The sequence below is a fragment of the Phalangium opilio genome, unplaced genomic scaffold (genome assembly GCF_054372755.1).
Source record: "Phalangium opilio isolate 3A_F unplaced genomic scaffold, DU_Popi_V2 ptg000230l_1, whole genome shotgun sequence".
NCBI lineage: Eukaryota > Metazoa > Arthropoda > Arachnida > Opiliones > Phalangiidae > Phalangium > Phalangium opilio.
Window position 1 is genome coordinate 434,027 of NW_028324221.1, and position 64,731 is coordinate 498,757.

The following is a 64,731-nucleotide window of genomic DNA, read 5'->3' on the forward strand; positions in this document are numbered from 1 at the left end:
CTTTGCTGCTCCGAGACGGTGGCGCGTCTTACATTGACCCAGTCGATCCCTCCCGGTTTCCTCCCGGATTGATCTCAACTGCTCCAACTCTAGAGACGGAGCACCTGAAGACGTCTCAAAATCGCTCTGAAAAAAACTTTTGTCTTTCATTCGGAGCAACTACATTCGGTCCTCCGAGCTAGAGCGATGACGTAACACGTAAATTTGGAGCGATCTCGGAGCGCTCTCAGGCGACCCCAAAGAAAAACGATCAAGATAAAATATTAAGTCCCGGCTCATTTTCAACCCCCCTCCCACCCATTAAGGGAGGATTGTCGACTATCACCCGCGATTTTAGGCCTTCTTATTAAATTTCTTACAACTACTATTTAATTTTAATATCTTGAGTTTGGGGGCCTCAAAATGGTTACCGCTTGGGGCCTCCACTTGACTTGAGCCGCCACTGGTACAATCTTCATAAATTCTGTAGAGACAACTTGCATCTAGTAGAGCCCGTAGATTATATTCTTGGTGTCGAAAGAGTTAATGTCAAAATTAAGAAAAAAAAGTACAGTTACGTCCCTATTTTGAAAATTTTACAAAATATGTTAATTGTCTCATGATGACATTTGGCTTGAAATAACGAAAACCAAAGAACCCAGCAAATACTTAAGAGATTATGATGATGGTTTAATATGTAAGAATCATCCAATTTTTAGTCAGGACAGCTTAGCATTACGTCTGCATTTATACGCAGATGAAGTTGAATTAATTAATCCTTTACGGGCTAAGAGAGGTAAACATAAAGTTACATTAATATATTTCGTAGTAAGGGGCTTTAGCTACGATACAGCTGATAATCTTTCAAGTCACGAGTTAGGTGGATTTCAGCGATCATTTTCAAGGCTCCTGGTCCATTCGACCGAAAACCATTCGACCGAAACCCATTCGACAGAATCCCATTCGACAGAATCCCATTCGACCGAAAAGTAGCCGAATTTGGCGGTAAATTATTGTATTAATTTGGTCTAAAAAGCCTCTATAGTTATCTTCTTATAAAAATGTTTTAGCCAATTAATGTTTTTATATTTTGTACGAAAATATATGAAAAATTAAAGGTCATATTGCACTTATAACTTTTTGGGTACTAATTAAGGTTACCCCCCCCCATTTCACCCAAATAAAACACCCAATTCCCATTTACCCAAACCTCATTCAACCCAATTTCCAGTTCTTCTATTCCAATTAACCCAATTTTGCATCCCCAAAAAGACTCAAATAGAGTAGAATTTGATGGTTTTATTTATTTATTTTTTCATTCCATAAGGGATACACTTACTTCAAGTGTATTGCCGCTCCAAAGAGGAAGAGACGTTCTCCTAACCTAACCTAACATAACAGTAAAGTTTTGGAAAGGGCATATTATTTGAGAAGTAAATGAAGCTAAACATCAATATTTTGGAAAAGGCGTAACATTGTTAAATGATTTATAAAATATTACTAACCTAACTTAACCAAACCTAACCTAACATAACCCAACCTAACCTAAAAACCAAAATAAAATACCCCAGCTAAAACATCCAATTTGTAACTCAGCCTAACAATGCTATATTTCTCGTTGTGAAATCCTTAATACTGCTGAATTATAAATTCGCCTTCTTAATTCAGCACCTGCATGGAAACTAAATTCGATTATTATCGATTATTCAGAATTATACTTATAATTAGTTTTTAGTAAACTCACCTTCCTGATGGAGATTCGAACGAAGATTTACTGCGTGACGATCCGACGCTTTCCACTAGACCACGGTGGGACGCAGACCACTTCGAAATCAAATAAACTAATATACTAGCTTGGAACTTTCGGTTGAAGGGAATTCGTTCCAATGGTATTCGATTGAATGGGAAAATATTCCCTTTCAATAGGAAACCGCCATTGGGCTAGATTTTAAAATACTGGCTAGAAATTTTCGGGCGAATGGGATTCGTTCCAATGGTATTCGGTTGAATGGGTAGACTCCGTATTGCTAGCCATTTTTAATTTTGGCTTTCTACAGTAAACAATTTGCTAGAGCTGAGAGAGATACAAATGAATTTCACGACACTCCTTGCGATTGTTGCGCTAGATTATTAAGACAATCTGATTTAAGGTCCGTAGAAAACCTGGCAAACACCTCAGTTTTTGAAAACCCTGCCTATCTCATTTTAAGAGCTGCATTGCTGTTGAAAAATCCAAACTTTAAAGAAATGGACATGGTCTTATGTCCTTACTGTTCTAAAGAATTGGGGAAAGGAAAAGTTCCAAATAGGTGTTTCCTTTATGGTTTGGGAGTTGAAGTTCCTCCAGTGGAAATCGCTGGATTTAACATGTTTGAAAAAGCTCTAATCCAACTTGTGAAGTCCTTTCATACTATCGTCCGGCTAGGAACCAAATCGAACTCCAACATTAATTTCGGTGCGGTGAAAGCTTTGAAAGGAAAAATCATGTACCTCCCAATTCCAGTTCAAAATAATCTCCACATGATACCGACGTCATTGCCTAAAAATCACGAATTGCACATATTGGTTAATGGCCTCCCCATCTGCGACAGAAAAATTTGGTGGATCAAAACGCTTTTAATAATTGCGTTGGCGCTGTAGTTGATGGGTCTGATCTCTCACGAGACGACGCCTACAGAATTGTAACGCAACCAGAAGCATTGTTAAGAAAGCTTTCAAAAGAAGAAGTTGAAGATCTTTTAAATCACTATACAATCCATCCGGTGAATGTTCAACCACCGAAGGATGTGTTAGCTTCTTTCCAAATGAAGCGTGTTAAAGCCGAAGCAGCTAGCTATTGGGACAAAAATCTAGAGTACATGACCTTTGTGCACTTGTTTTCAAAGGCTCGCTTCGGTAAAAGCAACGAAAGACCTTTTGGGAAAATAACAGAAACTGACTACCGCCTTTCTCGTCTCTTGAACGAAAATGCAATGTTAGGTGAGATTATTCGTATCTGTTCCATTTGTACCAAGAATGCGCGATGAAAGCGATATTATGAATTTTGTTTTGCGCGTCAAAAAATCCATCAATGTATCAGTCGAGAACTTGATGAATGAAGTCGAATCACTCGATAAAGAGCTCGAAAGCAATTTGGCGACTTTCATGGGCCACATACGAGGAGCAAAGGATTACTGGTATAAGGTTCAAAAACGTGTTCTAGCTATGGTTAGAGAGTATGGACCCCCAACATGGTTGCTAACGTTCAATCCCGCCGAATACGATGATATCAAACTTCACGAGCACCTAAGAAAAGTGAATGCCGACGTACCAGCAATTGAATTAATTGTTGTAACTGAACTATTAAACATTGATCCTCTTACCGTCAGCCAGCATTTTCACAAAAAAGTGAGATCGCTTCTCAACAACTTTGTGCTGTGTAAGGAAAATCCGGTTCTGGGGCAGATAGCTCACCATTTTGTGCGCGTTGAATACCAGTCTCGAGGTTTAGCCTACTACCATTACTTGCTTTGGGCCTAGGGCGCTCCCATAATTGGTTCTTCCTTGCCGAAAGATATTTTGGAGTATGTGCAAAAGCATGTCTCGTGTACAATTCCAAACGGAGCTGAAATTTCATCGCCTAGTCAAAACATTTCAAGCACATAAATGCTGTGCCAGTTGTTACCGAAAGGTAAAGAGTGGAAACAAGGAAGTGAAAGTGTGTCGTTACGGTTTCACCGGAACGTTACACACGTTGCGACTTATAATTTCACTGAATCAGTAACTCGCCACCGAAAATTATCGGTTTCGAATGAAGTTTTGAACTTCATTCGAAACCGATAATTTTTCATGGTACTCTCTCAAAGGTTGGATCTCAGGCAGAGAGGTTTTGAAAGCCTCGGCGTAGGTTTGAAAGTCGCCTAACAATTCGGCTTCATCTCTCCACGGTTTAAACAGAATGAGCAAAGCGTGACAATACTGCTCTTCTTCTTCCTTTGGCTCATGAATGTAGTGCTCTATGATGTACAGTTTCATTCTCCGTATCATCAAACCCAGTCCGTTTTTAACTCAATCACACTTTCATTTTTACACTCTATGTACTTGATTGAATCATAAAATCGTCCAAACTCGTACAAGCTCACGTTTTCCAGACTATCTGGTCGATTGGGGTATTTGTCGTCCACGAAACCCTTTTGAAAAGTTTCCTTGCTCGTGGGATCATTTTCTCTCAAGCGGGGAAGCTCCGCGAATCCTTCCAACACCTTTGATCGTTTTTCTTTTACATTCGTGTTAATTAATCGTGTGGTGTCGGACATTTGGTACAATTTTTGACCCAGCATGAAGTCGAGCGCTTCGTAGATGCCGACAGATTTATTTGTTAGAGATTTTAACCCAAAAGCAAATAGTTTTTTAGACAAACTATCGTGCCCCAACTCGGCGAAGTATTCATCCATTTTAGCCCGGTCACCTTTTGTCACATACCCCGTGACGTATCTCGCCACTATCTCAGTGTCATCCGCGACAAATTGCACGTCTATGTTGGATTTCGAAGCGTTTTTGACGTTTTTTTTTCAATTTTCGGTGGCGAGTTACTGATTCAGTGGAATTATAAGTCGCAACGTGTGTAACGTTCCGGGGAAACCGTAACGACACACTTTCACTTCCTTGTTTCCACTCTTTACCTTTCGGTAACAACTGGCACAGCATTTATGTGCTTGAAATGTTTTGACTAGGCGATGAAATTTCAGCTCCGTTTGGAATTGTACACGAGACATGCTTTTGCACATACTCCAAAATATCTTTCGGCAAGGAAGAACCAATTATGGGAGCGCCCTAGGCCCAAAGCAAGTAATGGTAGTAGGCTAAACCTCGAGACTGGTATTCAACGCGCACAAAATGGTGAGCTATCTGCCCCAGAACCGGATTTTCCTTACACAGCACAAAGTTGTTGAGAAGCGATCTCACTTTTTTGTGAAAATGCTGGCTGACGGTAAGAGGATCAATGTTTAATAGTTCAGTTACAACAATTAATTCAATTGCTGGTACGTCGGCATTCACTTTTCTTAGGTGCTCGTGAAGTTTGATATCATCGTATTCGGCGGGATTGAACGTTAGCAACCATGTTGGGGGTCCATACTCTCTAACCATAGCTAGAACACGTTTTTGAACCTTATACCAGTAATCCTTTGCTCCTCGTATGTGGCCCATGAAAGTCGCCAAATTGCTTTCGAGCTCTTTATCGAGTGATTCGACTTCATTCATCAAGTTCTCGACTGATACATTGATGGATTTTTTGACGCGCAAAACAAAATTCATAATATCGCTTTCATCGCGCATTCTTGGTACAAATGGAACAGATACGAATAATCTCACCTAACATTGCATTTTCGTTCAAGAGACGAGAAAGGCGGTAGTCAGTTTCTGTTATTTTCCCAAAAGGTCTTTCGTTGCTTTTACCGAAGCGAGCCTTTGAAAACAAGTGCACAAAGGTCATGTACTCTAGATTTTTGTCCCAATAGCTAGCTGCTTCGGCTTTAACACGCTTCATTTGGAAAGAAGCTAACACATCCTTCGGTGGTTGAACATTCACCGGATGGATTGTATAGTGATTTAAAAGATCTTCAACTTCTTCTTTTGAAAGCTTTCTTAACAATGCTTCTGGTTGCGTTACAATTCTGTAGGCGTCGTCTCGTGAGAGATCAGACCCATCAACTACAGCGCCAACGCAATTATTAAAAGCGTTTTGATCCGTTTCCACCTGCTGATTATCTATGGATGAAGCGTTCTCGCTTGAAACCACTGCATCATGACTGTCGTTCACTAAGGCGAGGGAATCATTTCTTCTAAGCAATTCATCTGGGGTTGATGAATTCTCACGCTCATCGACAATCTCTTCGGTGCCGCAAATATAATCCTCATTGATCCGAGTGGCATCGATGAGTTTTGTACAAGGGATTAATATTTTTCAGTACAGTGATGGCTTTTTTCATGGCTTCTAGACGCACTATTTTTTGCCAAATTTTTCTGTCGCAGATGGGGAGGCCATTAACCAATATGTGCAATTCGTGATTTTTAGGCAATGACGTCGGTATCATGTGGAGATTATTTTGAACTGGAATTGGGAGGTACATGATTTTTCCTTTCAAAGCTTTCACCGCACCGAAATTAATGTTGGAGTTCGATTTGGTTCCTAGCCGGACGATAGTATGAAAGGACTTCACAAGTTGGATTAGAGCTTTTTCAAACATGTTAAATCCAGCGATTTCCACTGGAGGAACTTCAACTCCCAAACCATAAAGGAAACACCTATTTGGAACTTTTCCTTTCCCCAATTCTTTAGAACAGTAAGGACATAAGACCATGTCCATTTCTTTAAAGTTTGGATTTTTCAACAGCAATGCAGCTCTTAAAATGAGATAGGCAGGGTTTTCAAAAACTGAGGTGTTTGCCAGGTTTTCTACGGACCTTAAATCAGATTGTCTTAATAATCTAGCGCAACAATCGCAAGGAGTGTCGTGAAATTCATTTGTATCTCTCTCAGCTCTAGCAAATTGTTTACTGTAGAAAGCCAAAATTAAAAATGGCTAGTAACACGGAGTCTACCCATTCAACCGAATACCATTGGAACGAATCCCATTCGCCCGAAAATTTCTAGCCAGTATTTTAAAATCTAGCCCAATGGCGGTTTCCTATTGAAAGGGAATATTTTCCCATTCAATCGAATACCATTGGAACGAATTCCCTTCAACCGAAAGTTCCAAGCTAGTATATTAGTTTATTTGATTTCGAAGTGGTCTGCGTCCCACCGTGGTCTAGTGGAAAGCGTCGGATCGTCACGCAGTAAATCTTCGTTCGAATCTCCATCAGGAAGGTGAGTTTACTAAAAACTAATTATAAGTATAATTCTGAATAATCGATAATAATCGAATTTAGTTTCCATGCAGGTGCTGAATTAAGAAGGCGAATTTATAATTCAGCAGTATTAAGGATTTCACAACGAGAAATATAGCATTGTTAGGCTGAGTTACAAATTGGATGTTTTAGCTGGGGTATTTTATTTTGGTTTTTAGGTTAGGTTGGGTTATGTTAGGTTAGGTTTGGTTAAGTTAGGTTAGTAATATTTTATAAATCATTTAACAATGTTACGCCTTTTCCAAAATATTGATGTTTAGCTTCATTTACTTCTCAAATAATATGCCCTTTCCAAAACTTTACTGTTATGTTAGGTTAGGTTAGGAGAACGTCTCTTCCTCTTTGGAGCGGCAATACACTTGAAGTAAGTGTATCCCTTATGGAATGAAAAAATAAATAAATAAAACCATCAAATTCTACTCTATTTGAGTCTTTTTGGGGATGCAAAATTGGGTTAATTGGAATAGAAGAACTGGAAATTGGGTTGAATGAGGTTTGGGTAAATGGGAATTGGGTGTTTTATTTGGGTGAAATGGGGGGGTAACCTTAATTAGTACCCAAAAAGTTATAAGTGCAATATGACCTTTAATTTTTCATATATTTTCGTACAAAATATAAAAACATTAATTGGCTAAAACATTTTTATAAGAAGATAACTATAGAGGCTTTTTAGACCAAGTTAATACAATAATTTACCGCCAAATTCGGCTACTTTTCGGTCGAATGGGATTCTGTCGAATGGGATTCTGTCGAATGGGTTTCGGTCGAATGGTTTTCGGTCGAATGGACCAGGAGCCTTGAAAATGATCGCTGAAATCCACCTAACTCGTGACTTGAAAGATTATCAGCTGTATCGTAGCTAAAGCCCCTTACTACGAAATATATTAATGTAACTTTATGTTTACCTCTCATAGCCCGTAAAGGGTTAATTAATTCAACTTCATCTGCGTATAAATGCAGACGTAATGCTAAGCTGTCCTGACTAAAAATTGGATGATTCTTACATATTAAACCATCATCATAATCTCTTAAGTATTTGCTGCGTTCTTTGGTTTTCGTTATTTCAAGCCAAATGTCATCATGAGACAATTAACATATTTTGTAAAATTTTCAAAATAGGGACGTAACTGTACTTTTTTTTCTTAATTTTGACATTAACTCTTTCGACACCAAGAATATAATCTACGGGCTCTACTAGATGCAAGTTGTCTCTACAGAATTTATGAAGATTGTACCAGTGGCGGCTCAAGTCAAGTGGAGGCCCCAAGCGGTAACCATTTTGAGGCCCCCAAACTCAAGATATTAAAATTAAATAGTAGTTGTAAGAAATTTAATAAGAAGGCCTAAAATCGCGGGTGATAGTCGACAATCCTCCCTTAATGGGTGGGAGGGGGGTTGAAAATGAGCCGGGACTTAATATTTTATCTTGATCGTTTTTCTTTGGGGTCGCCTGAGAGCGCTCCGAGATCGCTCCAAATTTACGTGTTACGTCATCGCTCTAGCTCGGAGGACCGAATGTAGTTGCTCCGAATGAAAGACATAAGTTTTTTTCAGAGCGATTTTGAGACGTCTTCAGGTGCTCCGTCTCTAGAGTTGGAGCAGTTGAGATCAATCCGGGAGGAAACCGGGAGGGATCGACTGGGTCAATGTAAGACCCGCCACCGTCTCGGAGCAGCAAAGAAAAACGCTATATGTTTTCCACCATCTATTTCTTTTACCTTTTCGTTAAGCCTTGGTTTGGTTTTTGGAACTCACGAAATCATTGGTATATAGTACACTTGATTCAATTTAGAAACAATTACAGAACGAACGATTTTCACGTAGAGACACATATTCAAAATCCATCAAGTTATGGATGTTCAAAACACCGGCGTAAGAGTAGAAGCGTAAAATCTCGCAACTCAGGTCTTCTATATCTATATAAATCAAAGTCCTGAGTGACTGACTGACAGACTGACTGATAATCAACGCCCAGCCCAAACCACTTGCCCTAGAAATCTGAAAATTTGCAGGAATGTTACTCATTAGTAGTAGGCGCGAACTAAGAAAGATTTTTCCAATCCGCCCCATCTTAAAAAATGGCGACCAGAAATGTAAAAAATCTTCTCTATGCAACACAGTCCGCGCGTTTCAACCGATTTCGCAAATATTTAGTAAACGGGTTTCCTTTAACCTATAGACGGGCTGAAAGGTTTTTTGGATTTGATTTGTTGCCATCTTTTTAAATGGCGGCCAAAAACTTAAAAACCCTTCTTTATGGAATAGTGTCCGCGTGGAAAGTAATAAAAAATGTCCCGACGGGCTGACGGGCAACGCCGAGTGCCTTCGCTCCTAGGGTGTTACAAAAATATTAGTCATCAGTAAAATCTACCCATTCTTTATACCATTTTGATGGAAGTTCTTATTACACGCGAATCCCTTCTTGGTTATACTGAAGGGAGAATATTCGTTATTTATTTCCTTTTAAAACTATTAGTCTCTTCCATTTTTTACTTTGAAAAAAAAATTTTTAATGGAAAAAAATTAATTTTGTGGATTGTACTCTGAATTTATGTGGTTAGTAATTGATTGAGACATAAACCTAGCTTCCGCCATCCGCTCAAGGTCTGATAGATTGTGAGGAAATTGACTATAGCAAGTATCGATGCAACTTTGTCTTTGAAACTGTTTGCAATGCTGTTTGCAAAACTGATAGGAAAATTATGTTTCTCGCGAATTCCAAGTACAAAAAGCGCGGCGTTTCTTTGAAGTTCACTGATACTTGTATTTTCACAAGTTTTGTCAGCTTCACTCGCATTGTCTATTTGTTCTACAACTTCCGATTCATTTTCTTGAAATAATTCATTTTCATCATCAACAACACTACCTTTCTTTAAATGATGTCTATAAACATGAGTCCTAAGGGATTCGAACCTCAAAAACTACTTTTTACAGTCGGGAAATGCACACCCAAACTTTCGATTAGGCTCGTGGGAATGTAGAGTTCTTATGTGTTTCATCCATGAAAGAGGTATGGGTCGTTTAACTCCACAAATGGAACAAGAATAAGGCATTTTCCAAAAATGATTGTCCACCACCTTACAAGTAAAAGTAAAATAGCCTGATTTTTAATGCAATTTGCCATATACTAACCATTATAGCTTCCTAACTTAATTTTTTAAAAGTAAAGTGCTTCGAAAAGTTTGAAATTGTTCCCTCTTTACCTACCAAAACCAAATGCAGATAATGGAAAAAATCCGATAATACTAAAACTTATTATTATTAGGCACATCGTTTGATGTACATCTACGATCGGCTAGTAGTTTGACTTGGTCTAAAGATTTTGATGTTCTATGTATTCGTTCGGCCTTATAAAGGGAGAATGAAAACGGAGGTGTTGATTTTGAAAGGGAGAGAGTTATAACAGTGCATTGCGAATGTACTATGAACATATTGATGAGCATACTTAGAGTGAAGGGAGAAGTTATGTTAAAATGTTCATTGGTAATTTATCGTTAACAGTACAATGCGGATACACTTCGAAAATATAAACAAACACTAGTATCTGTAAGTCTTTTTTGAACACACAAATCTGTCGTATTACCTCACATAAAATGGGAAATTTCTTACTCTATTTGAAATTCTAAGAACCCAAACAACTTTCTATAGGGAGAGGGCGTTTGTCAGGGAGGGAAAAAACATTCGACGTCATTTTATACCTTTACTTAGGGGAGCGTTTGTAGGTGCGATACTGAAATTGCCTTGTTAGGGGGATGGAATCGAGGTAAGAGATATAAGCCCACGTGGCAAGAATGGGTTTGCCCTCTCCCTATACAATGAAAACTTCGGAATTTACTTAGGGCAAAAACTCAAGTTGGATGTTTCGCAGAATTCTTTCTCTTTCGAACGCCATGTTAAAAATTTATAAGATAATTATACCTTGGTATAATAAGTCCATTTTCTAAACTTAAACTGTCTGTAAGTGTATGAATTAAGCGTTACGTTTGTGTAATCATTATAGCACTGATAAAAGTACCTCCTCGAGGGTGTATTCACTAAGACGTTCTGTTTTATTAGGGCATGTGTGTAATCGTCTTAGTACCTTTAAAGGTGGAACGTCGAACTCACAAATCATTGGCGATTTTAAAGTGTTAGTTAGTGATTCGGGTTATTGTCTTATTACTCCTAAAGGAGGGGCTACTCACTAATCATTGGCGATTTTAAAGGGGATTGGGATGAAGGGTTACTTAGAAATTCGGGTAATCGTCTTAGTACCATTAAAGGTAGCACGTCGAGGGGCTACTCGCTCATCAATGGCGATTTTAAAGGGGATTGGGATGAAGGGTTACTTAGAAATTCTGGTTATTGTCTTAGTACCCTTAAAGGTAGACCGTCGAGGGGCTACTCACTATTCATTGGCAATTTTAAAAGAATTGGGATGAAGGGTTACTTAGGGGTTTTGGGTAAGTTAGTGCCGTTAGCACTGCTAAAGGGGTTATTCACTCAATTTTTTGAACGCCTGTTAAGTAAGGAACCCTTCTGGACCTAAGCCTATGTTAAAAGTTCATAGGGGTAATTGCAGGTATAAGTCTATGTTGAAACCTAAATATTTCTGGACGTGTGATAATTAAGAGTTCCGTGTGCGTAATAATTTTTGCACCATTAAAGGTAACGCATCGAGTAAATACAAATAATAAGAAATGAATTTAACATTACACTTGATTGTAAAATAACAAGCGCAAATCGCATTTTGTTCCGATTTAAATGTTCTAATTTGATCCTTTTTAAATGTTCTAATTAAGTAGATAACGATGTGGCTAGTATTATGGCCCTGCCCTTGGATCATCCTATTTCAATGATTTTATCGATGCTCCCTCATGTAAACATGTTTTTATATTCTCTAAATGCTAAAAAAAATATAAAACTAAAATCAACTTACTTCTTTATCTCGATAAATTACACACCAAATATAATTTTATGGTTTTTCATTTATTTTAATTTCCTAGAAATACAAAATATTTGTTAGGTGATATGCGACGTCAAGAAAGGGATATGAGAAAATAACTAAGACAAATCATTTTATCATATCGGAGTAATAAATAACAAGACTGCACAAAATGAAATATTCTAAGAGAGCGGCATAATAAAAAAAATATATACAATAATAATGCGGGACTTTTTCATAAAAATTAAAAATATATCTAATAAACTTACCAGTGATGGCAATAAACGTTGACCAAAGCCTGAGGAGTGCTTGGTGGTTTCTTCAGCAGAAAAATTGAAAATGGCGCTGCTGATGGTTTTGGAGGACTCTCTTTGTAACGGCATTCGTATAACGCGAACAAAATTTATTCATACTAAGACTCTGCCAGGCCGCGGGGAGATGCTATCTTGCCGTTGGGGGCCTAAAGAAGCGGTCACGTATCACACCCGTTTTCTTCGGTCCAGGTTATTTTAAAATAGTTTGACTATTTATTTAACCTCCCACACCGGCCACTGAATTTTTCCACCCGAATTTCCTGGAATTTGCTCAACCACCTTATAGACTATTTCGATGGTAAATAGGGTTTGACAACTGTTAGGGTCGCGACATACACACTCTTGTGCCCTTTCCTAAGTTATACCCAATAAGATCAGGTCGGATGTTGAAGGGCCATGAAAAGAGTGGTTCTTAGGTAAAATACTGTGTATTCAGGTTTTATTTTTCAAGGATAAACAAGATGTAGCTCGTAGACAAATAAACAAGACGACTGGTTTATAAATGTGTTAAGACAGAAAAAGTAATCTTCATTAAATCGGTGCTGCATCAAAATGTAAAGGTACCATATTATTAAAGTTGCAAAATTATAAAGTTATTGGTATTTTCAAAATTGGGAATAAATATTCAGTGTAAATTTTTTTGTACCGAATGCGTTATTTTTAAGTTTATGACAGTTTTTCATCATTTTAATAAAACGTTTACACATTCTTAGCTACATATAAACTACGCTGTGCATTTTAACCATTTTTAAGATACATTAATTATTGAAGAGTGGAGGTCAAAGCTGTTTTCACGTTTTTGTCATGTTGTTAGAGTAAAAAAATATGTCAACTCTTTAGATGAAATTTAAATGCTTTTAACGAATGTATTTCATTTTTTTTCTGAGACTCTAATCCTAATCCAATTTTCCTGATTGTAAATGGTTTTCCATTAACAATCAGGGAAATGGTTCCGACTCTTCCGAGTGAGCCAAAGAAACGAGGACAAAATTGCCTAACAATTTTCAAAGATGTTTCTATAACAAAGATGTTTCTATAATATTCCTTGGAAAACTACATAATATAGAAATATATATTATAGCTACACCAGTACACCTCAGAATATGGTACCAAAAATATGTTTTCTCTCTATCTGCTCATAATTCAAAAACATATATTACAATAGTTTCATTCTCTTAGGTTGAACTTTTGATCTTAAGTTACGCAATAACATTTTAAATGTTAAATGGCTTTAAAGCTGCATAACAAGAAACAATTACAAGTTAACTAAGCTTTCAAAATTTAGATGTTGGGTTTTTACGTCAAGCACGTTAAAAATATCTATTAATCCTTATGTTATCTATAAATTTGAATTTCTGGGTCATTAGCGAGTTGTATAATCTGTCCCTCATTGGTCAGGTGTGTCCAAATTCGGAATGTAATTACAGGGGCTGTGCTACTTTGTTCAAAAACGTGCAGACTTTGCGAACCTAAAGATTTGGTCTTCAATGTGCAAATATGCCAAATATGTTCAAAAATGGTATATGATTCGTGATCTGAGCAGCTTTGGGATAAAAAGTGCAGGGTTGGCTTGTTTGTGATAAGAACAGAATTGGCCTTGAGTGTGTAAATATGGCAAGTAGTATAAACTGTGCCATTTTGACCAAGTATGTGCAAATGTCGCATTTAACGGTATAATCTGTACTACTTTGATCGGAAACGTGCAAACTTGGCAGACATTATGATACGTACACAATTGGCCGATAGTGTTCAAATATGACAAATCCTAATATCTGTGCAGTTTTGACCAAAGTTGTGCAAACTTGGAAGGTCATCATGTGATCTGTGCAGCTTTGGTCTGAAGCGTGCAATCTTGGCAAAGATTTTCACACTTTGAGCAACTTTGGTCAAATGAGTGCAAATATGGCACGTTTTTTTTTAATTGTGCAGCTTTGGATGGTAGTGTGCAAACTTGGTTGTCTCGAGGTCGGTTTTTCCTTAGAGTGTACGACAAGCTGAGATAGGAGATTGCCCCTCCATTTGTCGCTTATGTGGACAGGCCGAGGAAGACACGGAACATGTCCTATTAGAGTGCCCGGCCCGGACGTATTGGCATGGCGGTCACTAAACCGCGGTAAATCCCTAGTCGATATACTTGGTCTCAATATCACACCCAGGAGCTATCAAGTGGTTAGTCGAAGCCTTTCTGTGTGGTGCGCCAAAAAGCAAGCTAGGCGAAGGGATAACCCGCAGGAACAAAACGCTGGTTTTGACGGATGGGTGTTCTTTCGTCCGTAAGACCACAAGTCTAACTTTAAAACGCGAACATATGCCTCAGTTCCATTTGTATATTTTCATTTTTTAAAGTCTACAATAGCCGTGTACCAAATTGTATCTTATATAATTTGTAATATTTTGCACTTGTCTTTTTTAAATATTTTGCTGAGCTCCTCTGATTTTTTTAGGGAAGCCGCCCGTTTTAAAGGGGTGTACTATGTACAGCTATCACAATAAACCTATAAACCTTTACGTGTCTCGTAACCCTGGCCGGTCGCCGCCTACTTCTAAATCCTAACGATGGGAGTAGAAGCCAAAAATTGGTTTCTGCGAACACGTTTGCTCCGATTAGCCAATTGCGAACGCGGTGACAGACACACGCAGCATGGATTGCCTGACGCAAAGGATTGTTCACTAACCGTGTTTCCAATGCATTTACATCGCCAGCTACATGTTCCGAATTACTTCTTGATTTCCCTCTTCATTCCTCCAAGTTATTGGACCGAAACGGATGTAGATATACCACCATCTCTAGTCAAAATAGATCTGTTTTGCGGATTTTAAAGATGGTGGCTTCCAATTTAGGCGGGATTTCAATTTTTACGTAATAGGACGCGTGACAACTGGTCCATTTTTCTTATAGCTTCCTTTTAGGGAAAGTAGCCGCTGCTAGGGGGCGTTTGGAACATGCATGCTTCATCTTTTAGGGGGAACGAACAATCCCTAGCGTTAGTTAATCCACGCACACAGACATGTCCAGTGTAATACCGCTCCGTGACGTCATCGTCACTCGGGGAGTTAAAAATTTTGCCTTTTTATTTAAAAATCTGACCATAATCAAACTCTATGACCAACACCCACACCCTGCATATGTAAGACAAGTAGACCCAGGGAGCACTTCCTCCATGGTACAACTAGGAAGTCATTTTGATTACGTGATTGGCTGAGTAAGTAAATTTAAAGAGTAAGTATTGGATGAATTTTATTGATGGATATACTTGATTTTCATTGGTACGTTTTGCATTAGGAAAACAAGAATTTCATTATGAACGTGCCACAGCGGCACTTAAACTAATGGAAGACGATAAAACTATTGTATTCAGGGAAATTACTGAGTCTTTTTCAAGAATTGCCTCAGCTGAGGAATCCAAAGCTCTCGCGCAAAATAGGATTGCGGTTGCCGTGGAAGAAAAAGCCTTAGCGGTTAAAAGTATCGCTGCTTCAGCTAGTGCGATAGTACAAACAGTTGCTAATCTTATCCAAATTATTGATAAAAAACAATGTAATTCAACTTAACAACAGTTTTAAAGTTTAAAACATTTATTGAAGAAAGTCATATGAAAATATTTTTTAAATAAACGACTGAGTTCAATGCCTAAACCTTGCCACAACTTGACTTTGTACTAATGCACCTTGGACGAGGAAATGATTAACTCTTGCACCTACAGCGGGAATATAAGGCGGAACCGGTACAAATTGACGATCCATTCTACGTTGACGAATTCTTTGCCTTCTAGCTCTTATTCGTTCTCTTGTTTTTTCATCATCTTCGTGTCCACTGTCCTCGTCCTCCGTTGTTGTAAATTATCGGGCTGCGTGTGGGCTCAACAAACGTCGCTACGCCACTAGAGCAGTGTTTTCAAAACCAGTTTTTAATCTACAAATCTATGACCCAATGATTTTTCCGTGTGGTTATATAATAACCACACGGAGTATTGCGCTGTTACTCAGTTGGTTACTCAGTTATTTAGTCGACCCGTGATGAACAAGGAAGGCAGTGCACGCGATTCCATTGATATTGCAATAGTATAGGGGACTGGTATAAGTGAAAGCTTTGATGGTTGAAAAATTGTGGCAAGTCAAATTCAGTATAAAGCTAGGGTTCTAAAAGGAGTTGTGAAACGTATCTTATAATAGTTTGTAGAAGTTTAGAAAAATCTTTATGCTCGTCCTGGAAATGAAATTACAACTTCAGAATCAGTTTTTGTATACATGTACATGTACAGAAAGCCTTCCCTCGCTGGGAGCCGATTAGTCGCGGTGAGGTTGCTTTTCCAGACCCATCTGGACCAACTTCAGCTGGCTAGTAAGTTGATACATTTATTTTTAGTACATTTAGTAAATATTTATTTTGCCACAAATACATTTAGTAATTATTTATTTTCTCACAAATACATTTAGTAATTATATATTTTCTCACAAATACATTTAGTAATTATATATTTTGCCACAAATACATTTAGTAATTATTTATTTTCACACAAATACATTTAGTAATTATTTATTTTCCCACAAATACATTTAGTAATTATTTATTTTGTCACAAAATCATTTATTAATTATTTACTTTCCATTTATTTCTTAGAATACATCAATAAATATCCATATAGTAATTTATATATCTCGTTAACAAATTCTTAAGCGTATTTTCGAATTAAGAATCATCGCGATTTTACAAAATTAGTAATTCCGATATTCTAAGTAATTTTAATTGTATATACTATTAACTTTGGATTTCCTAATTGGATCGCAATATAACTAGGTCATGCTAATTTTTTCCAATTTTGAAAAAGACTGCTTTCATTCGCCGACAGAAGAATTTGTTTACGGTTACAATTATTGTAAGAACTTCTATTTTGTTTCACTCTGAACTTTGGTCAGTTGAGTATTTGCCGAAGATTATGTTGGCTATTTACACGCTATTATAGTAACTTTAGCTTACAAGGATTTCCAAGTGTCACTTATTTAAATAAACTTGGTTTCATCCGCAAACCACAATAAATGAAGTAGGCCCTAGCTTAGTATCACCAAAAGTGGATGAGGGAAAGTTTGAAAGTGGCCAAAAGTCGCGAGGCATCAGAGTTTCGCCATGATTGGCCGTTGAATCGGCTTAGCTATATTAGGCTTATTTACTCCCTAAAAGTAGGCTTTGTGCTAGTTCGCGGTTACCGTCGTCCGCTATTGAATTCGGTCGAATGCGGCCTCGCTCCATGTCTTAAAATTTGTAATCTTGGCTTACGGGTGGTGTACAATTTTGATGTGTGATTTAACCATGAAGATACCTATGCTTTGTGCAAATAAATACTAGTCTGAGACGACTCTTAGCCATGTGTTTGTTCGGATCGGAATCGTTTTAAATCAGTTTCCGGTTTAAAGTTCCGTTGCGAGGGTTTACATTCCCAGCAATCCTCGTTTGATCTTAGTGATGTGCAGTGGTTCTCAAAACTGGAATCTTGTCAGAAGCTCGACGGTGAAGGCGAAAGAAGCGACTCCAAGCATTGCCGCCCACAATCGGAACTTGGCTTCAATGTCCTTAAACCCGAGTACGTGGACTTCATTCTCAGCCGTCGAATGTTGTGGTTCCAATTCGATGCGCCATTCTCTCTCGAACACGCGGTGAAATGCTGTGATTTGGCCGGTTTCCACGAAAGACCGCAATCTGCAATCACCAAATTGTGAGATACTTCAAATCAGTAACATAAATAAGGTTGCAAAATTTGCCCGCGTGATTAATGCTGACTTTATTTGACAGTTTCAAGGTACACACGACACTTTTCGCGGGGACTTGAAAAATGATATTCCCCAAAGATTTCAAGTGACACTATGAAGAGTTGACGATAATTATACCGATTTCGAATAAAATTCGCGAGTTACTAAATGAATTCGGGTGGATTTCACGGGCGCGTAGCGATATGAACATTAAACAAAAACCCTCATTTAAAGCGTGTTTCGTGATTTGCACGCTTCTAATTTGGACCTTGCTGACAGCGTATTACCAAATGAGCAATTGATTGGTTTAGCGGTGTCAAAATTAAGCCGTGCTATGAAAATGATCAATGGGATCAATGGGCAGTTGGAAGTGGAACTGCTATAAATTTCCATTCAACTACGTATCGGTTCCATGAGCAATAACGTAACGCGATACGTAGCTCTTGAACTCGCCATTACGCGCTCGAGAGTAGTTGTATAATAATTAGCATTTTTCCAGCGTTATTAGTCGATGCGCGTGAACGCCAGTTGAGGCATAGAATTATTGAAGAAGACTCTACTAGCTACGTTTTATATTAAAGATCAATTTCAATGTGCGAAGGAGAAACACCTAAACCTAGACTGTTCTTGCATTAAGAAAGTTAACGAACCTTTGGTTGATGTACTTCAGAGCTTTCGGATTCATTGTTGCATTGTTAACTGGGAGCACTAGCGGGTGTTCCAAATACTTGGCCGAACCAAGATGAAAATGCAGTAGTTTCAGGTGTGGTTCATCGAAATGCTGAAACATGATCATCTGTAAAAGAGGTAAATCTCCAAGCCAGATTTCCTTTCCTGACGTAAAGGCTTCCACTTTATTCCCGTTGAAATCTGTCCGTTGCTGATTCCAAAGAGTTTTCATCTCATCGTCAGTCTGTTAGGATTGAAATTTTATTAATGGATTTGGAAATGAGATTAAAGTATTTAAAAATCTTCACCAATTGTTTAACACTGTCTTCTATAAGTTTAGAAATGAAAACTTTGACGTCGGGTACTCTCAATAAATCGGGAATTCCGTTAATGTTTTCTATCTTCTGAGACGAGAAATTGGCTTTCAAGACTCCGTTGAACAAATTGACGAAAACCACTACTATCAAGAGGTAAACTCCAACGCTGAAGCGAATCGCCACTGACGAAGGAATATCGAAAGCTGCAGGAACGCAAACCAATTAAAGTGAGTGGTTGAAAGCACCGTTCATTTACTTCACCGTACTGGACGTGTGGGTGTGTCTGTGTGCATTGTTACATCGAAGGGGAGCGCGTTCGCGGTTTGCAAATCAAAGCAAACGGGTTTGAAATTTCTGGATCGCATTCATACTTTAGGGAAATTCGAAAATTTTTTATTTCACTACCTTAGCTATTCCGCGTTTAATAGTGGCTTTAATGTATATGGATGGATTTTTTAGAACTCGGCATTATCTCTCCATTGTCAACGTCATCTTATCTTTATCGATGCTCGAAAGTTGTTCTCAGAACTTGCTTGTTAAATCTTATTATATCCACAACTTTGTTTATAAAAAATCGTTTTCCACCAATTTGTGGAAAATGGATAGAAAATGCCCACCTCTAGTGTTTTTTCTCTCTTTTGGTTGGATGTTATTTTAACTCTTCGCGTCCATCATAGATGGCGTGCAAAATTGATAGATTTATGCGGCATCTTTCGTGTTTAGTGTTTGCCTGTCGCGTGCGACGGCACGAGACAGGCAAGGGGGGGGGGGGCTCACGCTCCCTTCGAAATTTTTCTCTCTCCAACTATTCTCTTGTGTGACGTCACACTAGACCACCGCGGCTCTGCTTGGCATACGAATCAGAGCGCGCGCTCTACAATTTTGCAACTAACTGCCCTCTAATATCCAAAATTTGAAAAGCCCGACCCGGCCTGGCGCAATAAATTTTTCGACTCTGAAACTCTACCTTTTCCCAAAATGGCTCCGAAATAAAGAAAGAGTTTCTGAGCAGCGAAGGACATCATTGATCCTGGAATTCCCTTGACTCGCTTGTGAATGATATCAATCATCGTTAAGACTCCCATGACGCAAAGCAACCCGCTCCAAATCTGAAAAAGTGTTTTCAGAGAAGGAACGATTAAGAATTACTTTGTAAATAAATAGATGGCTCTGAAGCAAAGGGTTTAACCTTAACATCACCGGCACTAACAACAGAGTTCTTGAACAGGCTGCACATCCTTACTGATTGGCATGAAGATATACATTCTACAGATTTACACGAAGACATATTTCTACATATTTTATATACACTCCATTCCACATCATTATTTTGAAAGAAATATTTTACTCGAACAAGAGGATAATTTTGAACTGTAGGAAAATGTTTGCCCCGAATTGTAACTCCTTGGTCGACGACAAAATCTGATTGGTTGGAGTAGTTTGACATTTCGTAACTCTAATTGTTACGTTACGTTTGGTCATAGCTTACATGTATGGAAAGATTTCAAAATCGCGGTTTAATCATGTTACACCAAAAGTCTGATAAGACTTTTATGAAGTCTTATCAGATTTTTGGTTACACCACCCTATAGCTGGAGGCTCCAAGCAGCCCACAAACTAAAAATGATATGTTTATTTAGTATTTGTAGACGATAACCTTGTTTTTCATGAATTAAAGTTAACTAATTTGGATAAACAAAGGGTGTAGTTCTTCGCATTTAATTCTGACACCCACAATTGCAACGTTAATCATGTAAAGCTAGTTCAGGAAAAGAGCTTACACTTAGAGATCTGAAATTACCGTAATTTTTAACAAGTCACGAAAAAACATTTACGTATCAGCTAGGTGTGGTTGGGAGTGGGGAGTGCGTGTTAGTTTCGTATGAGCTTATTTAGTACAGTATTCGTGTTTTTAACTACGATGTGGCTCCTAGTTTGACCTGAGCCGTAGTAGTAATAGTAGTAGTAATAGTAATTGTAGTTGTGGCCGGAGTTTTAGGCGGAGTTTTCGCTTTCATTATCGTTATTGTTTAGCTTAAAAGGAACTCTATATTACCACAACCCACCCATAGAGGTAACTGGGCTCGGTTAGAGATTTAATTATAATTAAAATTTTTCAGATCGCAGCCGGGAATCGAACCCGGGTCGCTCACCTAGTAGAAAGACATTCTACCACTGAGCCATAGAGACTTCATAGAAACTCTGAGTTTTATCTCTAAAATGTCGGGGTGATGTGGGGTGGGGTACCTCTTAATCTCTGGGGTCGGATACTTATGAATTTGTGTGTTTGGGGTTTTTAGCCACATCGTATCTTTGGGGTCGAATACTCCACCTGACTTCATTAATTAAAATGAAAATGGCGAATTAATTCTTAAATGAACTTGTATCTTTGGGGTCGGATACTTCTGAACTTGTATCTTTGGGGTCGGATACTTCTGAACTTGTATCTTTGGGGTCGGATACTTCTGAACTTGTATCTTTGAGGTCGGATACTTCTGAACTTGTATCTTCGGGGTCGGATACTTCTGAACTTGTAACTTTGGGGTCGTATACTTCTGAACTTGTATCTTTGGGGTCGTATACTTCTGAACTTGTATCATTGGGGTCGGATACTTCTGAACTTGTATCATTGGGGTCGGATACTTCTGAACTTGTATCTTTGGGGTCGGATACTTCTGAACTTGTTAGGGTAGGGCATCGAGGGGCTATTCACTCTGATTGTATGTACGGTAAATCATTTAAGCATTGTAAAAGATAGCGCTATTCACTCATTGGGGTAAGGAAAGAGGGGTTATCCACTCATTAGGGTAGGGTATAGAGGGGATATTCACTCGTACGATTTGGCTACTATTACGAGCCCTTGGGCCGTCTTGTTTAACTCGTTAGGTAATATTCGGTTAGGGTAAATTAAGGGTTTACCACACATAGCTGAAAAAGTCTTTTCGTCTACCCAACATACTTAGCAGCCCAGCCTTCACACATAGTGCCCTTTCCACCTAAAAATGATTCTTTCACTCTAGCTACCTTGCCCGCATTCCCTATCCCCCTCCCCGCGTTAACCCCAAACACCGGAGTAAAGAGAAAATATTTTAATTTGAAACACTTTCAACAAATAGGCTTCGCTACAGCTGTCCATCAAATTAAATTAAATTGGAGGGTTGCCGCGACATAACAGGGTGAATTCTTTGACGATACCAATGTTGTTTACTAATACTCCCAAGAGCCGGGCCCGCAAACAAAAGCCCCAATGTAATTTTTTTAATCGAAATTCATTGCTTAATCGGTATCTAGCCACACTTGTTCCTGGCGTACCCCGGCCACAAACACGCAAACAAACACACGCACAGATCACCAGTGCAAAGCAAGGTCCGTTTACATAACCACACCTAGCAAATTTACCTGTAAGTTAGTGATTAAAATTATGGTATAAGAAAAATAACCCTAATTTATGGTATTTTATATTATAACAGGCTTATTACCGTGGTAATTTACCGGTAAATTACCGTTGTAATTTACCGGTAAATTACCGTTGTAAAATTTGTAAAATTACGGTTATTTACGTCGTACTCTCTATACTTACACCTATGGAAATAGTTTTTAACTCGTTGAAGGCTCCGACTGGAGCAACGTTGAACGTCAGATTTTTGGCAGACAGGAATCTTTGATGGGCGTACATGAGTGGCACCGTCATTGTTGTGAACTCAAATTCTCCCATTGAAAATTCGTAACTCATTGGAAATGCTGTCAGGTCCGCTTTCTGGAAATGCATATGAGAAAAACAGTTTGCAGTTGGCCCTTAATGGGAGCATGAAGGGTTGAAACAAGTTGAACTCATTCGCTTTAAAATTTACAGTAAAATGAAAAAGGTTAATGAAAAATAAGGCCTCGCTTTTAAACGATTTTCATGTTGCCTGAAATGTATTCTCGACCATTTTTACTCTGAATTTCCAAGCAAAGCTCGACCATCCATTTTAAATAGGCCTTGCCAAGAAAACTAGAGTGCTCTCTGCAGGTTGAGAAGATTTCACCTACTAGACGAGTTTTGGCGGAGAACACGATCTAAAACGCTAGTACGTCACACTTGTTACGTATTTGACTTATTTAAACTTAGCGGGTCAAATTGTTTTGTATTACTCATCGCTAGGGGTCGCTAACGATCTAGTCAAAGCAGGCTACAATAAACCTTAGAACAAATATGGCACCCGAACGTCGTGGTTGTTGTTTCACATTCTTAAGTAACGCTCGAAAGAACCAGCCATTATAATTATTTTTAAGTGAAAGAAACCGAACTAATATAAAAGAACGTAAAAACTAGAGATGGGCCGATACCGATCCCATATCGTTATTTGACTCTAACAGATATATCGGTATCGGTTAAAAATGAACCGATATTTCTAACCGATATTTTTAAGGAAAAATATTGGTTCATTTTCAACCAATACCGATATAACGTTTAAAGTCAAATATCGGTACCGATACCGATATGGGATAGGGGAATGAAGAGTCGATCACCCCTATAGATGAGACCATCGTTCTAGTGCAATTCCTCTTGGATAGGTCAAAAGATTCGCAGCTGGGGCTGCATCTTGTTGATCGCCGTAGGCCAACCGTTCTACATGTACTCGAGTAGTGTTTGAGAGGTTGTGTCCAAGGTTATGGCGTTCCTGATCGACGCCGCTTTTTCGTCTGTAAGAACTGTCGTTGTGGAATGTACCATTACGCAGGATCCTTCTAGGTACGTTGTATTTATGTCCATTTCTTGTCGGGGAGCTCGTGACAGCGCATCGGCAACGTGGAGTTGTGATCCGGGAACATATTTTACTTGTAGATTATATCTTGTTAGTTTTAAGACGAGGCGCTGGATTCTAGGTGACATTAGATGAAGGGGTTTTTTGACGATGGCTACCAGCGGACGATGATCTGTCTCTATGGTGAAGTTCCTTCCTATCACATAGTAATGGTATCTCCCACACGCATATACTATGCCTAGGAGTCCCCTTTCAATTGGCGCATAGTTTTGTTGCGTTGCCGTGAATGATGTTGACGCGTATTCGACGGGCTTGTTGTGCTGCAACAGTACGGCTCCCACGCCTATTTTGCTGCTGTCCACGGAAATAGTGATTGCGTCTTTAGGGTTGAAAAATGACAGAACTGGGGCAGTGGTGATTAGTCGTTTAAGGCGGTTAAATACTGCTTCCGCGTTTGCGTCTCATGCAAAAGATATGTCCTTCTTCAAAAGTGCACGGAGGGGTGCCGCTTCTGCCGAATTTTGAGGCACAAACTTGGCAAGGAAATTAACCATTCCTAAAAATAGATGCAATTCGGTTTGGTCTGCCGGGGATGGAATCACGTCGATTGCTCGTATTTTTGACGTCGCTATTTCCAAGCCGTTGGGCGTTACTGTTAGGCCCAAGTAGGTGATTTTATTGACTGCCAGCTGCATCTTCGCCGAACTGAAGGTAAGACCATTCTGACGAGCCAGATGTAATATTTGGATCAGATTCCTGTTGTGATCGGTCCTTGTTGTAGCCAAGAGGAAATCGTCGGTTGAGATATGGGTATTCGGGAATTGTGCTGGAGGATAAATAGTGTGCATTATTCGTTGAAATATGGATGATGACGTACATATTCCAAGAGCCATGCGGACAAAGCGGAATCTGCCGAAGGACGTTGCGAAAGTACATAAATACGAACTCTCCTCTTCAAGTTCCACTTGCCAAAATGCACTCTGGGCGTCTAGGACCGTGAATATCTTGGCGCCATACAGGCTCGAAAAGATTTCTTGAGCAGTCGGAGTCGGATATGGTTCTAACCGTATTGCTTTGTTAATGTTTCGTGGATCTAGGCAGAGGCGTACAGGAACTGGCTTATGCTCTTGTCTAATGACGACCATCGGGTGCACCCAATCCGTTGGTTCTGTTACGGGGACTATTATTCCCAGACGTTGAAGCCGTTGGAGTTCCTGTGAGACGGGTTTTTGTAACGCGTGGGGTATTTGGAACGGCAGGCTGATTGATGGAATCGCGTTTGGTTTCAGATGGATCTTGTGTTTACCTGGGAGTTTCCCAATCCGGTCAAAAACGTCTTTGTATCGCTCTACTATCTCTTGTGACGTCATCTGGTCAATGATATGGTCGGGAGGAATTGGTCCTTGTAAGCGTTGCTGCCCGTTGGGTGTTGGCGGAAGTTTATGAGACTTTTGTTCTTGAATCATGTATGCTGACATGGCTGCTCGCGGCGAGCGAGTGAGTTTTATTTCCGCGATGGGTCGTTGTAGATGTTGGCACGGTTTTTCTCTGCGCTTGATTAGTCCGAGATCTACTGACGCTCTTACTCTGAGAATGGGCATGGTTTTACGTGGTGTGACATAAAAGCACTGATCTGATCCGGAGACAGCAAACGAAGCACACGGGACGTATATTACTCCGATGACGTCGATACTGTGCCCCGAAAACGCTCGAACGATGTACGGTGGCTTGTGTAAGGTCGGTTTTATGGAGAACTTATTGTAAACCCCGATGTGGATAATATTTACCTGCGAGCCGGTATCTATTTTCATTGTTACTGGAAAGTTTGCGAAGTATACTGTTTCCAGCCATTCCTCATTCTTTGATACTGGAGTGCGCATGTCGTGACAACGGAGGGTTAGTGCGCTGCAAGACAATGTCCCGTCCGTGGATTGCTGGTCTGGTGCGTCTTCGTCAAGATACGGGTCTGGGAAGTAGTAGTCGTCGTCGTAGTAGTCTGGCTTGCAAAACGTTGATACTTCGTTAACACGTCGTGCTCGGCAGAGAGAGGCCCAGTGACCTGTGCGGATACATTGGTAGTATTGAGCATCGCGCGCTGGGCAGCAATGTTGCGAGTGGTGTATCCTACCTCAATTAGCGCATCGTTGCTGTTGGTGCCCGTTCGGGTTTGTGGTCAAGGGTGGCCCTCGCTGCGGACCGAAAGCTTGAGGGGTACGGCGTACGTCTAGTCGGTCATTGGATGTGAACTGGGTGGTGCGGTGTAGTGGTTGGGCAGCGGCTTGATGGCGGCGTTCCGCATTACGTGCATGGAAGCGCCCGGGTCATCTGCCTACTCGTTGAAGTGCATCTACTGCGGAGCTCGTAGCAGTGTCGTTACGTTCTGAAACGGCTATTGTGTCTGCGTGTTTTGTCGCGGCTTCGGTGGCTTGGCATTTGGCGATTGCGTGATCGAGCGTCAGGAGACGATCGGCCAAAAGGACTTTGCGCAACTCCTCGTTGCGGATCCCGATGACGATTTGGGTGCATAAGAGTGACGATAGCAAGTCCCCGAATTCACATTGTCGGGCCTTGGTTCGTATGTCGGTGAGATATGCATCAAATGACTGGTGAGGTCCTTGTTTCGTTGTTAAGAACGTATAACGGGACGCGTTTAGGTTCTTGTGTGGCACGTAGTAGGCATCAAACGCGACGTAAATGCTGTTGAGGGTTAGATCGGGCGGCACTGCAATGGTGAGCGTATTATATACGCGTCGTCCGGCTAAGCCACGGAGCCCATGTCATTGTTTGCATATATGCATATCTCAAGCAACTATTATTTCTAGTTTTTCAATATTTAATAGCGACGAAAACTAGCTCAAGTATCATAACAACGAGGCTCCGACAAGAATCGAACTCATGATCTCCTGTTTACGAGACAGGCACTTTAACCACTAAGCCACGGAGCCCATGTCATTGTTTGCATATATGCATATCTCAAGCAACTATTAATTCTAGTTTTTCAAAATTTAATAGCTACGAAAACTAGTTCAAGTATCATAACAACGAGGCTCCGACGAGAATCGAACTCATGATCTCCTGTTTACGAGACAGGCGCTTTAACCACTAAGCCACGGAGCCCATGTCATTGTTTGCATATATGCATATCTCAAGCAACTATTATTTCTAGTTTTTCAATATTTAATAGCGACAAAAACTAGTTCAAGTATCATAACAACGAGGCTCCGACGAGAATCGAACTCATGATCTCCTGTTTACGAGACAGGCGCTTTAACCATAAGCCACGGAGCCCATGTTACGTAGTGAGATTAATGCTGAATATTTCAGTAATTTAACTCATTTTCACTTTTACCCTTTTGTTTGCATTTATGCATATCTAGAGAAACTATTATTTTTAGTTTTTCAATATTTAATAGCGACGAAAACTAGCTCAAGTATCATAACAACGAGGCTCCGAAGAGAATCGAACTCATGATCTCCTGTTTACGAGACAGGCGCTTTAACCACTAAGCTACGGAGGCCATGTTACGTAGTGGGATTAATGCTGAATATTTCAGTAATTTAACTCATTTGCACTCTTACCCTATTGTTTGCATATATGCATATCTAGAGAAGCTATTATTTTTAGTTTTTCAATATTTAATAGCGACGAAAACTAGCTCAAGTATCATAACAACGAGGCTCCGACGAGAATCGAACTCATGATCTCCTGTTTACGAGACAGGCGCTTTAACCATAAGCCACGGAGCCCATGTTACGTAGTGAGATTAATGCTGAATATTTCAGTAATTTAACTCATTTGCACTCTTACCCTATTGTTTGCATATATGCATATCTCAAGCAACTATTATTTCTAGTTTTTCAATATTTAATAGCGACGAAAACTAGTTCAAGTATCATAACAAAGAGGCTCCGACGAGAATCGAACTCATGATCTCCTGTTTACTAGACAGGCGCTTTAACCACTAAGCCTTGGAGCCCTTCTTGTGAAGCGAGATTAATGCTCAATATTTCAGTAATTTACCTCATTTTTACTTTTAACCCATTGTTTGCATATATGCATATCTAAAGCAACTATTATTTCTAGTTTTTCAAAATTTAATAGCTACGAAAACTAGTTCAAGTATCATAACAACGAGGCTCCGACGAGAATCGAACTCATGATCTCCTGTTTACGAGACAGGCGCTTTAACCACTAAGCCACGGAGCCCATGTTATTGTTTGCATATATGCTTATCTCAACCAACTATTATTTATAGTTTTTCAATATTTAATAGCGACGAAAACTAGCTCAAGTATCATAACAACGAGGCTCCGACGAGAATCGAACTCATGATCTCCTGTTTACGAGACAGGCGCTTTAACCATAAGCCACGGAGCCCATGTCATTGTTTGCATATATGCATATCTCAAGCAACTATTATTTCTAGTTTTTCAAAATTTAATAGCTACGAAAACTAGTTCAAGTATCATAACAACGGGGCTCCGACGAGAATCGAACTCATGATCTCCTGTTTACGAGACAGGCGCTTTAACCACTAAGCCACGGAGCCCATGTTATTGTTTGCATATATGCTTATCTCAACCAACTATTATTTCTAGTTTTTCAATATTTAATAGCGACGAAAACTAGTTCAAGTATCATAACAACGAGGCTCCGACGAGAATCGAACTCATGATCTCCTGTTTACGAGACAGGCGCTTTAACCACTAAGCCACGGAGCCCATGTCATTGTTTGCATATATGCATATCTCAAGCAACTATTATTTCTAGTTTTTCAATATTTAATAGCGACGAAAACTAGTTCAAGTATCATAACAACGAGGCTCCGACGAGAATCGAACTCATGATCTCCTGTTTACGAGACAGGCGCTTTAACCATAAGCCACGGAGCCCATGTTACGTAGTGAGATTAATGCTGAATATTTCAGTAATTTAACTCATTTTCACTTTTACCCTTTTGTTTGCATTTATGCATATCTAGAGAAACTATTATTTTTATTTTTTCAATATTTAATAGCGACGAAAACTAGCTCAAGTATCATAACAACGAGGCTCCGACGAGAATCGAACTCATGATCTCCTGTTTACGAGACAGGCGCTTTAACCACTAAGCTACGGAGGCCATGTTACGTAGTGGGATTAATGCTGAATATTTCAGTAATTTAACTCATTTGCACTCTTACCCTATTGTTTGCATATATGCATATCTAGAGAAGCTATTATTTTTAGTTTTTCAATATTTAATAGCGACGAAAACTAGCTCAAGTATCATAACAACGAGGCTCCGACGAGAATCGAACTCATGATCTCCTGTTTACGAGACAGGCGCTTTAACCATAAGCCACGGAGCCCATGTTACGTAGTGAGATTAATGCTGAATATTTCAGTAATTTAACTCATTTGCACTCTTACCCTATTGTTTGCATATATGCATATCTCAAGCAACTATTATTTCTAGTTTTTCAATATTTAATAGCGACGAAAACTAGCTCAAGTATCATAACAACGAGGCTCCGACGAGAATCGAACTCATGATCTCCTGTTTAGGAGACAGGCGCTTTAACCACTAAGCCACGGAGCCCATGTCATTGTTTGCATATATGCATATCTCAAGCAACTATTATTTTTAGTTTTTCAAAATTTAAAAGCTACGAAAACTAGTTCAAGTATCATAACATCGAGGCTCCGACGAGAGTCGAACTCATGATCTCCTATTTTCAAGACAGGCGCTTTAACCACTAAGCCACGGAGGCCACGTTACGTAGTGGGATTAATGCTGAATATTTCAGTAATTTAACTCATTTGCACTTTTACCCTATTGATTGCATATATGCATATCTCAAGCAACTATTATTTCTAGTTTTTCAATATTTAATAGCGACGAAAACTAGTTCAAGTATCATAACAACGAGGCTCCGACGAGAATCGAACTCATGATCTCCTGTATACGAGACAGGCGCTTTAACCACTAAGCCTTGGAGCCCTTCTTGTGAAGCGAGATTAATGCTCAATATTTCAGTAATTTACCTCATTTTTACTTTTAACCCATTGTTTGCATATATGTATATCTCAAGCAACTATTATTTCTAGTTTTTCAATATTTAATAGCGACGAAAACTAGTTCAAGTATCATAACAACGAGGCTCCGACGAGAATCGAACTCATGATCTCCTGTTTACGAGACAGGCGCTTTAACCACTAAGCCACGGACCCCATGTTATTGTTTGCATATATGCATATCTCAAGCAACTATTATTTCTAGTTTTTCAATATTTAATAGCGACGAAAACTAGTTCAAGTATCATAACAACGAGGCTCCGACGAGAATCGAACTCATGATCTCCTGTTTACGAGACAGGCGCTTTAACCACTAAGCCACGGAGCCCATGTTATTATTTGCATATATGCTTATCTCAAACAACTATTATTTCTAGTTTTTCAAAATTTAATAGCTACGAAAACTAGTTCAAGCATTATAACAACGAGGCTCCGACGAGAATCGAACTCATGATCTCCTGTTTACGAGACAGGCGCTTTAACCACTAAGCCACGGAGCCCATGTTACGTAGTGAGATTAATGCTGAATATTTCAGTAATTTAACTCATTTTCACTTTTACCCTATTGTTTGCATATATGCATATCTAGAGCACCTATAATTTTTAGTTTTTCAATATTTAATAGCGACGAAAACTAGCTCAAGTATCATAACAACGAGGCTCCGACGAGAATCGAACTCATGATCTCCTGTTTACGAGACAGGCGCTTTAACCATAAGCCACGGAGCCCATGTTACGTAGTGAGATTAATGCTGAATATTTCAGTAATTTAACTCATTTTCACTTTTACCCTATTGTTTGCATTTATGCATATCTAGAGAAACTATTATTTTTAGTTTTTCAATATTTAATAGCGACGAAAACTAGCTCAAGTATCATAACAACGAGGCTCCGACGAGAATCGAACTCATGATCTCCTGTTTACGAGACAGGCGCTTTAACCACTAAGCCACGGAGCCCATGTCATTGTTTGCATATATGCATATCTCAAGCAACTATTATTTCTAGTTTTTCAATATTTAATAGCGACGAAAACTAGTTCAAGTATCATAACAACGAGGCTCCGACGAGAATCGAACTCATGATCTCCTGTTTACGAGACAGGCGCTTTAACCATAAGCCACGGAGCCCATGTTACGTAGTGAGATTAATGCTGAATATTTCAGTAATTTAACTCATTTTCACTTTTACCCTATTGTTTGCATATATGCATATCTCAAGCAACTATTATTTCTAGTTTTTCAATTCTACAGGGCCGGTAGGCCCTTGTAGATATGACTTGATACCCGTTTGTAATGCTAAACGAAAAAATCACCTTTTTAGGGTTAGCGTCCCATAGAAAAAGCATTACATTTTACCCGGTTTTTTGGGGAAATTGTCATAGGCGATACGGAAAAACTACAGCGAAGTTAGTTTTCGGAATACTTTCAAATTAACAAGAATTTACTAAATGAGAAACTTACCTGCTTAGATTTTAAATAATTGAAGTCTAATTTTTGTAATTTAACTAATTAATTATGCCTCGAATTCCCTATTTCATAGCAGACGACAGTAAGAAAGTTTATTTCATAGCAGCATAGCCCACTCGATCCGCGCTCCCGGACGCTGCGCTGTTCGAGCGCGAGCAGCTTGCGTCGTGACGCGCGTGATCGAGTGGGCTATGATAGCAGACGACAGTAAGGCAACGCTAATTATTTTTTGATATTTCATCCGAGCTCTAACACCGTTATTTGGATTTTCTAATGAACTATAACGCCCTTAAAAACCAAAATTGTTTTTATCAGGTCCAATTTTCGTCTAAAAAAGTAATTCAGGTAAATAATTACAGTTAATAGAGGTTTTAATATCGTTTGAAGTAATTTTTCGACGTTCGTTTTGGCCAAGGCTTAAGTTGAATTTTGGTAAGTCTGTGTAATATACTCTTTATAGCGTCTTTCGTCCTTTAAGATAATAAAAAAAGCTGATTTACAGCTCTGTTTTGGAATTTGATATAGTCTGCTTCGTTTCATGCTAGAAACATATCCTAAGTTCCTAACCCTAGGTTTTACACTTTAAAATACTACTGGAAAGATGACAGTAGTTAAGACAGTGGTGTTTACGTAAGCGCAGTTAATTCAACACTTCCATATGAGGTATACAGGGTTTCATTATTTTTTAATTATATATTAATTTTATTTTGGCTATTCTCAGTGAGCATTCATATGTTAGAACGCAATTTCGGATTTTTGTGGTCTCCCAAGTCTCCAAAACTGTAAGTTTAACATTTTAGGGCAAATTATTATAATAATCAAGAATATGTATAGATCATCATGGGTATAAATAGGCAACCTAAGACCCATTTGATTTATGATGTAATAGATCATGTTAGGTTTAGATACAGGGTTAAGCTTATGTTAGGCTAGGTTGTTATGAGCGGCTAAATGTTCACCTGTTTTTCGAATTATCAAGTTTTATCAACTGAATATATTTCCCCTGTTCCAAAATTTTACTAAATTGGATTTGTTTTTACCCCTGATTGTTACTAATTATCTTGTTTATTGCCACAAATTTTCTAAAAAAAAATGGTATTTTAGCTTCTTTCTACCCTAAAAAGAGGCGCACTTTTAGCCATAATCAATGCACTTATTTAAAAAGTAAACAGTTCTACGAAATTAACTTTTCGATTTTGAAAAGGCTATTAATTTTATTTAATACTCACTAATATCTCGTGCCATCATTATGATTAATGTATGACAAACCAAAGATGATTTCGATTTATATTTTATTCAAAACCGCTAATAGCATTTTCGGTTCCTTAGATGATAGGGACGGGAAATGACATTTTCAGCCTGTTAAGAGTTGACTACTGCCTTAAGACTGAAGTGACAGATATTATACAAAAACGTCTTTGTTTGGACCAAGACCGAAAAAACCAACGATATGAGTGAGGTTTATCAATTGACTGAAGTTTCAGATATTGAAATTTTTCTTTAAGTATTTTTAGTAGTTTAATCCTTAATCACTATTTAATTCAATCAACTGATTTTACTCTTAATCGATCTATTCCCTCTAAATTTATTCAAAAAATTGCATATCTCCGCTTTTTCAAGAACAATTCCATTTTCCGAAAACATTTTATCATGAAACTAATTATTTTGAAGGGATTTAATATCGATGTTCTTTAACTTGTAAGCACCTTGACGGACATTGGTTTAAATGTTAGTGGCTTGAGAAATTTTCAAGTTTGCACCAAAAAATGTTTTTTCAACGGTTACAATTTGTTGAGAAGACTGATATTCGATAAAATATGATTAAGAGTAATTTATTTTGCTCGGACTAATAAAATAATGTTATTTACCAAAGGAAAAGGAACAACTTTTGTCCCATGTGGTTGCTTTTAGTAGGTAGCTCTCTTTTCATGGACGGGAAAAATATTTTATAAGCATAAAAATAACCAAAAGTTAGTGTAAAGATTCCATAAAAAGAAAAAATTCTCAGTACTGTACAATGTCATTTTATATTCTTTTCAGCGGAATTAATACATAAATCACTTCACTCTAAACGAGTTATGATATAAAATTTTGCAGTCATCCGTGCTTGCAGTGTATGGGTGCTCTTCTTAGAAATTCAGTAGAATATTTCAAATATTAATTATTGATCTCTCTAAACGTACTCCCTTCAAAATAATAAATTTCATGATAAAATGTTTTCGGAAAATGGAATTGTTCTTGAAAAAGCGGAGATATGCAATTTTTTGAATAAATTTAGAGGGAATAGATCGATTAAGAGTAAAATCAGTTGATTGAATTAAATAGTGATTAAGGATTAAACTACTAAAAATACTTAAAGAAAAATTTCAATATCTGAAACTTCAGTCAATTGATAAACCTCACTCATATCGTTGGTTTTTTCGGTCTTGGTCCAAACAAAGACGTTTTTGTATAATATTTAATAGCGACGAAAACTAGCTCAAGTATCATAACAACGAGGCTCCGACGAGAATCGAACTCATGATCTCCTGTTTACGAGACAGGCGCTTTAACCACTAAGCCACGGAGCCCATGTCATTGTTTGCATATATGCATATCTCAAGCAACTATTATTTCTAGTTTTTCAATATTTAATAGCGACGAAAACTAGTTCAAGTATCATAACATCGAGGCTCCGACGAGAATCGAACTCATGATCTCCTGTTTACGAAACAGGCGCTTTAACCATAAGCCACGGAGCCCATGTTACGTAGTGAGATTAATGCTGAATATTTCAGTAATTTAACTCGTTTTCACTTTTACCCTATTGTTTGCATATATGCATATCTAGAGCAACTATAATTTTCAGTTTTTCAATATTTAATAGCGACGAAAACTAGCTCAAGTATCATAACAACGAGGCTCCGACGAGAATCGAACTCATGATCTCCTGTTTACGAGACAGGCGCTTTAACCACTAAGCCACGGACCCCATGTTATTGTTTGCATATATGCATATCTCAAGCAACTATTATTTTTAGTTTTTCAATGTTTAATAGCGACGAAAACTAGCTCAAGTATCATAACAACGAGGCTCCGACGAGAATCGAACTCATGATCTCCTGTTTACTAGACAGGCGCTTTAACCACTAACCCACGGAGCCCATGTTACGCAATGAGATTAATGCTGAATACTTCAGTAATTTAACTCATTTACACTTTTACCCTATTGTTTGCATATATGCATATCTCAAGCAACTATTATTTTTAGTTTTTCAAAATTTAATAGCCACGAAAACTAGTTCAAGTATCCTAACATCGAGGCTCCGACGAGAATCGAACTCATGATCTCCTGTTTACGAGACAGGCGCTTTAACCATAAGCCACGGAGCCCATGTTACGTAGTGAGATTAATGCTGAATATTTCAGTAATTTAACTCATTTTCACTTTTACCCTATTGCTTGCATTTATGCATATCTAGAGAAACTATTATTTTTAGTTTTTCAATATTTAATAGCGACGAAAACTAGCTCAAGTATCATAACAACGAGGCTCCGACGAGAATCGAACTCATGATCTCCTGTTTACGAGACAGGCGCTTTAACCACTAAGCCACGGAGCCCATGTCATTGTTTGCATATATGCATATCTCAAGCAACTATTATTTCTAGTTTTTCAATATTTAATAGCGACGAAAACTAGTTCAAGTATCATAACAACGAGGCTCCGACGAGAATCGAACTCATGATCTCCTGTTTACGAGACAGGCGCTTTAACCATAAGCCACGGAGCCCATGTTACGTAGTGAGATTAATGCTGAAAATTTCAGTAATTTAACTCATTTTCACTTTTACCCTATTGTTTGCATATATGCATATCTCAAGCAACTATTATTTCTAGTTTTTCAATATTTAATAGCGACGAAAACTAGCTCAAGTATCATAACAACGAGGCTCCGACGAGAATCGAACTCATGATCTCCTGTTTACGAGACAGGCGCTTTAACCACTAAGCCACGGAGCCCATGTCATTGTTTGCATATATGCATATCTCAAGCAACTATTATTTCTAGTTTTTCAATATTTAATAGCGATGAAAACTAGCTCAAGTATCATAACAACGAGGCTCCGACGAGAATCGAACTCATGATCTCCTGTTTACGAGACAGGCGCTTTAACCACTAAGCCACGGAGCCCATGTCATTGTTTGCATATATGCATATCTCAAGCAACTATTATTTCTAGTTTTTCAATATTTAATAGCGACGAAAACTAGTTCAAGTATCATAACATCGAGGCTCCGACGAGAATCGAACTCATGATCTCCTGTTTACGAGACAGGCGCTTTAACCATAAGCCACGGAGCCCATGTTACGTAGTGAGATTAATGCTGAATATTTCAGTAATTTAACTCGTTTTCACTTTTACCCTATTGTTTGCATATATGCATATCTAGAGAAACTATTATTTTCAGTTTTTCAATATTTAATAGCGACGAAAACAAGCTCAAGTATCATAACAACGAGGCTCCGACGAGAATCGAGCTCATGATCTCCTGTTTACGAGACAGGCGCTTTAACCACTAAGCCACGGAGCCCATGTCATTGTTTGCATATATGCTTATCTCAAGGAACTATTATTTCTAGTTTTTCAACATTTAATAGCTACGAAATCCAGTTCAAGTATCATAACAACGAGGATCCGACGAGAATCGAACTCACGATCTCCTGTTTACGAGACAGGCGCTTTAACCACTAAGCCACGGAGCCCATGTTACGTAGTGAGATTAATGCTGAATATTTCAGTAATTTAACTGATTTTCACTTTTACCCTATTGTTTGCATGTATGCATATCTAGAGCAACTATAATTTTCAGTTTTTCAATATTTAATAGCGACGAAAACTAGCTCAAGTATCATAACAACGAGGCTCCGACGAGAATCGAACTCATGATCTCCTGTTTACGAGACAGGCGCTTTAACCACTAAGCCACGGAGCCCATGTCATTGTTTGCATATATGCATATCTCAAGCAACTATTATTTCTAGTTTTTCAATATTTAATAGCGACGAAAACTAGTTCAAGTATCATAACATCGAGGCTCCGACGAGAATCGAACTCATGATCTCCTGTTTACGAGACAGGCGCTTTAACCATAAGCCACGGAGCCCATGTTACGTAGTGAGATTAATGCTGAATATTTCAGTAATTTAACTCGTTTTCACTTTTACCCTATTGTTTGCATATATGCATATCTAGAGCAACTATAATTTTCAGTTTTTCAATATTTAATAGCGACGAAAACTAGCTCAAGTATCATAACAACGAGGCTCCGACGAGAATCGAACTCATGATCTCCTGTTTACGAGACAGGCGCTTTAACCACTAAGCCACGGACCCCATGTTATTGTTTGCATATATGCATATCTCAAGCAACTATTATTTTTAGTTTTTCAATGTTTAATAGCGACGAAAACTAGCTCAAGTATCATAACAACGAGGCTCCGACGAGAATCGAACTCATGATCTCCTGTTTACTAGACAGGCGCTTTAACCACTAACCCACGGAGCCCATGTTACGCAATGAGATTAATGCTGAATACTTCAGTAATTTAACTCATTTACACTTTTACCCTATTGTTTGCATATATGCATATCTCAAGCAACTATTATTTTTAGTTTTTCAAAATTTAATAGCCACGAAAACTAGTTCAAGTATCCTAACATCGAGGCTCCGACGAGAATCGAACTCATGATCTCCTGTTTACGAGACAGGCGCTTTAACCATAAGCCACGGAGCCCATGTTACGTAGTGAGATTAATGCTGAATATTTCAGTAATTTAACTCATTTTCACTTTTACCCTATTGTTTGCATTTATGCATATCTAGAGAAACTATTATTTTTAGTTTTTCAATATTTAATAGCGACGAAAACTAGCTCAAGTATCATAACAACGAGGCTCCGACGAGAATCGAACTCATGATCTCCTGTTTACGAGACAGGCGCTTTAACCACTAAGCCACGGAGCCCATGTCATTGTTTGCATATATGCATATCTCAAGCAACTATTATTTCTAGTTTTTCAATATTTAATAGCGACGAAAACTAGTTCAAGTATCATAACAACGAGGCTCCGACGAGAATCGAACTCATGATCTCCTGTTTACGAGACAGGCGCTTTAACCATAAGCCACGGAGCCCATGTTACGTAGTGAGATTAATGCTGAAAATTTCAGTAATTTAACTCATTTTCACTTTTACCCTATTGTTTGCATATATGCATATCTCAAGCAACTATTATTTCTAGTTTTTCAATATTTAATAGCGACGAAAACTAGCTCAAGTATCATAACAACGAGGCTCCGACGAGAATCGAACTCATGATCTCCTGTTTACGAGACAGGCGCTTTAACCACTAAGCCACGGAGCCCATGTCATTGTTTGCATATATGCATATCTCAAGCAACTATTATTTCTAGTTTTTCAATATTTAATAGCGATGAAAACTAGCTCAAGTATCATAACAACGAGGCTCCGACGAGAATCGAACTCATGATCTCCTGTTTACGAGACAGGCGCTTTAACCACTAAGCCACGGAGCCCATGTCATTGTTTGCATATATGCATATCTCAAGCAACTATTATTTCTAGTTTTTCAATATTTAATAGCGACGAAAACTAGTTCAAGTATCATAACATCGAGGCTCCGACGAGAATCGAACTCATGATCTCCTGTTTACGAGACAGGCGCTTTAACCATAAGCCACGGAGCCCATGTTACGTAGTGAGATTAATGCTGAATATTTCAGTAATTTAACTCGTTTTCACTTTTACCCTATTGTTTGCATATATGCATATCTAGAGAAACTATTATTTTCAGTTTTTCAATATTTAATAGCGACGAAAACAAGCTCAAGTATCATAACAACGAGGCTCCGACGAGAATCGAGCTCATGATCTCCTGTTTACGAGACAGGCGCTTTAACCACTAAGCCACGGAGCCCATGTCATTGTTTGCATATATGCTTATCTCAAGGAACTATTATTTCTAGTTTTTCAACATTTAATAGCTACGAAATCCAGTTCAAGTATCATAACAACGAGGATCCGACGAGAATCGAACTCACGATCTCCTGTTTACGAGACAGGCGCTTTAACCACTAAGCCACGGAGCCCATGTTACGTAGTGAGATTAATGCTGAATATTTCAGTAATTTAACTCATTTTCACTTTTACCCTATTGTTTGCATGTATGCATATCTAGAGCAACTATAATTTTCAGTTTTTCAATATTTAATAGCGACGAAAACTAGCTCAAGTATCATAACAACGAGGCTCCGACGAGAATCGAACTCATGATCTCCTGTTTACGAGACAGGCGCTTTAACCACTAAGCCACGGACCCCATGTTATTGTTTGCATATATGCATATCTCAAGCAACTATTATTTTTAGTTTTTCAATGTTTAATAGCGACGAAAACTAGCTCAAGTATCATAACAACGAGGCTCCGACGAGAATCGAACTCATGATCGCCTGTTTACTAGACAGGCGCTTTAACCACTAACCCACGGAGCCCATGTTACGCAATGAGATTAATGCTGAATACTTCAGTAATTTAACTCATTTACACTTTTACCCTATTGTTTGCATATATGCATATCTCAAGCAACTATTATTTTTAGTTTTTCAAAATTTAATAGCCACGAAAACTAGTTCAAGTATCATAACAACGAGGCTCCGACGAGAATCGAACTCATGATCTCCTCACCGTAATATTAAATACGGAGCTAAGTTGATATAGATAAAAATTAATAATCGTTAGGCTTATGTACTATTGTTTTGAACGTCACGGTTTTTGTCATAACTTTTAATTTTCTGAACCGATTTTCAATTGGAAAACAGTTTTGAATTGTACGTGACAAGACGCTTGCAATGATGGCATTGCCGATCCATTTGAAGCATTATTTCGTAACGTCATTATCGGGGGGCATTACTATTTGCGCTATGGCTAACTCCCTATTAGTGCCACCGTGTCATTTTTAATTTTAAAAGTGTTTTGAGAAGTAAACCTATCTAGAAAGTCCTATTTTGTTACTATAGCTCAAATACGAACAAAGTGGCAGCCAAATTAAAATGTCCAGAAACTTTTGTCCGGTACTGTACCTATAATGACTTGCAAAGTGCGAAAAAGCACTTAAGAATGAAAGTACTGTATCCGTAAATTTTAAATGTAAGAAAGGGGCCTAATTTCACGGCTTAGAAAGAATTTACATTAAAACTAGAAAAACAAAGAAGTTCCCAGGTTACCCGTTTAAAGCACTTATTGTCCATGACTAGCATTATTTACCAGGTAGTCCATCGTAGCAAGAATAACGCAGTCGTAATAGAAATAATACCTGGAATCTTTATTTAACAAAAACGCGTCCGAACTAGAGCGCAAACTAGTACATGAGAGACTACTCTTTCTCCCTCCGTCCGCGCTCTTTTTATGGCGGTTATAAAAAAAAAACAATATACTGCGATGGCGCTCGAGGCGCCACCCCGGGAAATTTTTAAACAAGAATATATTTTTTAGACGCTTAAGGCGGCAAAAAGATTAACCAAGGAGCAGACGACATAGGCTTCTTCGTTACAGTACAAATAATCACTTACAAGGAGCAATATAACAACTTATCTTAAAGGAAGTAGTATTCACTCACAATGTACGGTGAAAAACCTCTCCTTAAAGGTATTGATGTGTACTTTCAAGGTGCTACAAAGACAGTTTCAATACAGGTATCAAAAACTACTTAAAAAGTGCAATGAAGCACCTTGTTTTTAAAGTACAAATAATCACTTCGGAGGAGCAAAATAACACCTCTTCCATAAGGTGTCTAAGGCTTTTGTAAGGTGCAGAATATCCCCTCTTTATTGGGTATTTAAAAACAATTTGACTTCAAGGTCTTTTTAAAGGGTATGCGCAGCTTTATTTGAAAAATCTTTCATTCATTTTACGAAAGATAGAATTTCTTTCAAAGAATCCAAAAATATCAAACTTTTAACTCTCCGATTTTTTGTTATTTTGTAAGATAAGTTTGAATATATAAAGTTTCTACCCCCATTTTTCAAATTAGGCCGCCATTTTACCAAAGTAAAAACAAGTATATGACGTCAGATACTTGTCTTTCACTAGAGGGTTTTTGGGTCGGGACTCGGGGAAACGAAATCTTCAGTTGGGCGTCCCGACTCCCGGGACCGGCCAGGCCGCGCGCCACTGCGTCGTCTGTAATCACGGAGCAATTCTGTTTTGATTTTTAAGAAGCGGATAGTTTAGCTGAAATTTTACCTGTTATGTCTTCAAACTCGAGTAGTGAGTCGGATAATCAGGTCGATGTGTTGTCAGATTTTTCAATTAATTTTAGCGGTTCGTCCGAGTCTGAAGGGGAGGGTGCAGTTGTTAGGCCTAGGATTCATGAAAATCTAGGTGCACAACCCTATCAGTTCGAGCCTGAGGCGCGACCTAACCCCGAGGCGAGACCTAATCCCCCACCAGATGAAATTGTAGAGGAGCCAGAGAGAGAAGGGCATGAACGACTTAACAACAATAACTGGTAGGCATTTAAATTAATCAAGGCTACCTTATTGTTGACAAAGTTTGGTGATGAACGTTGCTTCTAAATAACCAGGTGTACTTGCGGGTTTTGTGTTCCATTGAGCTCCGTGGAAGAGAGTATTTGTTGCCAGGAGATAAGAAAAGTGTGGGACAAAATCCAAGCCCAACACACCTGCATTACTAAGCACCCAGGCACAGAATATGTTTATTTAAATATTTATAGCTTGGAGGCTGGAGTTTATGAGTACTGCGATAAAAACTTCGTTATATCGAATGATGCTACAATTCACAAGTATAACAAAACTACACCAATTTATTTATATGCATATGTATCCTAACAAACTTAGCATTTAACCACTTAAATTTTTATTTAGAACGTACCGCTACATTGCTTACCGCAAGTTCACCAGATGGATTCACAAGCGTTTGAGGCGGGGCCAAAGACGCGCAATTCCTAGCTGCGTTTTGACGAAGATCAGAACTGCATTTCCATCTGAAGAAAATGCTGGATTTCGTTACCCACGCATTAATGACTAAATTAAAATATTTAAGAATGGCCACATCGTGCTCAAATTGATTACACTTCTTCTGGTTAAACTATAATTGTATTCCCAATTTATGGTATAAAGGTATACTAACTTCCTATACTTATTTTAAAGAGAGAATGACATCCGCTATAACATGAAGTCTTATCTAAGAGAGCTACCGCTCTCATAGAATTTCTCGTATTATAGTCAATCCTTATGGCCTAAGTGTGAGAATGTATAAAGACAATGATGACTTAAAACTCAGACACCGTGTAAAGAGGAAGCTAATTTGACGAATGTGAAATGATTCTGACAATATATCTTTGGTATTATTTTTTTATTAATGGATGTAATGATGTGTAGCTTATTAAAACTACCACATCGAGCGACTGGCTTTATTCGCCTTAATTTTCTTTAACTCTAAAACGTTTCTTTGTCTTGTATGATTCAATTGCTTCTGATTTTTCAGGGTGAACATATTGAGCAGTTAACGGTGGTGGAATTGGTACGGACTCGACTTCTCTATAATATAAATCTTTTGCATTCTTCATGCTCAATTCCGCTCTATCCATTACAATTTTGAATAAATTCTGTACATAATCTAATTTTATCCAACAATACGAAAAAAAAATAATTAAAACGAAGTTTACTAGTAAAAGTTTTATATAATTAAATTACCGTATGTAGATGGCTCCTTGATAGGTCTTACACTATACTCGCCTAGTTTAGCCTTAGGAAAAGAAACACTGTAACGCAAAGTGCCATCCGCTTTGCGAGCGTGAGCTTTGTTAGAGTTTTCATTGAAATGTAAGACTGACAAGAACAATCTGCAAAGTTAAATTAAATTATGTTTGTCTTATGTGGGAAAAATATAGAAATATAAGTTTACCTAGCTTCCATAATTTTGTAGGGGTAATAAACACTCTTGCTTGCAAAGTGCAACACCACAGAGTGATATGCTTCTACATTAGATGTTTGTACAGTGGGTGATAATTGGCCTATGTCATGGCTTGCGAGCTTCACAATATATGCATATTGTATGGCTCGGATACTGCAATTATTAGTTGTTAAAATTTATTGACAGTAGTAGCCCAAAGACATAATTTTTGTCATCTTACAATCTACGAGCCATTCTTTTGGTGTTATTTGTTTGTGAGCACACTCTGAAAACAACCCACCATGACCAGTATGCACATTTGTGACATGACGAAGAACAGAAAGTCATTTGTCTTTTGCCAACTCCGCGTTTCCGTAGCTTGAAACAGCACACGAATAAAGATGGTTTACAATGCTACGCTTCCATTGCAAAAGAACTTCGCAGTTTTTTTTCTTTCCTGCAGCCTCAATTTTAGTTTTAACCCCTAGATGAATTTAATTTACAATTAGGCCTATATTCATTAATTTTTTTGGGGGGTTTTGAGGGATTAACGAAGGCTCCCTAGATAAAATAATGGATGGTGCACACTCCTGTGGCAAGGGGGAACATAAGTTGTATAGAATAGCGTAATCTCAGAGCTAAACAGCGTTACATTTCCGTGCATTAGGCGCGAATATTTAACCCAGTAGTAGGCAAGGACTGGTTTTTCCGCGAAAATATTTCATGTAAATCAATGAGAAGTTCCATTTTTGGGTTGGAAAAAAAATAACGTTATCAACCGTTATTTTACCAGGAGAGCCTTGGATTTACCTTTTGCAAGATGCCAGCAGTCAAAAAAAAGCTTTACAGCGGGATGCTCTTCTCTCATGTGCTTCCGAATACCTTTATGTCTGTCAGTTACAATACTTCCAACTGTTATACCACTGACTTCCAAGTAACTTAAACCTCTGCGTAATCCTTCCAATTCCATTGCCTGGCTACTATTAACTTCAGTAGAGTAGTAAAAGAATATTTCAAAAAGCTTGCCTCATTAATAATAATTAATTAAAGTCCATATCAAGTCGTGTTTTTGTAGATTTACCTGGACAAGTTGCAAATGTATGACTTTTTTCGTAGTGCTCTCCAAAAAACAATAACATCCAAATAAAGCTGAATAACCTGGTGAATCACACCTACCATTTCCACCAATGTCAATGGTTTTGCCCTCAATTGATGTTAATAGCTCATCTTCTTGTCTTATCCATGCCTACCATAATGGCAGTAATTTGAAATATAAATCTTTCATGCACCAAAACCATCTTACTTCTCGAATAGCAGGAATTAGATAAGCTTCTTGTATGTTGCAATAAGCTCTTTTCTGGATCATGGCTATACCAATAGACTTAAACATTCTCAAAACTTTAGTAGGATTTCGTCCAGCGAAAAGGATAGCTGCCGCAGTCAAGAGATTCCCCAAAGGTTTTCTCATCATTTTGGGTTGACTTTCCCAAACAAAAGTGTGGTTATTTTTGCAAACAGCTTTAACCGTGACTAGTGATCCCAAAATTGATAGAGTTTGAGTGCATGGCGCCAAACAAGAAAAACAATATTTGAACAATACTAATAACGCTGACTGAAAAACTAAGAATTTTGGCTCTGAAATTGGATTGTCAATAACATCCAAATGATCCGAAGAGCTATTAGTAATAATATAGATTTATTTTATACTTTATAAAATGTAATTCACGTATCAAAAATACATACCGAATAAAACTAGTATCTCCGAAGCCAAGACTTGAAGGAGTAAAACTAGTATCAAGTGGGTCAGACTCTATACTTTCATCATCACTCTCGTGAATATCTGACATTTCTTTATTTTTTGTCATAGTTGTATTATGATTTATAAAATCTGTTTGGGTTCCAAAACTTTTTCACGCTGTTTAATTGGGTCGTTTGACATGCTAAGTAAAAGTTGTCTCAGATTACACATTTAAATAAAATCTAACTACGAATATTTTAATACCTTTATGCCGATTGCTGGGAAATCTTGAATACCAACACTTTTGCCAAGATTATAAACTTGGATTTATTTGTCTCTACCTTCCGTATTTCTCTGCAATAACTTATCGCTCTGCGGTTCATCTGGGCGGCAAATTGATTCTTCACCTTTTGATTTTGAATATAATTTTTCAAGGCCGAAAGCGCGACTTCGGTGTGGCATAGGGCTTGTTGCACAGATTTTTTTACGGGCAAAGGTCTCTGAAGTGGTTCTGCACTGCCACTGCAGCCTGCAGAAAGTTCTTTGGGTTTCTCAATGAAACAATCGGAAGGAAAAATAGTTGGTATTGCCGACGTAATGAAACGTGACTTTTTCTTCATTCCCAAGGTTTTTACGTCTGGACTATATTCAAAACATTCATTTGTAAAGTGAGCTGAACATACGAGAGATCTAGCTTTCGGTTCCCACTTTGGTCTATTAATATTTTTTAACCATTTTTCTGCTAAAGAAGGGTCTTTAGGAAATATGTGAAACGAAATATCCTTATTTAAGTTGTTGTTTTTACAACGTGGGACTACGCAAATCGTACTCGGTTTAGACATTTTTTATATCTATTTTATATTTTGTTCAGTTACCCAGAAACCAGAAAGTACAGTAGTAAACGCTACAAACAAGCAAAAGTTTAACGCGGTAAAATAAGTAGCAGACGTCACGTAACCTCAACCACGAGTCGACTCCAAAGAGTCCAAACGCTTCGCGCATAGATAGTCAGTTCAACTCATGGAGAAAAGAGTTCCAAATAATAACGAAGACCTACTGCTGATGGTCCAAAACGCTTACAATTTGCTGCCGCCATCTATTGTGAAATCCTATGCCTGTCGTTTCGCAAACGGCTAATAAAATATTTGAGTGTGCACGGGCGTATGCTCGATTACTAAATAATTTTTGAAACAAAATTGTTAATAAATATTTTTCTGTATAACTAAACTTGGTGTTTAATGCTAATTCTTCCTTAGTCCGTATGAAACAATGTTTCATAAAATGAATTGATAGTTCATATTTAAACGCCTCCGTTGTGGGTCTAGGAAGATTTTGATTATAATGTTATCATTGCTTCAGTGTTTTTATCAAGCCAAAATGCGAGCCGAGTTGAGCTATTGGAATTAAAAATTTATAAAGTATGCTAAGTAGATGTTGGTAATTTCGGCACAAGAACCATGCAGGACGTTTATTATAACTGCCGCAGTCTCTGTCTTGTTTGCCTCTTTTATCAATTTATTGGCGCTCTACATATTTCAAAACCTTAAGGAGTTCAAAACATAATTACTTATGATAATAAAATATTTTTTTATAAAAAGGAATTTTTTTAGTATTAATTGGCAAAAGTAACACTTAAACCGTAAGTAAGAAATCCAATAGTCTATCCAAGAGAGGTGTTTCTAGGACCGGGGGATTTTGCCTTGAGAATGGGGGCTTTACTTTCTTCTAGGATGAGGGGAAAATTATCGGGGCATTTTGCCTTGAGAATGTGGGGGGTTACTTTCTTCTAGGATGAGGGAAAATGACCGGGGGTTTTGCCTTGAGAATGGGGGCTTTACTCTCTTCTAGGATAGGCGAAACGGACCAGAGGAATTTGCCTTGAGAATGTGAGGGGGGGGGGCTACTTTCTTCTAGGATGAGGGAAAATGACCGGAGGATTTTGCCTTGAGAATGGGAAGTTTACTCTCTTCTGGGTAGGCGAAACGGACCAGAGGATTTTGCCTTGAGAATGGGGGGCTTTACTTTCTTCTAGGATGAGGGAAAATGACCGGGGGATTTTGCCTTGAGAATGGGGGCTTTACTTTCTTCTAGGAGAGGCGAAATGGACCAGAGGATTTTGCCTTGAGAATGGGGGGCTTTACGTTCTTCTAGGATGAGGGAAAATGACCGGGGGATTTTGCCATGAGAATGGGGGGCTTTACTCTCTTCTAGGAGAGACGAAATGGACCAGAGGATTTTGCGTTGAGAATGGGGGGCTTTACTTTCTTCTAGGATGAGGGAAAATGACGGATCTTGCTTTGAGAATGGGGGCTTTACTCTCTTCTAGGATAGGCGAAACGGACCAGAGGAATTTGCCTTGAGAATGTGAGGGGGGGTTACTTTCTTCTAGGATCAGGGAAAATGACCGGGGGATTTTGCCTTGAGAATGGGAAGTTAACTCTCTTCTGGATAGGCGAAACGAACCAGAGGATTTTGCCTTGAGAATGGGGGGCTTTACTTTCTTCTAGGATGAGGGAAAATGACCGGGCGATTTTGCCTTAAGAATGGGGGGGGCTTTACTTTCTTCTAGGATGAGGGAAAATGACCGGGGATTTTGCCTAGAGAATGGGGGGTTTACTCTCTTCTGGATAGGCGAAACGGACCAGAGGATTTTGCCTTGAGAATGGGAGGGGGGGGTTACTTTCTTCTAGGATGGGTGAAAATGACCGGGGGATTTTGACTTGAGAATGGGGGGAAACGACCGGGGATTTTGTCTAAGGAGGGGTGTTTTATTTATTTTTTCAATAGTGGGGATTATGACCTGGGGTTTCAGTCTTGAGGGTGTTTAGAGCGTATACCGTTTCGAAGTAAATTTAAGACTCGGAATTAAATATCCACTTGTATTTGTGGTAACTGCTGTCGTACTAACAATGTTACGATAGGCCTGGCAATAGAAAAGCCCGAAATTTCATACCAATGATCATTTGAAAATACTGTTTTCACTCATGACCCAAGATGTTCAGAAATTGAACGTCACAGCAATCGTTAATTTAATCATTCTTTCTATGAATAAGTTAGTGTTATGTGTAAAGATTTCAAACTAGTCTAGCTACGCGGCGTTGTTCGGGTGTAAAAATTGACTTAAACCAGGTGTTTGACAACTCTCAAATTCAATATAACAATGCTTAACCAGGGTTTATTCATGAAACTAAATAGGACGTCCCTAAGAGAGTGAATAACTAGACAATCATAGACCCAGCTTCAGCTAATCCACATGTGAAGTCATCCTCTATTGTTAGTGGTCAAATTGGGTAACTAACCGTGACTGTGCATAAAGACTAAATAAACTAATAAACTAACTACCTTTTCAAATATAAGATCACAGCTACTTATGAAAATACCGACTTTGAACCTTCACCTTACGGGATGTATTTGGCTTGAGTAGACCGACCTTTCTGGTTATTCTTAAAATTCAGAACATTTATGTATCCCTTTAAACATAATGAAAAGATCAAGTTAGCTGGAACTTACTAATTCGTCATATCAACAAAAAGATAGGTAGAAATACCCTATATGGGATGTTCTAGATATCTGGGTAAACGGTTTTCATTTTATAAATTTAAACAAATTGAAATATCTTGCGAAATATTAAAGATAAAAGGAAATTGAAGACACTTTTAGGATATAAATTGACCCCCCTGATAACGAAAATCACATTTATTTTCTCCAAAAACTAATATTTAAAAAGTTGAACATTTTCAGATTTTCGAAAAATTCGCGTTTTTTAGCACGTGCTTGGACCTACAACTTCAAATTTGGTCTCATTTGATGGGGAACAAAAATATGTATCTTAGTGTCAAATATAAATTCTCTGTGAACCACGGTTTTTGAATTATTCAAAATTTTCTGAAAAAAATCAACGGGCAAAGACTTTTCTAACAGACTGTACGTGGTACAAACGACGATCTTACTCATAGAGCTAAGCTTAGAAATAATTAGGGAAAATCAACCTTAATTAGTTACCGGGAAAACGTGCGAAAGCTCATCTTCAAAGTCTAATCTGGATATTTTTGGAATATTAACAGTTGTTAATTACCATTATATCATAAGTTTATAAGATATGCTAAATAAGTATGATACTTCCTATACTTCGTAATGCTACAGTACTAAGAGACTTACAGCTCGAGCTAGTTCGAGAACGACGGAAGCGAGAATTGAAGTCTGACACCGGGTGTTTAATTTTGCAAAACTTCCATCTAGGTCCTATTTAGTCTGAATTACTAAGCATTTGACAATAGCGGCTGACCCGGTGTCTCTTTACGAGAATCTATGACGTTTCATTTATGTCACTTCACGGCGAGCTCTCAGTCGGTGGGTTAGTCAGGTGTACAAAACCGTAGTAATCGATTACTTGATTTCTAGAATTCTTTGAAAATTATCAGTAATCAAAATCATTCTTGTGTGTAATCAGAAATCTCCGATAATCACTGTAAATCACGTGAAAACTTGAGAAAGTCGGAAATATCACATAATTTACTAGTAATCTTTTGTATTGACCTCGGAAATCACACCTTTCGTGAAATAATCACACATAATCAATCGAGGAATTCGAAAATCCAAAATAAAAATCATAATCAGTTGAAATAGAAATAATCACTGCATTCATCGTAATTCACCAAAAAATCACCGGAATTCTTTGAAATTCAAACAGAAATCACAAGTAATCAGTGGCAATAACGGGAAATCAGTGTAGAGATTTTGAAAATCATCGAAAACAATCGTAATCACGAAAATAATCGTTCAATAATCAATCACATAGAAATTCAGTAATCAGTAATCATGTGTACAAAATTTTGACAAACGACTAGCCCCTCACTCTCAGTAACCAGTGTCAAACTTATGGAACATATCTTGTGAACTTATGATTATATGTAACTTTAACTAATCAAACTCGTTTGACAAGAGCCAAGAATCGTAGGTTGTAAAGTGATAGATATTCTTTTAGATCGTCGCATTGCTATCTCGTTTTGGACATTTTGAACGCAAACAAGTACGAGATGGAGTTGCAATACGCTCCGAATAAGTTCCTGGGTATCGAAGCTCAGGATACTTGCCGCATTCCGGTTCCCGTTGAAAGATGTCCGATGGACGTAAAAGGAAAAGCTTCAGTCAATCTGAAAAGCTTGTGTAAAAAACACCTTGTCAGTCTTGTTGACCTACAATGGACTCTAATATCGTTGTTAGGGCTCGGGGTTTTTTGATCGCTTTTTTCGAAAAATACGGTTGACTACAAATAATTTAAAACTATTCAGAAGTTTATTCATTTAATCAAAACAACAATTTTAGCTGATAAATATTGAGATTGAATAATCTTAGTAAGAATTTAACCGACAAATTTAATCAATCGGCAAAGTTTCCGAAAAACGTTTTGTAGAAAAAAACGTCGTACTCTTTGTTCGGTTAAATTAAAAATATTTTCTATTCTAAAATTCACTTGCTTTGAAGTCTAACTTTTTGCGTAATATTTTGTAATTGAAGCTTTATAAAAAATATCCAAATCATTTTTTTTGTAGTAGACATTCATCTATTATTATTCACTATTATTACTTATTAGAATTTAACATGTATACGCTTTTTTCCGTATCAGTTATTTATGATAAGATCGCCAAACTCACTTATTGTTACAATCTTTTCGATAAAAACCCAATTCCAAAAAGCCATAGTTATTACGTTAGTGGACTATATAGCAAAATACTTTCCTCCAAACACCAAAAAAGCATATCTGTGAAATTTTCGCCATAGGGATCTCGCGACACCACCTTAAACTAGTAGCAAAATTACACTGGTTTTATTGGGAAAACTGAATTAAGTGTGTATGAACTTAACGTCTTTGATTACCGGGCTTGGAAACTACTTTTGCTTACCGTATCGTTGAAATGGCGATAAAAGCAACGACAATTAGTGTGTAACATCAGAAAGGGATAATAGATAATGCTAGTTTTAATTCGAAAATGGATGCCTTCGATTCTTGGTGCATCCATATTATCTCAACATAAACGCCCTAGACTCGATCAAAGAGGGGTTAAGGTAAAAAGGGGAAGTGAAATAATATTTGAGGATCACCAACACACCTATTTACCTAGACATGCAATCATCTTTCTTTATTGATAAACAATTGCAGAAGTTAAAACAAAACACAGACAGACACGTTAGGTACAAAGCCTGTCTACAGGAGAAGTAAAAATTCACTCGTCCCTACGACCTACTATATTTCAGAGAGTCACACTTGAAACATCTTTTGAACATTTACTTCAAACGACTTCTCTATTCCGTTTTTATTAACTAACGATATCAATACTCATCCTATATTAACTTTAGAAAGAGTTTCATGATACAGTGGAGTAAAGTCTCAATTTCTCGCTTATACAAACTATTAAATGTACCCAGTCTATCGACTTCATACCCAATCTTCGTTACTCGTCCTTTATAAACTTTGATTACAGAGTTTTCAGTTAAGAGAGGTTTTATCGCATATAATTTATTAAATTTACATGATATTAATTATTTCTATCTGAAGATACTTATACTTCTTCTGAAGTTACTTATACTTCAACTAGTTGTATCGTTTTAAAAGACGTTTTTCCTAGAGTGTCTCAAAGACCTTAAAATGGTGTAGTTAGATTGGTGATGACAGTTCATAGAATAGTGGTCAGTACATTTTTTCAGATATCCGTCGACTGTGAATAAGATCCGGAAATTGTGAACCCTTTTGTTCAGATTAGTAAACTGCGAACGCGATCCCCTGGGGTGTAACAACAAGCAGACAGGCACACAAACACACAGACAGATGGATACGATGAGAACAGTAGGTGTCCAAATAAATCATCACTCGGTGAAGTAAAAAATCTAGCCTCTATATTGGCTTCATATGAGTCCAATATTGTTCGACATTTTTCCAATGTCGGTTAGATATTACACCAATATGGGCTCAATATTAGTCGAATATCGGTTAGAAATTTGTCCAATGTAGGCTTGATTTTAGTCCAATATCCGTTAGCTATTAGTGCAATATGGGCTTGATATTAGAACGATATAGGTTAGAAATTTGTCCAATGAGGGTTCTATTTATTCTTATATCGGTTAGGACTTTGTCCAAAGTGGGCTTGATTTATGTGTGGATAATAGTCTGACCATTTTTGTGTATTAATCGATCCCTTAATAGATGATTCTGGATCCAATTTTGGATGAGCCTCCAAAACTGGCTTATCGTTCGACCCTCCCTTTTTATACACTAGTTACGTTATCCGAAAATAGAGGAAAAACTGTGCTATCTCAGAGTCAGCCGTTTGGATCCATTTACATCCAATTTGGGCAACATTTTTTAACAGTGCAGCCTTGGGAAATAGTCAAGTGCTAATAGAGTAATGATGAGGGTACTATTTATCGCGTATGTGATTCGGTATAGTAACCTTGTTTTCTATGATCTCATGTTACCACGCTTTGTGGTACACTTCTCTCGAAGATAAGTATTATATATTTCTGATAATATTGAAAATCACAATGTTTTATTGATAGTTCATACCATTATCAGGTTTTTAAATACAATTATTTGTCAATGATTAAAACTTTGATAATTTTTAAATTTTTTAAAGTCTATATTAACGAAAAAACGCAAAGTTTATCGTAAAAAAATAAAAGTGGCGATTACTCGTCCAAATACTAATCGATAAAAGAAGCCAAAACCACATTTGTATCAAGAAATGTATGGATCATAATTTTTGATTCGAAATCGAATAAAACGTACCGCAAAAAAACTTTTTTGAGTAAAATTCTTCTGATTATGTTGAAAATTTTAGTTTTTCGGAAAAATACTTACGAATAATAATTGCATCACTCTACCTTTTCCAAAATAAATCGAGACGAAAGACTTTTATATAATCTTCGTTTAACAAATTTTGGTATGTAAATATGTTTGAATAATAGTTAACCGATCCCCGAGCCCTATTCGTTGTTACATACGCTTTGCTTTCCTTAACAAAGTGTTTCACCCTTGTTTGGAGCTTCAAGGTAAAGCTTGAATCGCTGATAATCCATGGTGATGGAATTCTCATGTCGCCAATACAATGGGGTATGTCTCTATGGTGATTATCAAGTACCTTCGACCAATCGCGTAACTCCCTGCCTTTTTGTTAACAAAATTATCTTGGCTCCCATTCGCGTAGGCCTATTATTAATAAGTTGCCAGCTTTCCAAAATATTGGCCCAAATATTTAGTTGCCACTTTTTTCTAAATTATGTGCCCAAATAATGATGGGACTTTATTAATTGGTCCTTCTCTTGACCTCTTTCTGACACAATGAACTTTGTTTTAAGGCATTAGGTTGGTGCTAATTTTTGCACTTCTTTTCAATGAGAATTTAATTTTTATTCATTAGGAAAATGCCACTTTTGTGCTTCTGTTCAATGAAATAATATCTGATCATTGGGACACATTAGTTTAATTATTTCGGTGGAATGGGATTTCTACTCTGTGACTCTGTCCAATGGGACACGAGCCTTAGAAGTTTCTTTGCTTTTAAAATAAAACTTAAGAAAGATACTTTACATTTTAAATAAGGATCGGGAGATCTTTTACCTTTTAGGATCGGGAGATCTTTTACGTTTTAGGATCGGGAGATCTTTTACGTTTTAGGATCGAGAGATCTTTTACGTTTTAGGATCGGGAGATCTTTTACGTTTTAGGATCGGGAGATCTTTTACGTTTTAGGATCGGGAGATCTTTTACGTTTTTGGATCGGGAGATCCTTTACGTTTTAAATGAGACTCTGGAGATCCTTTACGTTTCAAATAATTTGCCCGATTTCTTTTCTTTCCTTCAGAATTATTTCTGTGTGATAGACCTTTCAAATTTGAAGATGAATTCAGCTTCAAAATTGGAGATTTAATAACTTTGTCTGTGGTTTTAAACAATCTTTCAGGTGAGTTTTAATTATTTAAATTTAGCCTATTTGTTAACAGTTTCGACGCAAAGGTACACCATGTTGTACTAAAAAGATTTGGTGCGAACAGGCCATTAGAGAATAGATATAAAATTATCTTCACGTAACCCTAGATCGAACCCTAAAGTCTCTGTGTCTTCGGGTGACCGGTTACCAAGATTACCAGAATGGACATAAAACGTATCGTTTGGAGACCAAAAGGGCCATTGTTGGCACAGACAGAGTCCTTATTAATGAAGTAAAGTATCTGAAATTACATTCTTCTCGATTCCAGCAGAAGACCTTAACCCCCCTCGAAGTACTGAGATGTAACGGTTTATACCCTGGCCGTCTTCAGTGTGGAAATTTTGTTCCAACCCCCCCGTTTTCCGACTAGGTTTTGAAAAAACTTTTTCCCCCCTCTCAAGCTGGTCTTGGCAAAAAAAAATATTTTTGAGAGAGCTGCCTTTAGAAGATGGGGTGACGTCAGGGAGCATTGTCCAATCAAAGGTTTCCCACTGCTACCGTTCCCGCCTCTAATAAATATCACTGTAACCTTAGATTTCTAGCTACGCTTGGGGTACCCTGCTATCTCTATCCTTTGAGTGTGACAGCTACGGGTAAGGTCGAAAGAATTTTCTAGCGTCTGCTTGTTTTAGATAATTTAACGCCAACTTTTACAGTCATGGATAATAAAACTAGTAAATACACCCAGTGTAATTTTAATGTGGCAGAAAATTCGGCCAAATTATTTAAAGTCGTGGTGGGAACAAGGGTAAAATTCACCCAAACATTAGTAAATAAAAGTAAAACCGCGTCAACGCAAACACCAAAATTTGTGAGCGCCTCAGAACCAAGGCCTAAAGTAAAGAACGCTAAAACACAATGCTTGTTTCCTCTTGATACATTAACATCCACTAATGTGAACTCTCAAGGTAATATATGATTGTTAATTTGTTATGTAAGTTTCACATATGTACTAACTGTAAATTTCAGATAAAATTACACGAATGCTCACATTAATGGTTAACTGCACTTCACAAACTGACGATCAAATAACTTCCTCATTTGAAAAAGGCATTATAACTGGATTAAAACTATCTGCCAGTGCCACCACTCTTCACTTCCAAGAAATTATAAACAAATGCCATCATTTACATGTTAGAGTACGAAAACTTAGTATTAGCTTAGTTGAACTTCTATAAATCTCTAATTTAATTATTTAAACTTTTTAGTATTCGTCTGATGAAAGTGGGAATTTGATTCAGGTGTCCAATCCAAGTTTGCAATATTTTGAAAAGGGCATTGATATAGTTCAAGTTTACATCACAGAATCAGGAAAATGTACCACAGCTATTCCATTTTGTGAACTCAGAATCGAGCAGATATTTACAGTTGAAGATTTGGAAGGGGCCAAAACTGTTACAGTTAAATATGATTATCTTGATGAAGCTCTTAGCATTGTAAAAGGAGTAAAAATTGCAGTATGTCCCGGAATTTTATCAAATCACAAGTTTGGAGATGGTCTCAATAGCATTGAACAGTTTCAAAAACCGTTTCCGCGTTTGCAATCAGTATCTTGTCCTGTTTTGTATAGAGTAGAGACAAATATTAAGAAAAGGCAGTGCCCACATTGTTATCTTTCATCAAAAACTCTGAGAAATAGGAAAAAGAGAAAACTAGATCTGAGTCCAAATGCTAAAGCAAAGCGCACCAAAGTAGACAGCAAATGCCCAATGAAGTTCCTTTCACCAAAAAGTCATAAAACTAGACAAGATAATGTAAAACGTAATCGAAGTGCTTTAAATCATAGGATTGCGAGACTAGAAGCTCAAATTGAACATAAAGATATGCTTTTGAACCCAACACAGTGTGATGAACTTTCAAAAATTATTAACATTATAAACGATGATTTTCGAAACGATCTGGACAAAATTATTGACGGAGAGGGAAATGCAGAAATCTTGAAAGCTGCATGGGAGAGAGACACGCGAGAAAGAAAAAAAAAGCGATTTCTACAAAGACCAAATAAAGAATAAAGAAGGTGTCTCTGGCAATCGTTGGAGTTCAACTACCATCCGTGTTGCATTAGCGGTGTATTCCAGAAGCCCAGCAGCATATAAAGCTCTCAAATCGTTTGGGATTTTTAGTTTGCCGTGTGCTAGTACTTTAAAAACGAGGTCACAGATTTATAATAATTCTCCTGCGGTTAACCACACCTATTTTATGGAACAGGAAGAAAAGTATAAAAAATTTAAAATGGAAAAAGCTAACCAACAGCGAATACCTGAAGGCGACGGTGACCTTATATTTGATGAAGTCAAGGTCATTGAAAAACTTATTTGGAATTCCCAGAACCATCAATTTCTTGGATTTGCAATGGCAGATGATGAATTTTCGTTGTTAAAAGACATCCCGAAAGATGCCGAAGCTGAACCAAGCCCAACCCAATACGTTTTGCAATTTTTGTGGCGAGATCTTACAGCTGATTTTGACATTGTTGGACCGTATTATACGTTCAGTTCTCCAGTTAAACAACCTAAGCTCTTATCTTGCATATTGGAAGTGTTAAGAGTATTTAACGCTTATGGGTTTTTAACTTCTGTACTAATATGATGATAGAGCTAGTTCCAATTTATCTACTATCAAAAAGACATTAGGAGGGAATGAAAATTTCTCATGCACTCTGGCTAATGCTGAAAATTTATTTAAAGTCAAGTCCAGTTTTGAAAATCCGTTTGTTCCCAACAGACAAATACACTGGGTTATTTGTCCATCCCACGAACTAAAAAGTATGATAAATAGTTTGTGGTCATCACAAGAATATCGTACGAAAAGGTTTCATAGGAATAACCATCTGTTTGGATGGACCAATATTGTAGAATTAAAAAAAGGGAAGATGAGCGCCAAGAACAAGGCTTATTGAGATATATTCCAAGAATGCACTCAAGTTTTATCATTCGAGATGCTTGGACTAAATTAAATGTCCGTCCAGCAAAAATCATGCAACAAAATGCCGTTTTGTCAGAGCTATATGCCTACGCTAATTCTAATGGCGAATCAAGAAATGGAAGTCAAGAAAGTGCTTTTCAGTGTTACTTATACCTCAAAGCTTGTAATCAAATTTTTGAGAACGGTCTTTTATCCAAGAAGCGTGTTTTTTCAATGAATGCTGAAGAAATATTATCTTTAAAAAGTGGTTATCTTTACTATGTTCAATGGCTCCAGGAAGTTCTGACTAGTAATCCAGACTTAAACTTAAAGGATCCAAAGCAAAAGGAGTTTCTTGCGTGGCAAGCATGGGACCTTCTAAGAATAATTATTTTTGGATTTTTAAGCTTTTGTGAAGATTTCCTATTGAGGTACCCAAAACACTTCATTACTCCTGGTAGGATTAATGGAAGTGCTTTGGAGTCACTATTTGCTCAATTAAAATATGCGACAGGCAGCAAACTTGACGGTGTAAACTATGCAACAGCATCCAAATCTGTGACAGTTTGCAAAAATATTCATAGTTGTAACTTCTCCAATTCTGAATACAGGGATGAAACTCTTAATATTGAAGAAGAAAACATTTAAACTCTCAGTTTGTGTTAAATCCATAAACAACAGTTCGCAATTTGCAATGTATTTTAATGGAATCACTTTTTATTATTTGAAATTAAGAATTGCAAAATATCACATTTCTTTATGATTTGAAATTAAACTATGAAAAAAATTCGGAATTGAAAAATATCACTTTTTTTACGATTTGAAATTAAAATTATAACAAAATTTTATCACATTTCTTTATGATTTGAAATTAAACTATGAAAAAAATTCGGAATTGCAAAATATCACATTTTTTTTACGATTTGAAATTAAAATTATAATAAAATTTTATCACATTAACACTGAATTTGGAAAAAGATTAAGAATAATTATTTTAAAAATCTTTGGTTTAAGTGTTCTAAAATTGAGTTAAGAAGATAACTTTTATCATCTAAGTTTTAAGACTAAAACAAAATATCACAAATGATCTTTACTTTGTAATTTGAGATTATTATTATAAAATAATATTTTTTGTTTCATTCGTTTTGGGTTCTGTGGACTAGATTTAGGAACATTTAAGTTAATTATTTGTACATTTTGTGGGATTTCCTCTTTTTTTTGGTTTTGAAGTTGTGGCTCTTGCAGGTTTAGGTTTCATCACTCTATCTTGTGTAGCGTTCTTATGTTTATCCTTTTTAACTTGAGTTTTCATTGGTTTTTCCATTTTAACTTCAGTTCTCATTGGTTTATCCTGTTTAACTTGAGTTTTCATTGGTTTATTCTTTTTATCGTTAGCTTTTGTAGCTTTATTCTTTTTATCGTTGGCTTTTGTAGCTTTATTCTTTTTATCGTTAGCTTTTGTAGCTTTACTCTTTTTATCTTTAGTTTTGTCACTTGTTGGTTCATTACTGCAATCCTTTTCTTTCTTGTTATTTTTTAACTGAACTGAATTGTTTTTTAATTTGGAAATGGTTGCGTAAAGTTTATCACGCAAGTTTTGACCTCCCTTGCAAAGATTGGAAGCCATAGTGGAGATAAATTCTTGTAACCTAGCATGAGTAATTTTTCTCACCCAGATTTTGTAGAAAAACTCAATGCTTTCTGTATCAAATGTTTCCAATACTTCTGGGAGGGTTTTTAATCCTTCTTCAAATAATTGCCTTATGTTTTTATTTTGGTGGACCTTTTTTATACAGACCTAGTTAAGTGATTAATTTTAATAATTATTCGCATAAACCCAAAGTATAATTTACTTACTTTAATTGTTTTGCTTTTATGCTCCTTGAAAGCTTCTGTATTAGCGTAGTTACGGACCGTATCATTCACTTCTTTGACAAAGTCACGAAAGGCTTCTTTAGGAAAAAACATTCCTCCTCGATCCTGGTTCAACAGTTCTATTGGCAGCTGCTTTACCTTTTCTTCATCATCAAGTGACAATTTAAAAGTTAAACGGTAAACATTACGGTACAAAGTTTTAGATTTTGTAGTTAATCGAGTAGAATGTTGTAGCTGCTTAGAAACTATCCACATTTCACCCAATGTACCTCCGCCTAATCTCAATATTCCACTTAAAGTTTCTTGTTTATTAAAGCCCTGGCTTTATATGATTTTGTTATCACAAAACATTTCTTCAACAAAGCCTTCTGGTGACTCTAATTGACTATCATAATTCTCATCCTCTTCTGCATTTGGTTTTTCGTCAGTGTGGTTAACGTAACTAAAATATAAACTTGTATGGCAAAACTGGAGTCTTTCTACTAAGAAGGTGTAGACATAAGATAGATTACCTGAATATAGTGCAAATATAAAAATTGAACAGCTCGTCAAGGTCTTTCCTGTCTTCTTCCTCACCAAAATCAAATTGAAACTCGGGCCGGAACGCGTTACAAGTGTTGAGAAGAGTCAAAATACTTTGGTTTTGCGCGTATTTATAAATTTGACCAATGTAATGAAGAAATCTTGGATTTTCTAAAACTTTCCGGTTTATATTAGCTCTTAAATTTTTTATATGCTTTTCAGTTTCCGATGTCTCAATTATTAGAGTTAACAACTTTCCTTCTTCTAGTTCCATGATCTTAATTAAAAACAACCAAAACCACTACTAGGTCGCTAAGTTAACACTAACATTACATACCGGCGCCACGCTTTTGCAAATTTCAGTTCTCGTTTGTTTACAAGCTCTCAGTCACACCCCCGATTCCTATAGGCGCCCTTTCACCCGCGAAATTCAAAAGCAAAAAATAAACGCCCCTTTAGAGACAATTTTTTTCTCTTGGGACCGCCACTATCGCACGGCTCTCTCAGAAGCGAGATTTTGTGTGGTGGCGCTAGCGTCGCGGCGTCTGGCTGAATTCAGCCTTGAAGAGGGTATGGGGGTAAGTTTGATTTTTGTACTCCAAGTGTTATGGACTCCTGATTCCAGTGAAATATAAGGCGAATTTTCTATCTACGTAGACAGGAAATTCGCTTTTTGAGCACTTAATATTTATTTTCTATATTTTTAAATCTTTTCCATATTTTCCTATTGTTCCATTAAGTTTATACTATGGCGATCGTATATATTGCAAAAGATTATGTGTCTCGACATAAGATTACGCGTTTCGACATAAGATTACGCGTTTCGACAGAAGATTACGCGTTTCGACATAAGATTACGCCTTTCGACATAAGATTACGCCTTTCGACATAAGATTACGCCTTTCGACATAAGATTACACCTTTCGACATAAGATTACGCCTTTCGGCATAAGATTACGCCTTTCGGCATAAGATTACGCCTTTCGGTATAAGATTACGCCTTTCGGTATAAGATTACGTCTTTCGGCATAAGATTACGTCTTTCGGCATAAGATTACGCCTTTCGACATAAGATTGCGCGTTTCGACATAAGATTACGCGTTTCGACATAAGATTACGCGTTTCGACATAAAATTACGCGTTTCGACATAAAATTATCCGCTTCTCAACACCAAAATCGTAAAATCTTTTACTTTTTTTTTTCAAGATTTTGCCCAAAGGTACCTACAAGCACCAATGTGGAATTGTATTTTTTCACTCGGGAATATACAAACTGGACATTCAATGTAATTGTTCCCTTAGTGCGAACGCAACTTCGAATTCCAAGATTAACTGTAATGAATTTAAATTCAAAACTCTGAGTCAGAAAGAGACTTCAAATTACGGAAATCACGTTTGGAGGTTACGCCTTCTGTAGAAATAAATATAACTGAATAAAACATTGTGGTAACTTATTGTCAATTTCAATATTTTGACTGTTTCGAAACAATTAAGTTCCAACGTTTAAAAGAGTCCAGTGTGAACGCAGCTCGGGCCCCGAGAAAAAAAGCTGCGTTGACAACAAGCATTCGTGTTTCTACTGTGAATTTTGTAACCAATCGAGACTTTTTTTTAATTTAGAGCATGCCATTAAAGGGAGGGTGAAGTGGAAAATCAAGTGATTTTTCATCGATTCTTCTACTAATTATAAGACCAGTCTGCATAGTGAAACATTCAGGAAATACCTCCGAATGATTTTAAAATTCAAATTACGTTCAGATTTTAAGAATAGTTTTAAAGAAGGACCTTCGACCAATCGCGTAACACCCTGCCTTTATATTAACAAAATTCTCATTGCATGCTCCGTGTCGAATAAAATTTACCACGAGATTTGATAAAATTCGCGCGTGCCGTGATAATCGTGGCGCGAGAGACTGAGCGTGCCACGAGAATTTGGTTAACAGAAAGGCAAGGCGTTACGCGATTGGTCGGAGGGGCTTATTTCAAATTATCCTTTAAATCTGAACATAATTTGAATTTTAAAATCATTCGGAAGTATTTTCTGAATGTTTGACTATGCAGATTGATAGCCAAAGCTAAGTTATTGATAGCCAAAACTAAGTTATTGATAGCCAATACTAAGTTATTGATAGCCAAAACTAAGATATTGATAGCCAAAACTAAGTTATTGATAGCCAAAACTAAGTTATAGATAGCCAAAACTAAGTTATTGATAGCCAAAACTAAGTTATTGATAGCCGAAACTAAGTTATTGATAGCCGACACTAAGTTATTGATAGCCGAAACTAAGTTATTGATAGCCGAAACTAAGTTATTGATAGCCAAAACTAAGTTATTGATAGCCAAAACTAAGTTATTGATAGCCAAAACTAAGTTATTGATAGCCAAAACTAAGTTATTGATAGCCAAAACTAAGTTATAGATAGCCAAAACTAAGTTATTGATAGCCAAAACTAAGTTATTGATAGCCAAAACTAAGTTATTGATAGCCAAAACTAAGTTATAGATAGCCAAAACTAAGTTATAGATAGCCAAAACTAAGCTATAGATAGCCAAAACTAAGTTATAGTTTTTTTTTTAAAAAAAACCTATCGGAAATTTTAACCACAAATTAAGGATCGGGGTTTAATTTCAGTGGAAGATTCTCAAAACAAACGCAATACACTAAGATATACATCCAAATAAAAACCATGACATTGAAATGGAGATTAATAGGCCTAGAACCTGGCGCAAAATAACTTAATGAATTTCAAAGAAACTATTTTTTCAAATTACTCGACTAGTTTCGGTTTTATTATTGGAACTTCATTACCGGTATGACCCGATTAGAAAAAAAATGGATTTTTTTTTAGAATATCTGTTAACAAGGTATGGAGCTTCTTTTGTAAACGGGTCCTCTTGCTGATGATGGTCCAATAAGGTAGAGTCAAATTAAAAAAAATTTAAATACTTTCTTGAGCACTTGAAAAAATCGTTTCTTTTATATTAATTAAGATTTTGTGAAATTTATTAGAAATGAACCAGAATGGCTGTAATTGGAATTAGGTTCAGTTTCGCAATAAAATCACCGACATCAAAATTCGAAGCATTTTGTACTAATGGACCCTGGTTTCTAAAGACTTTAGTTGTAGAATTGATGTACTTGATTTAAAGTTGCATTTAATGATTGAACGCGTTTTCTAGAATCCTTGGGATTATCCTTTCGATTCCGCACTTCGAGTTTAGTATTTCATTTTTGAACACACGAAACGTCTGAGGTAAAGTAGGCCATCAGAGTGAATGCCATGGACCTAACTTAAGCCGCATTCTTAACAGTTTCTCTTGAGCGACAGAGGAAAACGACACCCAGGGATTACTCTCGATTCATATTTTGATTTCATAGTTATTTTCCGAAAGCCAGTTAACTATTATTGCTTCAGCCTATTTTCACTGTAGTGGGAAAGGTTTGAAGAGTTAACCCGTAGGACCTGTCACTCAAACGCCCTTGAATAGTATTTTGGTATTGACTTTTTGGCTCCGCGAACCCTTAGGGTCTTTTATCAACCCCTTTTTGGCCAAATGAATGTCTTTCATTTAATTTACCTTAACTTGGCAATAATGCACTGTCGTACCAACCTTGGATTCTGTAAATACCGCTCTTACATATTGTAGTATTGCGAAATCGAGTACACAAACGCCTATGAAATCAGATTTCCATCATCTTTTCAAATCTTGGGTGAAATTTTGAAATCTTGGGTGAAATTTTGCAATCTAGGTTGAAATTTTGAAATCTTGAAATTTTTGGACATCTAAGTTTAAATCTTGAAATCTTTGGAAATCTTAGTTTAAATCTTGAAATCTTTGGAAATCTTACTTTAAATCTTGCAATCTTAGTTTAAATCTTGCAATCTTAGTTTAAATCTTGAAATCTTTGGAAATCTTAGTTTAAATCTTAAAATCTTTGGAAATCTTAGTTTAAATCTTGAAATCTTTGGAAATCTGACTTAAAATCTTCGAGAATTTTGGTTGAAATTTCTGGAAATTTTATGAAATCTCCGTTGAAATTTCTGGAAATTTTATGACATCTTGGTTGAAGTTTCTGAAAACTTTATGAAATCTTGGTTGAAATTTCTGGAAATTTTATGAAATCTTGGTTGAAATTTCTGGAAATTTTATGAAATCTTGGTTGAAATTTCTGGAAATTTTATGAAATCTTGGTTGAAATTTCTGGAAATTTTATGAAATCTTGGTTGAAATTTCTGGAAATTTTATGAAATCTTGGTTGAAATTTCTGGAAATTTTATGAAATCTTGGTTGAATTTTCTGGAAATTTTTCGAAATCTGTTGAAATCTTAAAACTTCTACGGAAATTTTTCAAAATCTGTTGAAATCTTAAAAATTCTATGGAAATTTTTCAAAATCTGTTGAAATCTTAAAAATTCTATGGAAATTTTTCAAAATCTGTTGAAATCTTAAAACTTCTATGGAAATTTTTAAATCTCTGTTGAAATCATAAAATGTTTTCAACTTTGTTTGGTGAAACTTTTCGAAATTGTAAAAATTTCTGAAATTTTTCAAATCTTTAGAAACCATTAGCAATTATTTGAAATCTGAAATCGATTGTACAGATTTTTTGGAAGTGATCAGCCCCACGGGATTAGTCTAAGATTAATTTTAGAAATTTCATATTTTAGAATTGTGTAAATAATTGAATTGTGCGTGTTAGATTTGCCACATAGGTGCCAGATATAAGCAAGTATTTGCAACACAATCGCGATGTGGTCAAAAGCAGGGTTGTTTGATTTAAATCAATTGTATTTAAATCAAGTGATTTTTTTAAAAACATCATTTGATTAAAATCAAGTATTTATTTTTATTTTTGAAAAAGATGTTCTCTAAGATTCCAAGAAATAGTTTTAGAAACTTAACTAGAAAAGACCTATAATTAAAAACAATCCTAGTTTTGGCATATTTCAGTGTAAGTTTTTCCCAGAACTCCAGTTTGTCTTGCCAAGCATGTAGTCAATTTTAACTGGCGTAAGATTCGAAATAGGCTAGGAAATGAAATAGCGGTCAAGCTAGTCTTTTTGTACAAGCATTTGAATAGTAACAATAAGAACAACTTTTTAGAAAATATCCAATAGCTGGTTAAATGTCGTGATTATTTTCCTTTTTCATTAATTTTGACTCAAAAGTTTCATGTTGGTAATTTACTAACTAGTAGTTCAATAAAAACAAAAAAAAAATCGATTTTTTTTTTAAAATCTAAAAATTAACAACCCTGGTCAATAGTACTTTTTCTGCGTTCACGACCATATGGCTCGGGGCTATTCCTACTCCTTCATACGCTCAGAGTATCCCAAGGAAAGTGCATTCGTAATTGTGTTCATAATTAAAGGTTCACCCCTACTTTGGAGGCAAAAGAAATACTTGGAAATGTAAGTATGATATTCACAATGAGCGCAAAAATATAGAACAATGTTTGTAACAAAAATGTCTCCGTTCCGATGAGTTTGTCCACGTTTTGAGCGAATTCTACTTGGCATAGTACTCCCTAGGAGGATATAGCAGTGAAGGAGTCTTCGACTGCTTGTTCTTAGAGCTCAGGTTTCGGTCTTTCGGATGGCAGATTCGTGCATGCGCATCTAGTTATCTTGGTTACGCGTGACCACGCAAATCCCAATACAAACAAGATGGTCTAGCCCATAATTAAGCCACATCGTTTACGTACTCTCGCTATCCCAACTACAATAAATATACTTCTAGTGAAATATCCCCTAATATACCGGTCTTGGCAAAGAGAATCAAATATCGCCAACGCCCGTTACTAAATTACTAATACTACTACTACTACCACTACTACTCAGGTAAAACTATTAATCCCATCGATACCTTGTAGCTAAGAAGAAACTAAAAAGATTTCTAAAGCGCGCTTCTAGAATTCTTGCCCGCTCGGACTTTCTTTTAAAATTCTAATCGATTTGAGGAGAAATACACGTAAATTCTAATAATAAACACCATTCTACATATAACGTCGGTATTTACTTGCTTTTGCTTCTTAAAAATCCCCCTCCATTTCTTTGAATTTTGAAATCGGGGATCGGGATGATTGATGGCGTGAAACCCTTATTGCCCACGGGTGACCGGAATTTTAAAGGGAGTATTAAACCTTCCATTTAAATTAAGGCAATACCATAGTCCTCTCTCTCTCGCTTTAAATATATCGAGGAAACGTAAAACACAATTCTCAATGTTTAACTTTGCTAGTACAAATAAATCCAATGCTTAAACTAACAATTATAATTCCCTTCCTTTTAAAATACACGAACGAAATATATCACCTCACCCCAATTCTCTCCCATTCACTCTCCCTTCAATGACGACCGAAAAATTTTATACTGTCTAAGGCAGTTCTCTTTCACGACGCCCCCACCACCACCACCACCAACAGGCCAGGACCCACATCGTAGATGTTCATCATACGATGTGGCTAAAAATAGCGGGTTATTCATGCTAGCTTAGGCCTTAGAAGCAAAGCCGCCTATATTACGTGTTCACTGCACATGCAGTGATATTTTTAGCCACATCGTTTGATGTACTGTACATGTACCTAGTAGTACAGTCCAGGACAAAAGT

General features: G+C 37.2%; 1 protein-coding gene and 44 non-coding genes across 45 annotated transcripts; all 45 read right to left on the reverse strand.

Moving 5' to 3' along the window:
- Positions 1–23,451: 23,451 nt before the first annotated feature.
- Positions 23,452–41,788, reverse strand: LOC149613048 (uncharacterized). Its single transcript, XM_089858049.1, has 6 exons — positions 41,636–41,788; positions 41,086–41,286; positions 39,750–39,771; positions 25,965–26,309; positions 24,084–25,646; positions 23,452–23,990 (listed from the first exon to the last, which is right to left on the reverse strand). Exons 1-6 carry the CDS (start codon positions 41,786–41,788, stop codon positions 23,452–23,454), a joined length of 2,823 nt encoding a protein of 940 aa, XP_089714175.1.
- On the reverse strand, positions 26,460–26,532 carry TRNAT-CGU (transfer RNA threonine (anticodon CGU)). Its single transcript has one exon. It is a non-coding gene; the product is annotated as a tRNA-Thr (tRNA).
- Positions 26,632–26,704, reverse strand: TRNAT-CGU (transfer RNA threonine (anticodon CGU)). Its single transcript has one exon. It is a non-coding gene; the product is annotated as a tRNA-Thr (tRNA).
- TRNAT-CGU (transfer RNA threonine (anticodon CGU)) lies at positions 26,804–26,875 on the reverse strand. Its single transcript has one exon. It is a non-coding gene; the product is annotated as a tRNA-Thr (tRNA).
- On the reverse strand, positions 27,033–27,106 carry TRNAT-CGU (transfer RNA threonine (anticodon CGU)). Its single transcript has one exon. It is a non-coding gene; the product is annotated as a tRNA-Thr (tRNA).
- TRNAT-CGU (transfer RNA threonine (anticodon CGU)) lies at positions 27,263–27,334 on the reverse strand. Its single transcript has one exon. It is a non-coding gene; the product is annotated as a tRNA-Thr (tRNA).
- TRNAT-CGU (transfer RNA threonine (anticodon CGU)) lies at positions 27,722–27,794 on the reverse strand. The gene has a single exon. It is a non-coding gene; the product is annotated as a tRNA-Thr (tRNA).
- Positions 27,894–27,965, reverse strand: TRNAT-CGU (transfer RNA threonine (anticodon CGU)). The gene has a single exon. It is a non-coding gene; the product is annotated as a tRNA-Thr (tRNA).
- Positions 28,065–28,137, reverse strand: TRNAT-CGU (transfer RNA threonine (anticodon CGU)). Its single transcript has one exon. It is a non-coding gene; the product is annotated as a tRNA-Thr (tRNA).
- TRNAT-CGU (transfer RNA threonine (anticodon CGU)) lies at positions 28,237–28,309 on the reverse strand. The gene has a single exon. It is a non-coding gene; the product is annotated as a tRNA-Thr (tRNA).
- On the reverse strand, positions 28,409–28,480 carry TRNAT-CGU (transfer RNA threonine (anticodon CGU)). The gene has a single exon. It is a non-coding gene; the product is annotated as a tRNA-Thr (tRNA).
- Positions 28,638–28,711, reverse strand: TRNAT-CGU (transfer RNA threonine (anticodon CGU)). Its single transcript has one exon. It is a non-coding gene; the product is annotated as a tRNA-Thr (tRNA).
- Positions 28,868–28,939, reverse strand: TRNAT-CGU (transfer RNA threonine (anticodon CGU)). The gene has a single exon. It is a non-coding gene; the product is annotated as a tRNA-Thr (tRNA).
- TRNAR-CCU (transfer RNA arginine (anticodon CCU)) lies at positions 29,097–29,169 on the reverse strand. Its single transcript has one exon. It is a non-coding gene; the product is annotated as a tRNA-Arg (tRNA).
- TRNAS-UGA (transfer RNA serine (anticodon UGA)) lies at positions 29,269–29,342 on the reverse strand. The gene has a single exon. It is a non-coding gene; the product is annotated as a tRNA-Ser (tRNA).
- On the reverse strand, positions 29,499–29,571 carry TRNAT-CGU (transfer RNA threonine (anticodon CGU)). Its single transcript has one exon. It is a non-coding gene; the product is annotated as a tRNA-Thr (tRNA).
- TRNAT-CGU (transfer RNA threonine (anticodon CGU)) lies at positions 29,729–29,801 on the reverse strand. Its single transcript has one exon. It is a non-coding gene; the product is annotated as a tRNA-Thr (tRNA).
- TRNAT-CGU (transfer RNA threonine (anticodon CGU)) lies at positions 29,901–29,973 on the reverse strand. The gene has a single exon. It is a non-coding gene; the product is annotated as a tRNA-Thr (tRNA).
- TRNAT-CGU (transfer RNA threonine (anticodon CGU)) lies at positions 30,073–30,145 on the reverse strand. The gene has a single exon. It is a non-coding gene; the product is annotated as a tRNA-Thr (tRNA).
- TRNAT-CGU (transfer RNA threonine (anticodon CGU)) lies at positions 30,303–30,374 on the reverse strand. Its single transcript has one exon. It is a non-coding gene; the product is annotated as a tRNA-Thr (tRNA).
- TRNAT-CGU (transfer RNA threonine (anticodon CGU)) lies at positions 30,532–30,604 on the reverse strand. The gene has a single exon. It is a non-coding gene; the product is annotated as a tRNA-Thr (tRNA).
- TRNAT-CGU (transfer RNA threonine (anticodon CGU)) lies at positions 30,704–30,775 on the reverse strand. The gene has a single exon. It is a non-coding gene; the product is annotated as a tRNA-Thr (tRNA).
- TRNAT-CGU (transfer RNA threonine (anticodon CGU)) lies at positions 33,612–33,684 on the reverse strand. Its single transcript has one exon. It is a non-coding gene; the product is annotated as a tRNA-Thr (tRNA).
- Positions 33,784–33,855, reverse strand: TRNAT-CGU (transfer RNA threonine (anticodon CGU)). The gene has a single exon. It is a non-coding gene; the product is annotated as a tRNA-Thr (tRNA).
- On the reverse strand, positions 34,013–34,085 carry TRNAT-CGU (transfer RNA threonine (anticodon CGU)). The gene has a single exon. It is a non-coding gene; the product is annotated as a tRNA-Thr (tRNA).
- Positions 34,415–34,486, reverse strand: TRNAT-CGU (transfer RNA threonine (anticodon CGU)). Its single transcript has one exon. It is a non-coding gene; the product is annotated as a tRNA-Thr (tRNA).
- On the reverse strand, positions 34,644–34,716 carry TRNAT-CGU (transfer RNA threonine (anticodon CGU)). The gene has a single exon. It is a non-coding gene; the product is annotated as a tRNA-Thr (tRNA).
- On the reverse strand, positions 34,816–34,887 carry TRNAT-CGU (transfer RNA threonine (anticodon CGU)). Its single transcript has one exon. It is a non-coding gene; the product is annotated as a tRNA-Thr (tRNA).
- On the reverse strand, positions 35,045–35,117 carry TRNAT-CGU (transfer RNA threonine (anticodon CGU)). The gene has a single exon. It is a non-coding gene; the product is annotated as a tRNA-Thr (tRNA).
- Positions 35,217–35,289, reverse strand: TRNAT-CGU (transfer RNA threonine (anticodon CGU)). Its single transcript has one exon. It is a non-coding gene; the product is annotated as a tRNA-Thr (tRNA).
- On the reverse strand, positions 35,389–35,460 carry TRNAT-CGU (transfer RNA threonine (anticodon CGU)). Its single transcript has one exon. It is a non-coding gene; the product is annotated as a tRNA-Thr (tRNA).
- On the reverse strand, positions 35,618–35,690 carry TRNAT-CGU (transfer RNA threonine (anticodon CGU)). Its single transcript has one exon. It is a non-coding gene; the product is annotated as a tRNA-Thr (tRNA).
- TRNAT-CGU (transfer RNA threonine (anticodon CGU)) lies at positions 35,790–35,862 on the reverse strand. The gene has a single exon. It is a non-coding gene; the product is annotated as a tRNA-Thr (tRNA).
- On the reverse strand, positions 36,020–36,092 carry TRNAT-CGU (transfer RNA threonine (anticodon CGU)). The gene has a single exon. It is a non-coding gene; the product is annotated as a tRNA-Thr (tRNA).
- Positions 36,192–36,263, reverse strand: TRNAT-CGU (transfer RNA threonine (anticodon CGU)). Its single transcript has one exon. It is a non-coding gene; the product is annotated as a tRNA-Thr (tRNA).
- Positions 36,421–36,493, reverse strand: TRNAT-CGU (transfer RNA threonine (anticodon CGU)). Its single transcript has one exon. It is a non-coding gene; the product is annotated as a tRNA-Thr (tRNA).
- On the reverse strand, positions 36,823–36,894 carry TRNAT-CGU (transfer RNA threonine (anticodon CGU)). The gene has a single exon. It is a non-coding gene; the product is annotated as a tRNA-Thr (tRNA).
- On the reverse strand, positions 37,052–37,124 carry TRNAT-CGU (transfer RNA threonine (anticodon CGU)). The gene has a single exon. It is a non-coding gene; the product is annotated as a tRNA-Thr (tRNA).
- Positions 37,224–37,295, reverse strand: TRNAT-CGU (transfer RNA threonine (anticodon CGU)). The gene has a single exon. It is a non-coding gene; the product is annotated as a tRNA-Thr (tRNA).
- On the reverse strand, positions 37,453–37,525 carry TRNAT-CGU (transfer RNA threonine (anticodon CGU)). Its single transcript has one exon. It is a non-coding gene; the product is annotated as a tRNA-Thr (tRNA).
- Positions 37,625–37,697, reverse strand: TRNAT-CGU (transfer RNA threonine (anticodon CGU)). The gene has a single exon. It is a non-coding gene; the product is annotated as a tRNA-Thr (tRNA).
- Positions 37,797–37,868, reverse strand: TRNAT-CGU (transfer RNA threonine (anticodon CGU)). Its single transcript has one exon. It is a non-coding gene; the product is annotated as a tRNA-Thr (tRNA).
- On the reverse strand, positions 38,026–38,098 carry TRNAT-CGU (transfer RNA threonine (anticodon CGU)). Its single transcript has one exon. It is a non-coding gene; the product is annotated as a tRNA-Thr (tRNA).
- On the reverse strand, positions 38,198–38,270 carry TRNAT-CGU (transfer RNA threonine (anticodon CGU)). Its single transcript has one exon. It is a non-coding gene; the product is annotated as a tRNA-Thr (tRNA).
- On the reverse strand, positions 38,428–38,500 carry TRNAT-CGU (transfer RNA threonine (anticodon CGU)). The gene has a single exon. It is a non-coding gene; the product is annotated as a tRNA-Thr (tRNA).
- Positions 41,789–64,731: the final 22,943 nt, after the last annotated feature.

Coding starts and splice junctions, on each gene's coding strand:
- LOC149613048 (XM_089858049.1), bottom strand. CDS start 41,788: ATGGATAGAGCGGAATTGAGCATGAAGAATGCAAAAGATTTATATTAT. Junction 39,772..41,085: donor ATCCATCTGGTGAACTTGCG/GTAAGCAATGTA, acceptor ACTTCCTTTAAG/ATAAGTTGTTATATTGCTCC. Junction 23,991..24,083: donor GGCAGAAGCGGCACCCCTCC/GTGCACTTTTGA, acceptor CCACTGCCCCAG/TTCTGTCATTTTTCAACCCT.